General features: G+C 46.1%; 1 protein-coding gene, 1 long non-coding RNA gene and 1 pseudogene across 2 annotated transcripts; all 3 read right to left on the bottom strand.

Annotated features, from left to right (window-relative positions):
• Window positions 1-37,997: 37,997 nt before the first annotated feature.
• LOC120638138 lies at window positions 37,998-70,902 on the bottom strand. Its single transcript, XR_005659642.1, has 2 exons — window positions 70,833-70,902; window positions 37,998-38,242 (listed from the first exon to the last, which is right to left on the bottom strand). It is a non-coding gene; the product is annotated as an uncharacterized LOC120638138 (long non-coding RNA).
• ORNANAV1R-PS3299 (vomeronasal 1 receptor ornAnaV1R-ps3299 pseudogene) lies at window positions 54,608-55,217 on the bottom strand (annotated as a pseudogene).
• On the bottom strand, window positions 59,803-60,732 carry ORNANAV1R3111 (vomeronasal 1 receptor ornAnaV1R3111). Its single transcript, NM_001253503.1, has one exon. It carries the CDS (start codon window positions 60,730-60,732, stop codon window positions 59,803-59,805), a length of 930 nt encoding a protein of 309 aa, NP_001240432.1.
• Window positions 70,903-72,089: the final 1,187 nt, after the last annotated feature.

Below are 72,089 nucleotides of genomic sequence, written 5' to 3'. Positions count from 1 at the left end.
GTTTCCCACTAGATTGTAACATCTTTGATGGCAGGGACAGTGCTTTGCATGCAGGAGATGCCCAATAAATACTTCTGATTGAGCGAGTGATTGATTGGGATGTAAACTGTTGTGGGGCCGTGCTACGGCACTCTACACAGTTATATAAAAACCTGAGCGTAGTAGTAATAGAATTCAGTAATTGTTTACTGTATGTAGAATATTGTACTAAGCTCTGGGGGACCATACGCAGGTAGAAGTTGGCAGTCAGCTATTAACTAGGGAGTCAGATTGGGTCTCTGGAAGAACAGAAGAGGAACTGGAATACCTCCAGGAGTTTCATAACAGCCAATTAAATTCAATTTATGGTTACTTTTCTTCAAACATCTACTGCCAAAGTCACCTTTAACAATTAACTCCTATTCTACCTGAGAGCCTGCTAATCACCCGTTAAAATGATTGGGGCTGGGGTGGGGGATGGGTTTAAATCACTTTCTGGGGGTCATAATATGTGACCTTGATGCTTTTATTACTCCCTGGAGGGTGAATTTGCATTTCTACATTACAGGGAACACCAATGGACTCATCTAGTCCCAGATTGTTGGACATCAAGGAGGGGAGCCTGGCTATTCACAGAGATTTCCCAATTGTTGTGACAAAGTGGATTAATGTTCAGCAATTCACTCATTTCCTCACAAGATAATCAGCCACTTAGGGAGCAAAGAGATGAGAAAAGTGGATGATAAATTCTGCTTCTGACTTCATTTTCCAGAGAAAAGGAGCCTGAGAGCTGCCTTTCCAGACAGTAAAAGTGAAAGGAATCGGTAAGTAGAAAAAAGGCATTTATAATAATAATATACATGATAATAATAATATAATGATGACATTTGTTAAGAGCTTATTATGTGCTAAGCACTGTTCTAAGTGCTGGGGTAAATACAAGGTAATCAGGTTGTTCCATGTGGGGCTCACAGTCTCAATCCCCATTTTACAGATGAAGTAACTAAGACACAGAGAAGTTAAGTGAGTTGGGGAAGCAGCGTAGCTTGGTGGAAAGAGCCTGGGCTTCGGAGTCAGAGGTCATGGGTTCGAATCCCGGCTCTGCCACTTGTCAGCTGTGTGACTGTGGGCAAGTCACTTCACTTCTCTGTGCCTCAGTTACCTCATCTGTAAAATGGGGATTAACTGTGAACCTCACGTGGGACATCCTGATTACCCTGTATCTACCCCAGCGCTTAGAACAGTGCATGGCACGTAGTAAGCGCTAAACAAATACCAACATTATTATTATTATTGTCCAAGGTCACACAGCAGACCTGTGGCAGAGCCAGGATTAGAACCCACGACCTCTGACTCCCAAGCCCGTGTTCTCGCCACTAGGCCACACTGCTGTTAATGTGTTTCATTGTCAAGGATCTCGATGCAAAGGTATGCAGTGAGTCAGGATCTGGATACTTAGTGGTGCATTCAACTGGGAATTGTTTGCCATTGGGATCATGATTGATTAATTTTATTGGTATGCATGAATCAATCAATCCATCAATGGTATATATAGTGAGGGTTTACTGTGATAAGAGCATTGCACTAATCATTTGGGAAAATACAATACAACCGAGTTGGTAGACATGTTCCCTGCCTACAAGGAGTTCAGGTCTGGACTGAAAATCTACTAACTCTGTTATATTGTACTCTCCCAAGCTCTTAGTACAGTGCTCTGCACACAGTAAGTGCCCAATAAATATGATTGATTGATCTAGATGGGGAGACCAGCCTTAATATAAATAAATTAATTAAGGATATGCACATACGTGCTTTGGGTCTGAGGGTGAGATCAGTCAGTCAGTCAATCACTCGACTGTGTTGATTGAGAGCTTACTGAATGCAGGTTACCATACAAAGTGCTTGTGAGAGCACAATATAGGCAATGCAGAAGGAAGAGGGAGTCGGGGAAAAGTGAGCTTAATCTGGAAACACCTCTTGAAAGAGATGTAACCTTAATAAGGTGAGGAGAGTGGTGATCTGGTGCATATGGAGTTCCAGGGCAGAAGGAGGACATGAGCAAAGGATTGGTGGCAATATAGAGATCAGGGCACAGTAAGCATACTGGTAGTAAAGGAGCAAAGTTCATTCATTCATTCATTCAATAGCATTTATTGAGTGCTTACTATGTGCAGAGCACTGTACTAAGTGTTTGGAATGTACAATTCAGCAACAGATAAAGACGATCTCTGCCCAGTGATGGGCTGACAGTCTAATCGAGGGAGACAGACAACAAAGCAAAACAGAACAAAACAAAACTAGACAACATCATCAAGATAAATAGAATAAAGGAAATATACACCTCATTAACAAAATAAATGGGGTAATAAATAATGTATAAATGAGCACAGTGCTGAGGGGAGGGGAAGGGGGAAGAGCATAGGGTTGGGGGGAGTGGAGAGGAGGGGTAGCAGAGAGAAAGTGGGGGGCTCAGTCTGGGAAGGCCTCCTGGAGGAGGTAAGCTCTCAATAGGGCTTTGAAGAGGGGAAGAGAGTTAGTATGGCGGATGTGAAGAGGGAGGGCATTCCAGGACAGCAGTAAGACGTGGGCCAGGGGTCAGTGGAGGGATAGGCGTGAAAGAGAGACTGTGAGAAGGTGAGTGGCAGAGGAGCAGAGTGAACAGGGTGGACAGTAGAAAGAGAGAAGAGAGGTGAGGTGGGGGGGCAAGGTGATGGAGAGCTTTGAAGCCAAGAGTGAGGAGCTTTTGTTTCTTTTGAAGGTTGGTAGGCAACCACTGGAGGTTTTGAGGAGGGGAGTGACATGCACAGATCATTTCTGTAGGAAGATGATCCAGGCAGTGGAATGAAGAATAGACTGGATTGGGGAGAGACAGGAGGAAGGGAGATCCCAGAGGAAGCTGACACTATAATCCAGTCGGAATATTATGAGAGCTTGTACCAGCACGATAGCAGTTTGGATGGAAAGGAAAGGGCAGATCTTGGTGATACTGTGAAGGTGAGACCAGAAGGTTTTGGTGACGGATTGGATGTGTGGGGTGAATGAGAGAGCTGAGTCAAGGATGACACCAAGTTTGCGAGCATGTGAGATGGGAAAGATGGTAGTGCTGTCCACAGTTACAGAGAAGTCAGGGAGAGGACAAAGTCTGGGAGGGAAGATAAGGAGCTCAATTTTAAATATGTTGAGTTTTAGGTGGTGGGCAGACATCCAGGTGGAGTTGTCCTGGAGGCAGGAGGAGATACCAGCCTGGAGGAAGGGGGAGAGAACAGGGGAGGAGATGTAGATTTGGGTGTCATCTGCATAGAGATAATAGTTGAAGCCGTGAGGGCGAATGAGTTCACCAAGGGAGTGAGTATAGATGGAGAACAGAGGAGGGCCAAGAAATGACCCTTGAGGAACCCCTACAGTTAGTGGATGAGAGGGGGAGGAAGAGCCCATGAAGGAGACCGAGAATGAACAGCCAGAAAGATAAGAGGAGAACCAGGAGAGGATGGAGTCCGTAAAGCCAAGGTAAGATAAAGTGTGGAGGAGAAGGGGATGGTCGACGGTGTCAAAAGCAGCTGAGAGGTCAAGGAGGATTAGGATAGAGTAGGAGACATTGGATTTGACAAGAAGGAGGTCATGGGTAACTTTTGAGAGGGCAGTTTCGGTGGAGTGGAGGGCAAGGAAGCCAGTTTGGAGGGGGTCCAGAAGAGAGTTGGAGTTGAGGAATTCAAGGCAGCGAGTGTAGACAACTCGTTCTAGGAGTTTGGAAAGGAAGGGTAGGAGGGAGATAGCAAAGTGTGTGGGCTGGGCTGTCAGTAAAGCTAGGCTGTATAATACAGTAGGGTAGGCATGAGTGCTTTAAAGCCAATGGCAAGGGATTTCTATTTTATGCAGATTTGGATGGAGAATCACTGGAGTTTCTTGAGGAGTAGGGAAACATGACTTGAAAGTTTTCGTAGAAAAATAACCCAGGCAACAGAGTGAAGTATGGACTGGAGTGGCGAGAAACAGGAGACAGGGAGGTCAGTGAGGAGGTAGATGCAGTAATCAAGGCATGATAAGATAAATACTTGCTTGGATCAGTGTAGTAGCAGTTTGGAGGAGAGGAAAGGGTGGGTCTTAACTATATTATGAATAATTTGTTGGCAAAGTGAAACATCTACTGCCCCCCAGGTCCCACCTCCAAATTCTTTAACTATTTTCATCCCTTTCTCACATTCCTTCTCTCTTTCTCCATGCCCACGTTGATCCTTGGGGGCTTCAGTATCCTCATAGATGTTATGATGAACCCTCTGCTGCCCACCTTATATCACTTCTCAACCCTGCTGACCTTCTCCACCCCACCTCCCCCACTCACCAAGTTGGACACACATTTGATCTCATCATCTCTAACCACTGCACAATCTCTACCATCACCAACTCTGAAATCCCTATATCTGACCACATCTCCTCACTTTCCTCCTTTCCCACACACCTCCTCCCTGTAAATCTGTACCACTCCCCCACAGAGATTGCCCATCTTTTGACCCCATCCAATTTTCTCAACCTATCATACCCTACTTAGCCTCCATACCCAAACTACCCTCCTTTACGACCAAATAGATGCTCTCAACACAACCTTCTGTACTGAATTCAACTCACTCACTCACTCACTCCCCTATCCCTTTGTCGATCTCTTAACACTAACCCAAACCCTGGATCACCTGCCCAGTCAGCCTCCTTTGACCATAACGTTGGTGTTATCTTTGACTCTTTCTCATTCAACCCACATATTCGATCCATCACTAATTCCTGTTGGTTCCACCTTTGCAACATCACTAAAATATCCTCTTTCTTCTCAATTCAAACTGCTGCCACATTAATACAATCACTCATCCTATCCCATTACTGCATTAGCTCCTTTGCTGACCTCCCAGCCTCCTTATCTCTCCCCACTCCAGTCACTCCCCTCCTCTACACTGTAAGCTCATTTTGGTCAGGGAATGTGTCTGTTTATTGTTGTATTCTCCCAAGTGCTTAGTACAGTGATCTGTACAGCATACAGCAAGGGCTCAATAAATATGATTGAATGGATGAATGAATACTTCACTCTGCTGCCTGGATCATTTTTCTACAAAAACATTCAGGACATGTCACCCCAGTACTCAGAAAGCTCCAGGACAGATTTATGGGGGGGGAATGTGTGTGAGAGAGGAGACAAGTAAAGAAGTTGTGGTCAGATAGAGGGATTTCAGAGTTGGTGAAAGTAGAGATGGTGCCAGTGGTTAGAGATGATGAGATTGAGTGTGTGTCCAAGTTGATGAGTGGGGGAGGTGGGGTGGAGCAGGAGGTTGGCAGAGTTGAGGAGTGATAGAATGAGGGCAGCAGAAGGGTCATCAGGGAATCTATGTAGATATTGAAGTCCCCAAGGATCAATATGGAGAAAGAGAGAAGGAATGTGATAAAAAGTTCAAAATCATTCAAGAAGTTGGAGGCAGGACCTAGGGCACAGTAGGTGACAGTTACTAGAATCTGAAGTGAGTGGTAGAGGTGGATGATAAAGGCTTCAAAGAAGGGGAAGGAAAGGAATCGGGAGGCGGAATGGTGTGAAAGCGGCAATGGGTAGCAAGAAGGAACCCAACACCTCCTCTTTTGCCAGTGAATCTGGTTGAGTGGGAGAAGATGAGACCCCCCTCTGGAGAGAGCAGCGGGGGTGACTGTGTTGTCTGGGAAGGGCCAGGTTTCAGTGATGGTGAAGACAATGAGTGACTGAGACAGGAACAGGCCAATGATGAAAGGAAGCTTCACCATAATAGAGTGGGGTTCTCAAGGCCACTCTTACGTGAAGCTGAGGGGGAAGTATGGGAGGGGACAGCACGAGGAGTGGGGAGGTTTTGAATGGGGGACAGGTGGGACAGGAGGAGAGGGATGGGATAGGGAAGAAGAGTGGGGATGGCGCGAGGGTGGGGAGGGGTTGGATGGGAGCTAGTTGTTAGGGGCCACTTAGGGGGAGGGGGACAAGGAGTAGGGTCCAGTTCAGGGAGGGAGGGATGAGAGGTGGCACTGAGACAAGATTACAAGGATGAGGCAGGGAGGGGTGTGGAGACGGTACAAGGGGAGGAGAGGAATTGAGTGGTGAAGGCAGCAGGAGAGAGATGGTGAGAAGAGGACTGGGATGGGCTGAGAGGAGTGGGGGGAATAAAGGGTCATAGTGGAGTCGGTCAGGTAAATGACAGCAAATTAATCCAGTGATAACCCAAAGGAGATGGTTGAATTGTCCTTGGTTCATTGAAAGTGAAAAGACCAGGGACTAGGGGAGCCCTGAATCAATGGTTGCATTGCCTTGGGGCCTTGAGAATGAAGAGTCCAGTGTTTAGGGGAATCCTGAGGAGATGGTTGAAATGAGATAGATGAAAATAGGGCTCAGTGAGTAAGCTACTGCTAGAGGAGTAAGACACATGGCCTGGTGGCTTGTTATGGGGTGGTGGCAAAAAATTTAGAGGAACAATTTTAGGAGAATGCTAGTACATGCCCCTAAAATAATTCCTTCCTTGTCAATCAAATAGATGAAAGCTAGACGATTCTGGGGATGCCTCTGGGGTCTGATACTGAAAGTTGCTAAGGTGGGTTAATATGGGCCAGGAGAGTAACTGTAGTAAGCCACAAGACATAACATAGTTCACTTAGAAAAAATACCGAGGACATCAGGACACAAACCCTACCATTATACTAACCCGTAGCCCCTGAACATTGCATCTTCTACCAAAGAGTTGCAGCTGCCAGTCATGTGTTGCAATTTGCCAATCAGGAGGCACGAAGGAGGAAGGGACCCTGACACAATACTTTTTTCCACTGATAAATCCTAACTATTTCCAGCTTTTCCTTTTCATAAATGAGGCAGTCATAGTAATTAAGAGAGGGCCTTTACAAAACAGACTTAATATGTGAATTTTTATGCTTAGTTTAACCTACTGTGAAGTTGATATGGTACACATAAATTCTGAATGATACAATGACACTCTTCTCTCTCTCTCTTCCTCACCAGATTGCTCTTGCTCTTCCAGAGTTTTCTGCTTCTAACTAAAGTTCTATGTGGATGGACTCCATAGACATCTCTTTTAGATTTGTCATTCTGCTACAGCTTAACATTGGAGTCCTAGTGAATATATTCCTCCTCCTATTTTATGTTAATCTAGTCTCCACCAACCACAACCTCAGCTCTTCAGACTTAATCCATGCCCACATAATCTTAGTCAATATCTTGATTCTTTTCACATGTGGAATCCCACAGACAATGTCTGTTTGGGGACTGAAACATTTCCTAAATTATGTTGCATGTAAAATCTTTATATATCTTTATCGAGTGGTCCGGGGCATTTCCATCTGCACCATCTGCCTCCTGAGCATCTTCCAAGCTATCACCATCAGTCCCAACACCTCCTGGTGGGTAGGACTCAAAGCTAAATTACCTGGGTTTATTATCTCCTCCTGCCTCCTCTTCTGGATCCTAAATATGCTGATAAATGTTGGTGCACCAGTGTACTTGAGAAGCCCCCAGAACACCAGTGTTCCAAAAGCACATGACATTAAATATGGTTTGATAGCTACTGTCAGTACAGAAACTGCCCTTATCACTGCAGTTGTGTTCTCTGGCTGGGATCTGTTTTTTGTGGGACTCATGAGTGTGGCCAACAGCTACATGGTGCTTGCCCTGTACAGACACCAAAGAAGAGTTCAGCACCTTCACAGACCCAGCCACTCCCCCAGGGTAATACCTGAGGTCAGAGCAGCAAAGATAGTAATTGTCCTTGTGATTCTCTATGTCCTCTTCTATGGAAGGCAATCAATAATGTTGAGTGTTTTACTGAACAGAGAAGAAAATTCTCCTCTGCTTTGGATGAGTCATGTGGTTTGGTCATTCAGCTTCTCAGTTTTAAGTCCATTCTTGATTTTTTACAGTGACAGAAGAATGAGAAAATTCTGGAAAAAGGAATTTCCATTTTCCAACATAGCTCTTTCCTAGGTTTCTCTAAGACCCAACGGTTCCCCTAAAGGTTCAGAGGGACAGCAGCAAGAACCTGCAGTATGAAAAGACACAGAACTGTTCCATGTGGTCAGAGGCACTCTTCCTTGTGGCAGTCTGGGGTCCCACTCAGCAGTGAACCATCTCATTGCATTCTCTGAACCACGAAAACATCACAGCCCAGCCATTGCTCAGGTGCCTTATGGGTTCTGGTTTTGATCCTTTTTTATTGTTTATTATGGTATTTGTTAAGCATTTTTTATGTGTCAAGATGTGTACTAAGCACTGGAGTAAATACAAGATATTTAGGTTGGACACAGCCCCTATCCCACATGAGGATCATAGACTAAGTAGAAGGGAGAACAGGTATTGATCTCCATTTTACAGTGAGGAAACTGAGGCACAGAGAAGTTAAGTGACTCACTAAAATCACACCAGTCCATGACCCTTTCTTCTGACAGCAAACTGGCAGAAATGGATTTAAAACCTGACCCTCTGACTCCCAGGCTCATGCTTTTTCCAGTAGGCCACACAATCCCTATCCCACATGGAATTCCCAGTCAAGAAGTGGGGAGAGGAGGCATTGAATCCCCATTTTATAGATGAAGAAACTGAGGGTTAGATAAATTAAATAACCTGTGCAAGTCAAACCAACCAAAAAACCTTGTTTCTAAGGACCAGTTCAATTCATGAAAATTGCCATATTTATTAGTCTAAATATGCTCTGAGCCACAAGAGGGACCAGAAGTTCAGGATCAGTGTTTGTGTCCAGATGCAAGTAAATGTTTCCTCTTGCCTGAAATAGCACTCTCTTCCTCACTTTCACACCATCATACTAAACCTCCTCTCTTCCCAACATCATAGCTTCTTAAATGTACCTCATGTTCCAAAAGTCTCTCTCTGTTTCTGGGTCATGCCACTTTAACACTGAGGTGGAAATTACTCTCTTTATTTCATTATCTATTTATGCTATTTAACATTTATGTCATTTAGATCAATGCTCTAACACTTTTACCTAGTGAATATTTGGTGAATCGCAGGATGATAGTTTATCCCTTATTCTTGGCAAGAGACTACTAACCTCAATTTTCAAATTGAGTCTGCTTATCTCCTCTATTTGAGTTTAAACGTCTTGGGAGAAGGGACCTTTTCTTCTGTCAGTTACTCCCAGGGGTCTAGTAGCCACCCAACAAATCATGATGATTGCCTTGATCATAAAAATGAAGAATGATAGCAGTTTATGTCTGCCTGTCTCGTGCAATAAATACTTCTACTTCCCTGTTTCAGTAGTGAGTGATTACCACATTGGCCTCACACCTGGAAGATTCCTGTTCTAAAAATACACAGAAATAAGATTTTACTTTTTCATTTCCATTCTTCGTTTCACCCCCTCTGCCCACAAAGTTTACCTTCCCAGAGGATAGGACCACAGTTCCATGTGTCTTGGACTATAGAACTGCTCCTATTCCTGTCCAAACCATTCCCTTCCCCTAACCTTCCCATCACTGTAGAAATCACCTCCATCCTCCCTGTCTCACAAGCCTGTAACCTTGGCATTATCCTCGAATCATCTTTCCCATTCAACCCACATATTCAATCTGTCACCGAATCCTGTCACTTCAACCTTCACAACAACCCTAAAATCTGTCCTTTCCTCTCCATCCAAACTGCTACCACTTTAAGCAATTATCCTATCCTGCCTTGATTACTGCACCAGCCTACTTGCTCACCTCCCAGCCTCCTGTCTCTCCCCACTGCAGTCCATAATTCATTCTGCTGTCATGATAATTTTTCTACAAAATCATTCAGTTCATGTTTCCCCACTCCTCAAGTATCTCCTGGGGTGGACTCTCTACATCGGCATAGAACAAAAACTACCTTTTTTAAATGGTATTTATTAAATGTTTGCTATGCACCAGATACTCTAGTAATCACTGGGGTAGATACAAACTAATCACTTTGGACACAGTCCATCTTTTACCTGTCATTCATTCATTCAATAGTATTTATTGAGCACTTACTATGTGCAGAGCACTGTACTAAGTGCTTGGAATGTACAAATCGGTAACAGATAGAGACAGTTCCTGCCCTTTGATGGGCTTACAGTCTAATCGGGGGAGACAGACAGACAAAAACAATAACAATGAATAGAATCAAGGGGATGAACATCTCATTAAAACAATAGCAATAAATAGAATCAAGGTGATGTACATCTCATTAACAAAGTAAATAGGGTAATGACGAGTACAGTGCTGTGGGGAGGGGAAGGGAGGGGGGAGGAGCAGAGGGAAAGGGGGGAAAAGAGGACTTAGCTGAGGGGAGGTGAAGGGGGGTAGAGGGGGAGCAGAGGGAGCAGAGGGAAAAGGGGGAGGTCAGTCTAGGAAGGCCTCTTGGAGGTGGTGAGCTTTAAGTAGGGTTTTGAAGAGGGGAAGAGAATTAGTTTGGCGGAGGTGAGGAGGGAGGGCATTCCAGGGCAGCGGGAGGATGTGGCCCAGGGGTCGACGGTGGGATAGGCAAGAATGGCGGACGGTGAGGAGGTGGGCGGCAGAGAAGCGGAGCATGCAATAGAAAGGGAGGAGGGAGGAGAGGTAGGAGGGGACAAGGTGATGGGGAGCCTTGAAGCCTAGAGTGAGAAGTTTTTGTTTCGTGCAGAGGTTGATAGGCAGCCACTGGAGGTTTTTAAGAAGGGGAGTGATATGCCCAGAGCGTTTCTGCAGGAAGATGAGCTGGCCAGCAGAGTGAAGAATAGACTGGAGCGGGGAGAGAGAGGAGGAAGGGAGATCAGAGAGAAGGCTGACACAGTAATCCAGCCGGGATATTATAAGAGCCTGTAACAGTAAGATAGCCATTTGGGTGGAGAGGAAAGGGCGGATCTTGGCGATATTATAAAGGTGAGACTGGCAGGTTTTGGTGACAGATTGGATGTGTGGAGTTAATGAGAGAGCCGAGTCAAAGATGACCCGAGGTTGTGGTCCTGAGAGACGGGAAGGATGGTCATACCATCCACAGTGATAGGGAAGTCAGGAAGAGGACAGGGCTTGAGAGGGAAGATGAGGAGCTCAGTTTTGGCTATGTTGAGTTTTAGGTGGTGGGCAGATATCCAGTTAGAGACGTCTTGGAGGCAGGAGGAGATACGAGACTGAAGGGAGGGGGAGAGGACAGGGGCAGAGATGTAGATCTGTGTGTCATCTGCATAGAGATCATAGTTGAAGCTGTGAGAGTGAATGAGTTCACCGAGCGAGTGAGTGTATATGGAGAACAGAAGAGGGCCAAGAACTGACCCTTGAGGAACCCCAACAGTTAGAGGATGGGAGGGGGAGGAGGAGCCTGCGAAGGAGACCGAGAATGAACGGCCAGAGAGATAAGAGAGATAAGAGGAGAACCAGGAGACGACGGAGTCGGTGAAGCCAAGGTCAGATAATGTGTGGAGGAGAGGGGGATGGTTAACAGTGTCAAAGGCAACTGAGAGGTCAAGGAGGATTAGGATAGAGTATGAGCCCATTGGATTTGGCAAGAAGGAGGTCGTGGGTGACCTTAGAGAGAGCAGTCTCGGTAGAGTGGAGGGGACGGAAGCCAGATTGGAGGGGGTCCAGGAGAGAATGGGAGTTAAGGAATTCTAAGCAGCGATTGTAGACGACTCGTTCTAGGATTTTGGAAAGGAAGGGTAGTAGGGAGATAGGGCGATAACTGGAGGGGAAAGTGGAGTCAAGAGCGGGTTTTATTAGGATGGGGGAGACGTGGGCATGTTTGAAGGCAGAGGGAAAGGAGCCATTGGAGATGGAGTGGTTAAAAATAGAAGTTAAGGAAGGGAGGAGGGCAGGGGCGATGTTTTTTATAAGGTGAGCGGGAATGGGGTCCGAGGCACAGGTGGAGGGGGTGGCACTTGCGAGGAGGGAGGAGGGGGAGGGGTGACTTTGGGGAGCTCAGACCTGATTGTGTTAATTTTCGTGATGAAGTAGGTGGCCAAATCATTGGGGGTGAGGGATGGGGAATGGGGAGGAACAGGGGGCCTAAGGAGAAAATTAAAGGTCCGGAACAATTGGCGGGGGTGACGGGCATGGGTGTCAATAAGGGAAGAAAAGAAGTTTTGCCTGGCAGAGGAGAGAGCAGAGTTAAGACAGAAAGGATAAATTTGTAATCGATAAGGTCAGCTTGGTGCTTGGACCTTCGCCCGCAGCGCTCCGCAGCTCGAGGCGGACAGAGGCGGTGACCCAGGGCTGTGGATTAGTGGAGCGAGAGCTGTGGAGGGAAAGGGGGGCGAGAGAGTTGAGATGAGTAGAGAGGGTGGAGTTGAGATCGGTGACCTGATCATCGAGAGTGGGAAGAGAGGACGGGGGCAAGGTGGGGAGAGATGCTTTTGGAGAGATGGATGGGATCAAGAAAGCAGAGGTCTCTGTAGGGGAGTAGTACAGATTTGCAGGGGGAGAGAGTGTGAGAGAGGAGGCAAGTGCAAAGGTTATGGTCCGAGAGAGGGATTTCAGAGTTGGTGAGGGAGGAGATAGTGCAGCAGTAGGAGATGACGAGATCGAGGGAGTGGGCTAGGTATGGTGGAGCAGGAGGTTGGCAGAGACAAGGAACGATAGCAGGCAGGCGGCAGAGCAGTCACCAGGTACGTCCATGTGGATGTTGAAGTCTCCGAGGATCAGAATGGGCAGAGAGAAGGAGAGAAGGAAGGTGAGAAAGGGGTCAAGGTGGTTGAAGAAGTCAGTGGTGGGACCAGGAAGGCGGTAGATGACGGCTACGAGTATCTGGAGGGGGTGGTAGAGGCAAATGATATGGGCTTCAAAGGAAGGGAAGGATAGGGAAGGGGGAGGAGGGATAGTGTGGAAGCGACATCGGGGTGAGAGAAGGAAGCCGACACCTCCTCCCTTTCCGGTGAGTCTAGGGGAGTGGGAGAAGGAGAGGCCTCCGCTGGAGAGAGCAGCAGTGGAGACTGTGTCTTCAGGAGTGAGCCAGATCTCCCTAAGGGCGAGGAGGAGGAGAGAGCAGGAGAGGAAAAGGTCAAGGATGAAAGGTAGTTTACCTGTAATGAAGCGGGGGTTCCAGAGGCCACACTTGAAAGTAGCTGTGGGTGCAGGGAGCGGGGGGAGGGGAGGGGAGGGTTAGGATGGGAACGAGGTGGCGGGGCCCTGGACGGGGAGCGAGGGATGAGGGGTGGCGGTGGGACAGGAGAACTGGGATGGGGCGTGGGTGGGGAAGAGGGAAGGGGGGAGGGAGGAGGGAGGAGGGTGGGAGGAGGGGGTTTGGTGGGGAGGAGCGTAGGGGGAGGAGGAAGAGGGGTGGAGCTGGCAAAGTGGGGTTCTAGAGCAGGGGAGGGGAGGAGGGGAGGGGAGAGGGGAGGAGGGGAGGAGGCAGAGGAGAGAGTGGGAAAGAGCTGAGCGAGAGAGGGGAAGGGGAAGGAGAGGAATGGGAGGGGCAGATGGGAGGAGGGGGGGTGAAAGGACATGGTGAGGCCAGAGAGGTAGGTGGCAGCACTGAGAACAATTAACGATAACATGTGAAATCGGTAATATAGTAACATGATGCAATATGATAGTTATAGAGTATTAATAAGCGGGTGATGACCAGGGACTGGGACTCTACCTGGGACTCAGTCTTAATACCCATTTTATGGATGAGGTAACAGGCAAACAGAAGGTAAGTGACTTGCCCAAGGTCATATAGCAGATGAGTGACGGAATCAGGATTGCAACCCGGGTTCTTCTGACTCTCACACCAGAGCTCTAGCCACTTGGCCATGTTGTTTATCATTACCATTGGCTTTACAACACTCAATCACTTGCCTGCTCCTACTGTACCTCTCTGATTTCTTACTGCAACACAGATCACACACTTCACTCCACTAATGTCAACCTACTCACTGTACTGTGATCTCACCTATCTCATTGCTGACCTCTTTCCCATGTTCCACCTCTGGCCTCGAATGCCCTCCTTTTTCATATCTGTAAGAACACTTCTTCTCCAAGAAGCCTTCCCTGACCAAGCTCTCCTTTCCTCTTCTTCCACTCCCTTCTATGCCTCCCTTGCACTTGGATATTCACCTTTCATTTCTCCCTTAGCCCCACAGCAATTATCTACACTGTAAACTCGTTGTGGGCAGGGAACATGTCTACCAACTGTTATATTGTGTTCTCCCAAGCACTTAATACAGTGCTCTGTACACAGTAAGTGCTCAATAAATATGACTGATTGATTGGTTAGACTTGAGAGATGCAGAGACCAGAAGAACTTCAGAGGTCCAGTCTGGTCTGGAATGTCAGCTTCCTGGTGGACCACAATTTCCAGGCACTGTCTACTCCAGGATAGCTGGGCAACACAATAACAGCTCATCTTGGACTTGGGATGGGTTCTTTAAGAATAACAAACTTCTACTGTGATTGTTCTCCAACAACACATTGTCCCTTTCCATGAAACCTTCAGTGAAAGGCAAAAGGTTGATGTGGTTTAAAGAGAAACCAGAGTAACCATCTAGAATTAGAGGTCTCTGTGCAGAGAGAACTCACTCTGACTACATTCACAGTGCCCCAGGGGTCACAACACTCTGTGAGTGGGAGTCCATGACTGAGGGTTTGATAGACTGGCATGACCAGGAAGGTGGGTATTAATTTGGGAGTGTATCTTGGAGCAGGTGGTTATTCAGGAGACTTAGGAGGTAGAATTGTTGAGGGAGTTTCAGGCTGGGGTAAAGGAGTGAGCAAGAGGTCCAAGGAAGGAGAATTAAAACATGATACATTTATAAGTTTTGTTTGAGAGGAGTGAAATGTGAGCTGTCAGGAAACTAACCAAGTGATCAAAATAGGCACAATCAGAAGGAGGTGAACAGAAGAGGCTCATTTTTGTGGCTTCTGGGCAGCAGGAGATTCCCGGGAATCCTGTGACTGGAGTGGCAGGGAAAACCACAGAAGTGCACCAAAGGAAACAGGAAGAAAGGGAAAAGAAAAGGGAAAGGAAATGCAATTCTCCTTCCCATCTCATCGTTGGTCACTGATAGTCTCTATCTGGTAGAAAACAATGAGCAGAAATTATTTCCTTACTAATGAGATGTTCATCCCCTTGATTCTATTTATTGCTATTGTTCTTGTCTGTCCATCTCCCCTGATTAGACTGTAAGCCCGTCAAAGGGCAGGTACTGTCTCTATCTGTTACCGATTTGTACATTCCAAGCGCTTAGTACAGTACTTTGCACATAGTAAGTGCTCAATAAATACTATTGAATTGAATGAATAAACAGGTTTGGTTCTGCCCTTCTTTATTCTTCAAAGACTGGATTTGTTAGAAATAAGAAGATTCCTTCTGTCCCAAGGTGAACCCGGAGTACCCACCATCTCGTAACTGTCCGAGTCAGCAAGGCAGAATTTGGAAGTGCGGGTGGGATACCGCCCCCACAACCATAACCTCTAGAATGACAGTCCAATCTGGGAATACAGAAGGTGTCCCTCGCCCCCGTGCCAATCAAATTAGGTTTGGAGGGGGGGAGGGAGGAAATTGGTTAAACTGAGGCCAGAAGCTGGAATGGCCAAGGAGCACAGAAAATAAATACCTGCCTCCTCTGACCTTCTGTGCAGCGGATCGAGACTTTCAGCAGCCGGCTGCAGGTCACCTCTGCCCAGAGCGTGACATACCTGCTCTGCCTGCACCAAATGAGGAGCCGTGGAATCGGTGAGTGTCCCGTCCCGATGAACACGCATGTGGGCTGGAAGCCAGGCGCTTCATCATGGGTGTGTAATGCATAAGAAGGCTCCTCCCTACTGGGAAGTACACGTGGGTGGAAGCTAGCCGCCTCACCACGTGCGAGCAGACCGTAAGTGAATTTCTCCTGAGTGGGACATGCTTGTTTTACCAGCCACGAGTAACACATAAGTATATTCCTCCCGATAGGGAAGCTCTAATATCATTAAATAATCATATTCCTCTCAAAAGGGAAGTTCAAGTCACCACAACTAAAATATTCAAATAGTTCAATTCACTGCTTTAAAAATAATCAAATAGTTTGATTTGCCTCGCAGAATAAAGGTTGCATAAAATTCGATCTTTCCATCCCGGGTCCATCTCTGTCTCTTGCCGTGCTGATTCCCGAACGAACCAGTCCCTGGGTGATGGGTGACACATGGGCATGTAACACATAAATGGATTCTGCCGGGGTGGGAAGTATTCATGGGAGGTAGCTAGCCGCCTCACTGAGAACAAAGCATAAGTGAATTCCTCATGGGTGGGACCTAGGTGTTTTGCCACGCACGAGTAACACATAAGTATATTACTTCCGATAAGGGAAGCTTTAATATCATTAATCATATTCCTCCTGAAAGGGGCCTCCCGAAAGGGAGGTTCAGTTTACCCTTTCCAAAGTAATCAAAAAATTCAATTCGTCTCGAGGAATAAATTTCGTATAAAACTCAGCCTTGCTGTCCCTGGTCTCTCTCTCTCTCGTTGCACTGATTCCCAAATGTACCCATCCATGGGTGATGGGTGACACTTTCCTGCTGAAGTCAAGGCCCTTTAGTTGTTTAAGCCAACTCGTGCCCGGGGTCCTACCTCTCCTGTTTTGGGATTTTTCAAAAAAGAGTCACTCCACACATCCAGTACATCACCAATACCTGCCGGTCTCACCTTCACAATATCGCCAAGATCCGCCCTTTCCTCTCCATCCAAACTGCAATCGTGCTGGTACAAGCTCTCATAATATCCCAACTGGATTATTGTGTCAGCCTCCTCTTGGGTCTCCCTTGCTCCTGTCTCTCCCCACTCCACAGTCTATTCTTCATTCCACGGCCCGGGTCATCTTCCTACAGAAACGCTCTGGGCATGTCACTCCCCTCCTCAAAAACCTCCAGTGGTTGCCTATCAACCTTCGCATGAAACAAAAACTCCTCACTCTGGGCTTCAAAGCTCTCCATCACCTTGCCCCCTCCTACCTCACCTCCTTTCTCTCTTTCTACTGCCCACCCCGTACACTTCGCTCCTCTGCCTCTCAACTCATGGTCCCCCGTTCACGCCTATCCCACCATCGACCCCTGGCCCACGTCCTACCGCTGTCCTGGAATGCCCTACCCCCTCACATCCGCCATACTAACTCTCTTTCCCTCTTCAAAGCCCTACTGAGAGCTCACCTGCTCCAGGAGGCTTTCTCAGACTGAGCCCCCCCTTTCCCTCTGCTCCCCCTCCTCCTTCCCCCCCTCTGCTCTTCCCCCTTCCCCTCCATACTGTGCTCATTTGTATATATCATTTATTACCCTATTTATTTTGTTAATGAGGGGTATATCTCCTTGATTCTATTTATCTGGATGATGTTGTCTTGTTTTGGTTTTGTTCTGTTTTGCTTTGCTGTCTGTCTCTCCCATATAGATTGTGAGCCCATCATTGGGCAGAGATTGTCTCTATCTTTGCCCAATTGTACATTCCAAGTGCTTGGTACAGTGCTCTGCACATAGCAAGCACTCAATAAATAGTATTGAATTAATGATTGAATGAATTCATTGGCCCAAACTCACAGTCTCCCATTCCTGGTGTAAGGCACATCCCTTGAAAATCTACCATAACATTGTGTTTAGTAGAGTTTGCTACTTTGATGCTCTCCCTTTCCACTCCAAGTTGCTCAAATCTGGGATGAAAAGTTGCAGACCTCTGAATGATTTTTCCCAAAAAATTAACTGGGAAGCTGACTTCAGCAGAAGCTTTAAATACCTCTTTTCCTGACTATGTCATGCTGAAGTTTTAGCCAAAATACCCCAGGGTCCTGTAGTAGGTCTTCACTAGGCAGGAGTGGAAACAATAGCTACTCTGTTCTGAAGGCCAGTGAGTTAGTATTTCAGTGAAGGAAGGAGCTGAACAGTCCAGGATAAGAGTTTGTATATGGAAAAGTTTTGTCCTAGTGAGTGCTCTTGGTCAACATGTATTTTCTCTCTTAAAAGTAATTTCACTGTCAGTAAATGGACAAGATTTACTTGGCCCATGGGGAGCAGAATTCGGGGTCTAGAGACCATGTTGCAGAATTATATTGGCATTTAGGAGAAAGAGCATGACTTCCCTTATCATTCTCCTATCTTCCCTGAAGAACAGAGAAACTCTCCTTCCTTCATAGTCTAGAGCTTGGTCCTAGGCTACCTAAGGTAAGCACTGAACCTGAATCCCATCAGGCAAATTTCACACTGGGCATCAGAAATGCCCTGAGAGAGACCCTAAAGAGAAAAGCCTAGCATATGGTAGTAGTAATATTAATAGTAGTAGTAGAAGTAGAACAAAAGGCACCTATTGCATAGCACTAAACTAAGGACTGGAAGACAATACACAGTTGGGAATTAGACACAGTCCCTACCCTCGGAAGGGCTCACAATCTTGTCCTCAATCAGCACCTTCCAGTTCACACTCGGATATTAGGGTCTGACCAGTAAGGACCTGAGCAGTAATGTGGTAAAATCACTTCTCTTTTAGTTTCCCATTTTCCCAACTCTCTCCCCTCTTTATCTTCATTCTTCTTCAGCTACATCCTAGTTCACCCAATTCCAATATATTTATGGGAGCAATTGGCTGTGAAAAGCAGCTGATGTATATATATACATATATATATATATATAGCTATATATTAGCTGCTTTTTATATTATATTTCTATAAAAGGGGCCTAATCATCAACAGGAGACCTTCCTGTGGTCTATGCACCCAGTGACACACCAAAGCAGAGATTCCAGTACAGCGTCTAGTGAAAAAGCAGCATGTTAGCAGCCACATCCTCCGTGACTTTGGCAGGGGGACCAGGCAAGAATGCATTGCCTGTCAGGGCCACATTAAGGAGTATGGGCCCTTGCTTAGGCCATCTAGAAGGTCCACCCTTACATGACCCTCGATGATGTCATGACACTATCACCAGGCAGAGATGTAGGAGAGCCTTGGACAGGCTTGGCAGCCAGAATCAGAAGGCCTCTTGCCTGTCTGGGGAAGCAGCATGGCCTAGGGAAAAGATCATGAGCCTGGGAGTTAGAGGACCTAGTTTTTTTGTTGTTATGGTTGTTCTTGTAGCTATTGTTGGTTTGCTTTTATGGTATTTGCTTAAGCACCTCATGTACCAAGCCTTGTTTTAAGCACTGGGATAAATACAAGGTAATCAGGTCAGACATAGTCCCTGTGCTTCACGGATCTCACAGTCTAAATAAGAGGAAGAACTGGTATTTTATTCTCAAGGCCATACAGCAGGAAAATGGTGAACCCGAGATTAGAACCAAGGTCTTCTGACTCCCAGATCCTTTAACTCCCAGGCCCATGCTCTTTCTACTAAGCCATGAAGCTTCTCAGCTTCACCACTTGCCTGCTGTGACTTGGGCAAGTCATTACACACACATCACAACCCTCCAACCGTCGTCCATCCAACTCCACATCAAGCAAAATGTCCACACTATCACCTTTAAGGCACCTAGTCACCTCTCCTCCCACTAGGTATCCTCGCTCCCCTAGCACTATACACTGGTGTATGCTTTGTTCTTCTAAAGCTGATATATTCACCATGATTGGTTCTCATTTCTCATTGCCAGGTTCTTATTCATGCCTCTGTCTACCTGGAACTCCAACCCTCTTCACATCTGGCAGACACCTCTCTCCAGGAATCTGTCTGTTTGTTGTTATATTGTATTCTCCCAAGAGCCTAGTGCAATAAATATAATTGAATGAATTTACTAATCTTCAAAGAGCTTTTGAAATCATATCTCTTCCAGGAGGCTATGATTAATCTCTCATCTCCCCACCTTATTTCTCTCACTACTATCCATTCAGCAATTCCATGTCATCAGAGTACTTGGGTATTCACACTTCTATATCTGTCTTTATAAGCTATTGATCCCACCTACCTGTACTTCATTTTAATGGCTGCCTCCCCTACTAGACTGCAACCTTCTTGAGGGCAGGGCCCATGACTACTAAATTTATTGTGCTCTCCTAAGCACTTTGTATAAATTTCTATACAGATTAAGCTGTCAATAAATATTCTTGATTGCTTGACTGATTGTTGCAGGCACTGCCATGACCACCCTACTGCTACTGGGTAGTGGATCTTGGTGGCAGAAGTGTACAGGGAGATGGGGGATGAGGGGCACAAGTTTCTGCCATGGTCAGTGTACCCTTTTGTTCCTTCCAGTGTTTGGGAAGGATGGAAACTGTGGAGCAGCAGCAACCTACTTCTTCCATAACCTTGCCACTTAGCTGGCCTTTACTCCCATGGCTCTCGAGATGTACAGGTTAGGAGGGGAACTGTAGGGGCCTGGGCCACAGGGGTATCCATAGCCAGGCATGAAACTGACAGCTAGAGTGTCAAACATGCACTATAGAGACAGACTGGGCTCCTAGCAGAGCTGAATAGGAGCTGGAACACATCCAGGGCCTGCAGGATGTGGCATTGATGCAGCCCTGTCTCCCCAGGGCAACTCTGACAGGTCAATCAGCATCATCACATTGTGTGATTACATTCCAGGTAATTGGGCAGAGCGTAGAAAAGTCTGGGCATTTCCAGAGATGTACCTATTGAAATGTCAGAGTGAATTAATGCTCAGGAATGCACACCTTGGCACATACACTAATCACCTCCTGAGAGAGGGTAGAGAAGTGAAAAACAGCTAATGAATGTTGTCTCAGCCTTGTTCTGCCTGTGAGCTTCCATCTCTGTGAGCAGAAGTAAGGGGGACAGTTGAGTAGGATGGAGCCTTCACTATCAATAGGATTTCATAATTAGCACAATGAATGGGGAAGATTCACCATGAAATGAGATCTGGGTGCTGGGCTTGGTGTCTGGTTGGGGTTTTTTGACCTTGAAATAGCAAGTCCAAAAGGGAGACTATATACAGGGCAGGAGCTGGGTTGGAGGAGTGGGGAAGGAGAGGGGAACTTGAATAAGATGGGATGGTTTCGTTTAGGGATATCAATACATTAATCAGTGGTATTTAATGAACACTTACTGTGCACAGACCACTGCAGCAAATGGTTAGGAGAATACAGTAGAGCCAATAAATACAATCTCTGCCCTCAGAGCCAAAGTTTGAGAGCCAGTTAACCTGGCTTCTAATCCTTCCTTCACCACTTGTCTGCTGTATGATACTGGGCAAGTCAGTTAAATTCTCTGTGCCTCAGTACCTTCATCTGCAAAATAATAATGATGGTATTTGTTAAGCCTTTAATATGTGCCAGACACTGTTCTAAGTGTTGGAGTAGATACAAGGTAATCAGGTTGTCCCACTTGGGGCTCACAGTCTTAATCCTCATTTTACAGGTGAGGTAGCTGAGGTCCAGAGAAGTTAAATGACTTGCTCAAAGTCACACAGCTGACAAATGGCAGACCTGGGATTAGAACTCATGACCTCTGACTCTCAAGCCCATGCTCTTTCCACTAAGCCACTCTGCTTCTCATAGGATGGGGCAGTGAGAAGTTAACCAGAGAAGATTTCCTAGAGGAGACCTTTGATACTTGCTTGTCCTACCCCAACTTATGTACATATCATTTTTCTATTTCCTAAAAAAAAGTTCAGTCCATGTCTCCCCACTCTTCAATACCTTCCAGTGGTTACCCATCCACTTCCACATCAAAAAGAAACTTCTTACTATTGATTTTAAGCAAGCAACTTGCCTGCTCCTAGCTTACCTCACTCATCTCCTACTATAGCCCAGCATGGACACTTATTTCCTCCAGCACCACCTAGGTTGCTGTGCCCCTACCTCGTCTATTTCACCACCTACTCCTTTCCCAAGTATTCCCTATGGCCTGGAACTCCCTTCCCCTCCATATATACCAGATCAAAATTCTCCACCTTCAAAATCTTAAGGTCACATCTCCTCCAAGAGGCCTTGCCTGATTAAGGCCTTTTTTCCCTGACTTCCGTTTCCTTCTGTTCTCTATGCTCTTTGATATGATCTTTTGGGCAATTGGTATTCACCCTATCCTCAGCCCCACAGCACTAATATACGTACCCATATTTTATTCATTTATAGTAATGTCTGTCTTACCTTCTAGGCCGCAAGCTCTTTGTGGGTGGGGAACATGTCTACCAACTCTGTTGTATTGTCCTCTCCCAAATGATATAGTGCCCTGCACACTATAAATGCTCTATAAATACTACTATTGTTTGAGACATATTTTCAGTAACTTTTTGAATATGGGGAGAGTGTTGGACTGATGGGTATGAAGGAGGAGTTCAATGCAGGAAGCAAGGTGTGAGTAAGGGATCTATAGAAGAAGAGATGAGATGATGGCATAGTGAGTTGGTTGGTGTGACAAGAGCAAAATGTGCGGGCTGAGATGTAGAGGGAGAGAAGCAAGGGAAGATAGAGGAAAAGAGCTAGTAGAGTGCCCCAATACCCATGGTAAGGAGTTTCTTTTCGATGCAGAGGTAGTGGGGCAACCATTTGAGGTTTCCGAGGAGCAGGAAGATTTATTCATTCTTTCAATCGTATTTATTGAGTGCTTACTGTGTGCAAAGCACTGTACTAAGCTCTTGGAAAAGCATAATGCAGCAATAAAGAGAGGCAATCCCTGCTCACAATGAGCTCACAGTCTGGGTGTGGTGGTGGGGACACAGACATTAATACAAATAGTTAGATATCAATAAAAATGAACAAAATTTCAGGTATATTCATGTGTTGTAGTCTAGGGAGAGGAGGAAAGAGCAAAGAAGGGAGTGGGAGGTAAGGAAAAGTTGGGCTTGTCTGGGAAGGCCTCTTGGAGGAGGTGTGCCTTCAGTTAGGCTTTGAAGGAGGGGAGAGTAATTGTCTGAAGCATTTGAGGAGGAAGAGTATTCCAGACCAGAGGAAAGATGTGGGCCAGGGGTCAGTTGCAAGATAGGTGAGCTGGAGGCACAGTGAGAAGGTTAGCACCAGAAGAGTGAGGTGGGAGGGCTGGGTTGTAGAAGGAGAAAAGGGAGGTGTCATAGGAGGGGGAAAGGTGATGCAAAGCTTTAAAGCCAATGGTGAGGAGGTTTGATACAGAGGTGGATAGACAACCACTGGAGATTTTTGAAGAAGGGGTTAATATGCCCTGAACATTTCTGTACAAAGATAATCTGGACAGTGAAGTGAAGTATGGATTGGAGCGGAGAGAGGCAGGAGGTTGGGAGGTCAGAATGGGGGCTGATGCAGTAATCTAGGCGGGATAAGATGAGCGATTTTACTAATGTAGCGATTTGAATGGAGAGGAAAGGGCAGATTTTAAGGTGAGACTGACAAGATTTGGCCATAGTTTGGATATGTAAGTTGAATGAGAGAACAGAGTCAAGGATGATGCCAAGGTTAAAGGTTTGTGAGACAGGAAGGATGGTTGTACTGTCTACAGTGATGGGAAAGTTCTGGAGAGGACAGATTTTGTTGGGGGGAGATAAGGAGATGAACACAGAATGACACCTGAGAAAACATACAGGAAGCAATGTGAAATATTGACTGTGGAGGGGAGAGGCTGACGCAGTAGTAAGTGGCAAGTGTTTGGACCAGCACAGTAGTAGTTTGAAGGGGAAGGCATGGGTGAATTCTAGAGATGCTATGAAAGTATAACCAACAGGACTTGGTGTTTGATTTAATACGTGTGTTGGATGAAAGAGAAAAGTCCAGGATAATTTCAACATTATAGGCTTGTGAGACAGGGAGGATGGAGGTGTTATCAACGGTGATGAGAAGTTATGGAGAGGAGAATGTTTGGATGGGAAGATTAGGAACTATGTTTTTGCACATGATAGGTTTGGGTTATTGGTGGGACATTCTAGTAGAGATGTCCTGAAGAGAAGAAAATATGAGAATGCAGAGAAGAAAAAGAGGTTTGGGCTGGGATAATAAATTCTGGGAGTCATTTGTGTGGAGAAGGTAGTTGAAACCATGGGAGTGAATAAGTTCACCAAGGGAGTGGATTTAAACAGACAATACAAGTAGACACAGAACTGAGTTTTGAGGGACCTTCAGAGCATAAACAGTCCTACATTTTGCCCAAGTTCTTGTCTTTATAGAAAAAGTAGGCGTCGGGCTGAGGGTGCGTGAGGATAAAGGGTAGGCTTTAGAAAAGGGCACAGTTATTGGCAGTCAAAATGCAAAATGCAGGCAGTACTGTTCAAATTGTACCAGGAAACTCTGAGATCAGAGTAAAAATTCTTATAGCAGAAGGGTGATATCTGTGGAGTGAAGGGGATGGAAGACAGAACGGAAGAGGGCCAGGAGAGAAATTTGAGACAGTGGGTGTAGACTACTCGCTCAAGGATTTTGGAGAGGAATGGTAGGAGGGAGGTGGAGCGATAACTGGAGGGGGCTGAGGGGTCAAGGGAGGGATTTTTTAGGATGGGGGAGACATGGGCATGTTTGAAGACAGTGGGGGAGAAGCCAATGGAGAGTGAATGGTTGAAGATGGCTATTAGGGAGGGAAGGAGGGAGGGGCGAAACTTTTTATAAGGTGCAAAGAAATGGGGTCATATGCACATATGGAGGGGGTGGCAATTGAGAGGAGGCAGAAGATCTCTGGAGATACTGCTGAGAAGGATAGGACAATTGAAGAGAGGGTTAGAAAAGAGAGGGACTGATGAGGACCAGGGCCAATTTTAGGGAGCTCACACCTGATGGTGTTAATTTTCTTAATGAAGTAGATGACCAGGTCTTTGGGGGCAGGGGAGGGGGAGGGTCAGGGGGCCTGAGGAGGGAGTTGAATGTCCGGAGCAAGTGGTGAGGGTGATGGGTATGGGTTTTGGTAAGGGAAGAGAAATAGTTTTGCCAGGCAGAGGGAGAGGGCAGAGTTAAAGCTAGCAAGGATAAACTTGAAGTGGACAAAGTCGGCCTGATATTCAGATTTACACCAACAGCATTTTGTGGATAGAGCAAAGGAGCAAAGGTGGCATACTGTGCAGGTGACCCAGAGCTGTGGCTAGTAGTACAAGAGTGAAGAAAGAATAGGTGACTTAGTGAGTTGAGTTCAGTAGAGAAGGTGGTGCTGATAACACCTATTTGGTCATCAAGAGTGGGTAGATTTGGTATGGAGGCTAAGTAGGGTATGATGAGTTGAGAAAGTTGGATGGGGTCCAAAGATCGAAGGTCTCTGTGGGGAAATGGTGCAGATTTATGGGGAGGAAAGGTATGAAGAGGAGGCAAATGAGAATGTTATGGTCAGAGAGAGGGATTTCAGAGTTGGTGAAGGTAGAGATGTGCAGTGGTTAGAAATGATGATATCGAGTGTATGTCCAGGTTGTTGAGGGGGGTGGTGGGGTGGATAAGGAGGTCAGGGGAGTTGAGGAGTGCTAGAAGGGGTGCAGCAGAGGGCTCATCAGGAAGATCTCTGAGGATATTGAAGTCCCTAAGGATCAAAGTGGGCATGGAGAGAGAAGGAATTTGAGAAAGGGATCAAAGTGGTTAAAAAAAGATAGAGGTGGGACCTGAGGGGGCGATAGATGATGGCTACAAGAATCTAGAGTAGTTGTTAGAGGTGGATGATATGGGCTTCAAAGGAAAGGGGAAAGATAAAGAAGGGGGAGGTAGGATAGTGTGAAAGCAACATTGGGGTGCAAGAAGGAAGTCAACACCTCCTCCTTCCCTAGTGAGAGTGGGGGAGAGGAAGAATAAGAGGCCCCCTCTGGAGAGAGTATCAGGGAGACCATGTCATCTGGGGAGAGCCAGGTTTCAGTGATGAGGAGAAGGAGTGACTGAGACAGGAACAATCAAGGATGAAGGGGAGCTTCCCCATGATGGAGCAAGGGTTCCATAGGCCACACTTGGCAGCAGCTATGGAGGTGAGGAGGGTTTGGATGGGAGTGAGTTGAGGGGGGTGCTGCAAGGGTGTGGCGGGGGAGGAGTTGGGTGGCAGAGGAGGTGGGAGAGGTGAGGACTGGGATGGGCAGAAAGGAGCAGGGATTGAAGGGTCATGGTGAGCTCGATGAGCTAAAGAACAGCAATTGGGTGAATTGCCACTTAATATATGACAGAAATAACAACATAATCCAGTGATATCCAATTTTGTTAATGAATTGTACATCGCCTTGATTCTATTTAGTTGCCATTGTTTTTACGAGATGTTCTTCCCCTTGACTCTATTTATTGCCATTGTTCTTGTCTGTCCGTCTCCCCCGATTAGACTGTAAACCCGTCAAACGGCAGGGACTGTCTCTATCTGTTGCCGACTTGTTCATCCCAAGCGCTTAGTACAGTGCTCTGCACATAGTAAGCGGTCAATAAATACTATTGAATGAATGAATGGTTGAAATGTCCTTGGGCTACTCAGTGCGGAAAAAGCCAGTGACTAGGGGAACCCTGGTGCTATAACTTGAATTGTCCCTGGGGCGGTAGAGGGAGTACCAGTGTTCAGATGTTCAGAGCAATCTGATAAGAAAGGGGCATAGTGATTAAGTTGACTTAAGAGGAACAAAGTGTGTGATCTAGTGTGAAGTGTGAGACAGGAGTTGCTATGTCTGAAGGACAGAGATGATGGAATGTTTTAAAGCTGATTTTCAGGAGTTTCTGCATGACGTGGAGAATAATGGGCCACCAATTAGAGATAATCACCAACAAGAGAAGCAGTGTGGCCTTGTGGAAAGAGTATGGGCCTGGGAGTGATAGGTCCTAGGTTCTAAATCTGGGTCTGCAATTGCCTGCTGCTTGACCTTAGGCAACTTGCTTTGTTTGTGCCTGAGTTCCCTCACCTGTAAAATGGGGATTAAATTCTTCTTCAGACTAAGTCCCACTTTTCCTCTTCTCCCACTCCCTTCCGTGTCACCCTGACCTGCTTCCTTTGCTATTCCCCTCTCTTTCCGCTCCTCAGCGCTCATACATATATATGAATGAATAATGAATTAACGCTGGCGCATGGTAAACACTTAAATACCATTTTTAAAAAAGGGTGGTTCACAGTGTCAAATGTAGCTCAGAGATCGAGGTGGATTAGGACTGAGTAGAGGCTGTTAGATTTGATAAGGAGTTAAGGAGTGTTTGCCCAACCACTGCCATATTAAACAGAAACTCCTTACCATAACTTTAAAGTACTCAATCAACATTGCCCCATCCTATCTTATCTCACTGCTCTCCTACCACAACCCAGTCTGCACACTTCACTGATTCATTCATTCAATCACATTTAATGAGCGCTTACTGTGTTCAGAGCACTATACTAAGCACTTGGAAAGTACAATTCAGCAACAAGTAGATCTTGTTGAACAACGGGCTCACAGTCTAGAAGGGAGGAGACAGCAACAAAACAAGTAAACATGCATCAGTAGCATCAATATAAATAAATAGAATTATAGATATATACAGATAATATAAATAAATAGAATAATAAATATGCACGTATATACACAAATGCTGTGGGGCGGGGAGGGGGTAGAGAAGAAGGAGAGAACCAGGGCGATGGGGAGGGGAGGAGGAGCAGAAGAAAAGAGGGGCTCTGTTTTGGAAGGCCTCCTGAAGGAGTTGAGCTTTCAGTAGAGCTTTGAAGTGGGGAAGAGAGCTAGTGTGGCAGATATGAGGAGGGAGGGCATTCCAGGCCTGAGGTAAGACGTGGGTCAGGGGTCGACAGTGGGACAGGGAAGAACATGGCACATAGAGGGGGATAGCAGCAGAGGAGCAGAGTGTGCGAGCTGGGCTGTAGAAGGAGAGAAGGGAGGTGAGGTAGGATAACAATAATGTTGGTATTTGTTAAGCGCTTACTATGTGTAGAGCACTGTTCTAAGCGCTGGGGTAGACACAGGGGAATCAGGTTGCCCCACGTGGGGCTCACAGTCTTAATCCCCATTTTACAGATGAGGTAACTGAGGCACAGAGAAATTAAGTGACTTGCCCACAGTCACACAGCTGACAAGTGGCAGATCTGGGATTCGAACCCATGACCTCTGACTCCAAAGCCCGTGCTCTTTCCACTGAGCCACACTGCTTCTCCAGGTAGGAGGGGGCAAGGTGATGGAGAGCTTTGAAGCCAAGAGTGAGGAGTTTTTGCTTGATACGGAGATTGATAGGCAACCACTGGAGATTTTTGAGGAGGGGAGTGACATGCCCAGAAAGTTTCCATAGAAAGATAATCCGGGCAGCAGAGTGAAGTATAGACTGAAGTGGGGAGAGACAGGAGGTTGGGAGATCAGAAAAGATGTTGATCCAGCAACCCAGTGGAGATTAGGATGAATGATTGTACTAATGTGGTAGCGATTTGGATGGAGAATAAAGGGCAGATCTTGGTGATGTTGTGAAGTTGAGACCAGCAGGTTTGGCAATGGATTTGATATGTCAGGTGAATGAGAGAGCAGAGTCAAGGATGACACCAAGGTTGCAGGCTTGTGAGACAGGAAGGATGGACAGAGAAGCAGCATGGCTCAGTGGAAAGAGCACGGGCTTTGGAGTCAGAGGTTCGAATCCCAGCTCTGCCACTTGTCAGCTGTGTGACGGTGGGCAAGTCACTTCACTTCTCTGTGCCTTAGTTACCTCATCTGTAAAATGGGGATTAAGACTGTGAGCCCCACGTGGGACATCTTGATTCCCCTGTGTCTACCCCAGCGCTTAGAACAGTGCTCGGCACATAGTAAGCGCTTAACAAATACCAACATTATTATTATTATTAGTGTCATCCACAGTGATGGGAAAGTCAGAGAGAGGACAGGGTTTGGAAGGGAAGATCAGAAGCTCAGTCTTGGACATGTTGAGTTTTAGGTGGTGGGAGGGCATCTAAGTAGAGATGTCCAGAAGGCAGGAGGAGATGCTAGCCTGCAGGAAAGAAGAGAGAACAGGGGAGGAGACATAGATTTGGGTATCATCCTCATAGAGGTGGTAGTTGAAATTGTGGGAGCGAATTCATTCATTGAATCGTATTTATTGAACACTTTCGGTGTGCAGAGCACTGTACTAAGCACTTGGAAAGTATAATTCAGCAACAGAGAGAATCCCTACCCAACAATGGGCTCACAGTCTAGAAGGGGGAGACAGGCAACAAAACCAAACAAGTAGACAGGCATCAATAGCATCAAAATAGATAAATAGAATTATAGATAGATACACATCACTAATAAAATGATGAGGCAGGAGGAAATACGAGTCTGGAGGGAGGATGAGAGAACAGGGGATGAGATGGAGATTTGGGTGTCATCTACGGAGAGATGATAGTTGAAGCCATGAGAGTGAATGAGTTCACCAAGGGAGTATAGATAGTGAACAAAAGGGGACCAGGAAATGATCCTTGAGGAACTCCTACATTTAGGGGATGGGAAGGGGAGAAGGAGCCCACGAAGGAGACTGAGAATGAACGGTCAGAGAGATAATAGGAGAACGAGGAGAGGACATAGTCAGTGAAGCCTAGGTTGGATAACGTGTTGAGGAGAAGGGAATGGTCGACAGTGTTGGAGACAGCTGAGAGGTCGAGGAGGATTAGGATAGAGTAGGAGCGATTGGATTTTGGAAGAAGGAGGTCACTGGTGAACTTTGAAAGGGCGGTTTCAGTGGAGTGGAGGGGGTGGAAGCCTGATTTGAGGGGGTCCAGAAGAGAGTTGGAGGAGAGGAATTCGAGGCAGCGAGTGTAGATGACTTGCTCCAGGGGTTTGGAAAGATCTCTTGGAGAGATATGCCTTCAATAAGGCTTTGAAGGTGAGGGAAAGTGAGGGTTGATAGACATGTTCCTTGCCCATAATAAGTTTATAGTCTAGAGAGGGTGACAGACATTAATATAAATAAATTGCAGATATGTCCATAAGTGCCACCCCCTTCACATGTGCTTCAGACCCCATTCCTTTCAACTACCACCTCTATATAGATGATACCCAAATCTATACCCTTCTCTATTAAGACTTGGACATGTTTGAAGGCAGAGGGGAAGAAGCCACTGAAGAGTGAGTGGTTGAAGATGGAAGTTAAGGAGGGGAGGAGTGAAGGGGCAAGAGTTTTTATAAGGTGGGAGGGAATGGGGTCTGAAGCACATGAGGAGCAGGTGGCACTTGGGAGGAGGGGGGAGATCTCCTCTGAAGATACTGCTGAGAAGGAATGCCAATCTACTCACTGTACCTCAATCTCATCTATCTTGCCACTGATCTCTTACCCACCTCCTGCGTCTGGCCTGGAGCACCCTCCCTTTTCATATCCAATATACCATCACTTTCCCTACCTACAAAGCCTTACTGAAGGGATATCTCCTCCAAGAGGTCTTTGCTGACCAGGGCCTCATTTCCTCTTCTCCCACACCCTTATGTGTTGCCCTCAAACTTGGGTTTGCACCCTTTATTCACTTTCCCACAGCCCCACAGCACTTAGGGACATAGCTGCAATTTGTTTACATTAATGTCTGTCACCCTCTCTAGACTGTAAACTCATTATGGGCAAGGAACATGTAATAATAATAATAATAATGTTGGTATTTGTTAAGCGCTTACTATGTGCTGAGCACTGTTCTAATTAATTCATTCAATAGTATTTATTGAGCGCTTACTATGTGCAGAGCACTGTACTAAGTGCTTGGAATGAACAAGTGGCAACAGATAGAGACAGTCCCTGCCATTTGACGGGCTTACAGTTTAATCGGGGGAGACAGACAGACAAGAACAATGGCTAAGCACTGGGGTAGACACAGGGGAATCAGGTTGTCCCACATGGGGCTCACAGTCTTAATCCCCATTTTACAGATGAGTCAACTGAGGCACCGAGAAGTTAAGTGACTTGCCCAAAGTCACATAGCTGACAAGTGGCTGAGCCGGGATTTGAACCCATGACCTCTGAATCCAAAGCCTGTGCTCTTTCCACTGAGCCACGCTGCTTCTCATGTCTAACAACATGTCTATCAACATGTCTATCAACTCTGTTACATTGTACTCTCCCAGGTGCTAATTAGAGTGCTCTGCACCCAGTAAGTGTTGAATAAATATGACTGATTGAATGACTGACCCTAGGCATTTGAAGAGGAATGGCAAGAGGGATATGAGGCAAAACTGGAGAGATCTATGGGGTCAAGGGATGGATTGTTTTGTTCATTTTAAGACAGGTGGTACATGTTCTGAGGATGAAGCCACTGGAGAATGAACAGTTGAAGGTTGCCATCAGGGAGGGAAGAAAGGAGGGGTCAAGAACTTTGATAAGGTGCGAAGCGATGGGGTCAGAGGAACGAATACTTATTGAGAGGAAGCAGAAGATCTCCTCTTGAAGTACCGCTGAGAAAGATGGGAGAGTCAAAGAAAGGTCAAGACGAAGAGGGACTGGATAGGAGCAGGGGAGATTTTAGGGAGATAATGCCTGTTCTTTTCATTTTCATCAGTAAATACATGAGCAGGTCATTAGGGAAAGGAGATAGGGGACAGGGGAATTAAGGAGGGAATTTAATTTAACAACTGGTGAGGGTAATGAGCATGGGAGTCAGTAAGTATGGAAAAACCATGTTGCTGGTTTTGGAGAGGGCAAAATTAAAGCAGGTGTGAATGAATTAAGGTGGACCAGGCCAAGTTGATTTGTGGATTTCCTCCAGCAGTGCTTTGCAGTTTATGCACAGGAGCAGAGGAAGAGAACTGTAGAGGTGATCCAGTACTGCAGGTTAGTGGTATGAATAGTTTTACTATGGTAATTGAAAGGATTTCAACTGGGAAGAAGAAAACCAAATTGGGGTAGGCCTCCTGCAAGTGGAGGATTTCAGGAGGACTTTGAAGTAAGTATAAGCTGTAGTTTGGCAAATTTGAAAGGCGAGGACATTCCAGGGAAGAAGAAGAGTGTGAGCAAGGGATTAGAGATGGGAAAATCAGTGAGAAGGTTATCTTGTGTTAGAATGCCAAGTGTGGGTTGTTGGGGACTAGGAAAATAAAGCTGTCAAGTAAACAGAAAAGAAGTGATTGAGTCCCTTCATTCCTAAGGTCAGCAGTTTCCCCTTGACGAGGCGAGGAAGTGGTAATCATCGGAAGTTTTTGATGAATGCAGACATTCATTCAAGACAATGTTATCGAAAAGTGATTATACTAACATTATACCATGGACTGGAGAGGGGAGACTTTTGAGACTAGTTAGGAGGCTGTTACAGTGACCTAGCCAGGAAATGAAAGCAACCTGAACCAGGATGATGACCATTTGGAAGGCAAGGAAGAGGTGGGTCTGGAAAATGTTGCAGAGGAGGAATCAGTGGGTCATAGCAGTTGATTGAAAGAGAGTGCAGAAAAAAAGTAAGGAATCAGTTTGTGTGCTTTGGTGTCAGGGAGGATGGTGGTCTTATTGATAGAGATGGGAATGTTAGAGGAAGGGAGCACTAAGGAGAAAAAATGAGAAGTGCAGTTCTAACCATGAGTTGCCTAATGGATAGAACATGGGCCTGGGAGTTAGAAAGACCTGGGTTCTAATACTGGCTCCACCACATGACTCCCCTTCTCTTCAGGCTCGTATCTCCTCCTGCCTCCAAGACGTCTCTACCTGGATGTCTGCCCGCCACCTAAAACTCAACATAGCCAAAACTGAGCTCCTCATCTTCCCTCCCAAGTCCTGTCCTCTTCCTGACTTCCCTATCACAGTGGATGGCACGACCATCCTTCCCGTCTCTCAAGCCCACAACCTCGGTGTCATCTTTGACTCGGCTCTCTCATTCACCCCACACATCCAATCCATCACAAAAACCTGCCGGTCTCACCTTTATAATATCGCCAAGATCTGCCATTTCCTCTCCACCCAAACGGCTATCTTACTGTTACAGGCTCTCATAATATCCCGGCTGGATTATTGTGTCAGCCTTCTCTCTGTTCTCCCTTCCTCCTGTCTCTCCCCGCTCCAGTCTATTCTTCACTCTGCTGCCCGGCTCATCTTCCTGCAGAAACGCTCTGGGCATATCACTCCCCTTTTTAAAAACCTCCAGTGGCTGCCTATCAACCTCTGCACGAAACAAAAACTTCTCACTCTAGGCTTCAAGGCTCTCCATCACCTTGGCCCCTCCTACCTCTCCTCCCTTCTCTCTTTCTACTGCCCACCCTGCACTCTCTGCTCCTCTGCCACCCACCTCCTCACCGTCCCCCATTCTAGCTTATCCCACCGTCGACCCCTGGCCCACGTCCTCCCCCTGTCCTGGAATGCCCTCCCTCCTCACCTCCGCCAAACTAACTCTCTTCCCCTCTTCAAAACCCTACTTAGAGCTCACCTCCTCCAAGAGGCCTTCCCAGACTGACCTTCCCCTTTTCCCTCTGCTCCCCCTCTACTCCCCCTTCACCTCCCCTCAGCTAAGTCCTCTTTTCCCCCCTTTCCCTCTGCTCCTCCCCCTCTCCCTTCCCATCCCCTCAGCACTGTGCTCGTTTGCTCAATTGTATATATTTTCATTACCCTATATATTTTCTCAATGAGATGTACATCATCTTGATTCTATTTATTGTTATTGTTTTAATGAGATGTTCATCCCCTTGATTCTGTTTATTGCTATTGTTCTTGTCTGTCCGTCTTCCCCGATTAGACTGTAAGCCCATCAATGGGCAGGGACTGTATCTGTTGCCGATTTGTACATTCCAAGCGCTTAGGACAGTGCTTTGCACATAGTAAGCGCTCAATAAATACTATTGAATTAATGACTGCTGTCCAATCTTGGATCAGTCATCTAATTTCTCTGGGCTTCAGTTAAGCCCTTGAGCTCCATGTGGGACATGAAGTGTGTCCAACTTGATTAGCTAGTTTCTACCCCAGCACTTAGTACAGTGTCCGGCACATAGTAAGCTCTTAATGAATGCCATTAAAAAAAACGGTTAACTTGAGGTGAAGCATATGAGTTCCCGGAGCAAGCAAGGGTAGGAACAGGTGACCTGTAGAGGAGTCTTGAGGGATAGTCATAGTTACAGGGTGAGAGTTGACAGTTTAACACAAAAAGAGCCTGTGGAGGAGCAGCCACGGAGGTAGGAGAATGAAGATTGAATAAAGCCGCGGATGTATAAGATTTCTAGAACATGATTTCATCATTTATCAAGAGCTTACTATTTGTTAAGTACATAGAGTAGATACAGGATAATCAGATCTAACACATTTTGATCCCACATGGGTCTCAATAAGATGTTGAGAGAGCAAAGATTTTATCCCATTTTACAGATCAGAGAACTGCAGCTCCAAGAGGATAAGTGATTTACTAGAGATCACACAGCAGGACAGTGGCAGAGCTAGGATTAGAACTCAGGTCTCCTGCCTCTCAGCCCTTTGTTCTATGATGAGGCCATGCTCATAACAGTACAGAAAGTCAAAGATAGGCTAGAACAGAGTCAATTATTTGCCAAGAAGAGATCATTTATAACCTTACAGCATGAGATCTCAGTGGAATGAAGAGTGTGGAAATCAGATGGTAGTAGATCAAGAAGAGACATGGTGTGCCCAACCTGTTGCAGGTGTTTGGACAAAAATGAGAGCAGGGAGATAGGATGATAACTGGAGGGTTCTCTGGGCTCCATCAAAGGCATTTTTTTGCATAAGTGAGCTTGAGTACATCTGAAAACAGATGAAGGATACAGAGCATGAGCAGTGGAAGATGACAGTTACAGAGGGAAAGGAACATGGGAGTATGTATTTCCAAAGGTGAGCAAGTCTGGGTTCAGGATCAGAAGTAAAGGGACTTGGAAAGCAGTCAGGAGAACTCTTGAAAGTTGGCTGGGAAGGATGAGAGTGTGGATGTAGGGGTGAAGAGTGCAGTTTGCACCGCAGGTTAAGGGGTCAAATGTAATGCCCTTGAGCATATAGCTTCATGTCATCGAAGACAGCCAGACAGATAGGCCCCAAGAGAAGACCAAATGTTGACACACCCACAAGGCCCCAGGGAGATGTCTTCTAATAACAGAAGACAATAAAACTGTAATTGGTAGATTAGGGCAATTATGTGGAAGAAGCTCAATGTAGCAGTCAACAACCATAGTATAAAGGCTAGGGAGAAATGCGAGTCGCTGCTGCTCACTGTTAACTGAAGGGATGGCAGAGACATCCCGAGCAGGAGGAGACCTTTTAGCCAGAGATGTCTGCACTGATCTCGTCATGTACTCGGACTGAATGTTGATGGAGAATAATCATGAAAATTGGTAGGATAAATTCTCAATGTCTCTGGGTTGTAGGGCTTAAATGGTGTCAAAGATCTCCTCTCCCCTGGGCTGGAAGGCTTAACAGAAGTAGGATCCATTGCTATTAATGTTTTGTGCATGCTAATAAATCTTTTCTTACAGTGATACTGAATATTGTGGTCTGTTCTGTCTGTAAAGCTGAGTTACAAACGTGCCCCCCTCCCTCCCCATCCCTAATTTGTTCTATAGGGATATAACAAGGGCGAAGAGAGAGGAGAGAAGGTGAGAGAGGGAATTTTAGGAAGATCTTGCCTGATAGTCTCCATTGTAACAGTAAAGTAGTTGGCAAGCTCATCAGGACCAAGAAAGGGACAAGATGGGGACAACTGGGGGGGTTCAGGAGGGAAATAGAAGGGGGAGCAAAGGGCATGGGAGTTGATGAAGGAGAAATAATGCACCTGAGCAGAAGAAAGGCAGCTGTGTTATAGGAGAAGGTGAAGAGCAATCCTGTTTGTTTGGAAGGTGAACGGGCAACCACTGGAGTTTCTTGATGAGAGGAGAAACATGGACTAAATGGTTCTGTAGAAAAATGATCCTGGCAGCAGAATGAAGTCTAGACTGAAATGGGGAGAGACAAGAGGCACAGAGGTCAGTGAGGAGGCTGATTTGGTAATAAAGGTGGGATAGGAAAAGTGCATGGATTTATGTGGTAGCTGTTCGAATGGAGAGGAAAGGGTGGATTTTAGCAATGTTGTGAAGGTTGAACCGACAGGATTTGGTGACAGATTGAGTATGTGGATTGAATGAGAGATGAATCGAGGGTAATGCCAAAGTTGTGGACTTGTGAGACAGGAAGGTACTATCTACAGTGATGGGAAAGTCACAGGGAAGCCAGGGATGAAAGGTAAGGAGTTCTGTTTGGTCATGCTAAATTTGAAGTGTTGTGAGGTGTTACCTCCCGATAGAGTTAATTAGGTGACTCAGTTTTACCAAAGGAACAACCACAATATTCAGTACCACAGAAAGAAAACATTTATTAACGTGCTTAAAAACATCAAGCACAATGGATAACTTACAGAAAAATATCAAATGCAACAAATCCTGCTTTTGTTAAGCCCTCAACCCAGGGACGATAAGATCTCTGACATTATTTAAGCCTTCCAACCTAGGGGCAATGCGAATTTCCTATCACAGGATGAGCAGCCCCATAAGGGGTTCAGGTACTTAATGAGCCAGATCTGCACGGACATCCCCAAGCCAAGAGGACTCTCGGGCCAGGCCGGGATGTCTCTACAGTTCTTTCAGATAACAGCGGGCAGCAGCAACAAGCATTTCCCCCAGTCTTTTATACTATACTTGTTGACCATTACATGGAACTTCTTTTGTATAATTATCCTAATCTTTCAATTACAGTTCCTTTGTGTTCCATTCTTAGAAGGTGTCTTGCCTGGGGCCCCTGTGGATGTGTCTTTACAAAAAGCCTATCTATCTGGCTGGTTGGGATCACAGAAAATGGAATGCCAAAGGGCATTAAGTTTAACAAGTTGTTAATGCAAGATGCAAACTGCACTCTTCAGGGGGGACAACCAAACAGAAATGTCTTGAAGTCAGAAAGAAGTGTGAGACTGCAGAGAAAGCTGAAGACCAGGACTGGAGATGTAGGTTTGGAAATCATATGCATAGAGATGGTAGTTGAAGCCATGGGAGTAAACGAGTTCTCCAAGGGAGTGAGTGTAGATAGAGAACAGAAGGGCACTCAGAACTGAACCTTGAGGTAACCTCATAGTTAGAGGGTGGAGATAAGGAGGAGTCCATGAAAGAGACTGAGAATGAGCGACCAGAGAGATAAGAGGAGAACCAGGAGAGAAGCAGCATGGCTTAGTGGATAGAGCATGGGCCTGGGAGTCAGAAGGTAGTGGGTTCTAATCCAGGTTCTGCCACTTGCCTGCTGTATGACCTTGGGCAATCATTTTACTTCTCTGACTCTGTTACCTCATCTGTATAATGGGGACTGTGATTGTGAGCCCCATGTGGGCCAATTTGCTTGTATCCACTCTAGTGCTTAGTACAGTGATTGGCATATAGTAAGCTTTAACAAATACCATTATTATTATTATTGTGTCAATGAGGCCAAGGTTGGATACTGTGTCTAGGAAAAGGGGTTGTCAAAGCAGTTGAAAAGTCGAAGAGGATTAGGATGGAGTAGAGACCACAGAAAAGATAACTGTTGACTGTTCTGATCTTTTATGACACAATAATAATGATAAATGTGCACTTATTAAGTGCTTACTATATGCCATACACTGTGATAAGCACTGGGGTAGATACAATATAATCATATAGATAATAGAAAAGCAGCATGGCATAGTGGATACACCACAGGCCTGGGAGTCAGAAAGTCATGGGCTCTAATCCTGCCTCTGCCATTTATCTGTTATGTAACCTTGGGCAACTTCTCTGTGCCTCAGTTACCTCATCTATAAAATGGGGATTAAGACTGTGGGATATGGACTGTGTCCAAGCTGATTAGCTTGTATCTACCCCAGCACTTAGTACAGTGTCTGGTACATAGTAAGCACTTAATAAACAAATAATAAATAATTATTAACACACACCATAATTAAGTACCACATGGGGTTGCAGTCAAAAAAGGAGGGAGAATAGATATTGAATCCCCATTTTGCAGATGAAGTCACAGAGGCACAGAGAAACAAAGTGATTTGCCTAAGGTCACACAGCAGGATAGAAGTGGTTTGACTCCTAATAATGATCATTTTGGTATTTTTTTTCAAACAGGTAATGTTTATTGAGCATTTACTATAAGCAGAGCACTGTAGTAAGCACTTGGGAGAGTACAATATAGCAGAATTGGTAGATACATTCCCTGCCCACAATGAGCTTATAGTCTAGAGGGGAGACAGACAAAAATTACATAAATAACAGATGATGCTACCACTTTCATTGAGATGTAGCATATAGAACACAGAGACGGCAACTCACTCCAAGTCAGGTATCTTTCATCCCACTCCTTGCCCAGGAGGTCTCAGCACATGGCTGCCTGTCCAGGCACTGAAAAGTTCAGGTACTGAGGGTGATCCACTTACATGGATGGGGTTTTAGCACATCTTTTTATTTGCATAAGCTCCCGTTGGCTCTCCCAGAGATGTTGTGTGAGTGAAACTTCGTTGGTCCCCATGCTGTCAGTGGGGTTCCGTGGCTCTTCGTTGTTGGTTGAACAGGAAGCTGGCATCTCTCAATCTCCAATGGTATCCATTCATTGCTTTTAGTACCTCCTTCAGTGATCCTTTGATCTCTACCTCATGGCCCAATCCACCATCTTGGAGTCATTGTGGCCTGGTGGGGGGAAGGGAGACCAGGTTCAACCCTAAAATACCAAGGCATTGAGGAAACATGGAGAACTGGGGACAATAGCAAGTGGTAATAGGATGAGGGTTGGAGATGTCTTGCAGCAGCAGCAGCAGCTTCAGAAAACACTGCAGGCTGCATACCAGGACTGAGTCTGGGAGACATGCCATGGTCTGCAGTTTGGGGGTATATGTGGGAAGGGGGTGGTAGTCCTGGGCTGCTGCACATGAGTACAAACCACCTGCTGAACACTATGGAGACGCTCCAAAGTGGCAGCAGCTCAGGCACTCAGCGTGAGCCACTTGCAAGAGAGTACGGGGAAGGGGAGAAGCAGCTTCAGCAGCTAGGAGCCCTCTCTTTGTGCAGAAGGGATAAGCTCAGATCACGGGACCACAGTTGTGGCTTAAATCTCCCTCCCCACACCAGACTGTTTGGAGAGGAGGGGAAGGAACAGCAGGGGAAAATGGCAACAACCCAGGGATGCCCTATGACACCAGAGGCTCTATGCATGGAGCTCCCTGTCCCTCTTCCAGCTCAGGCAGCCTTGGACTCACCTCTCTGCCATGCAGCCTGAGCTGGAAGGGGGCCAGGTTAGTAAATATGTACATAAGTGCTGTGGGGCTGAGGGAAGGGTGACACCATGGAAAGAGCCCGGGCTTGGGAGTCAGAGGTCATGAGTTTGAATCCAGGATCTGCCACTTGTCAGCTGTGTGACTGTGGGCAAGTCACTTACCTTCTCTGTGCCTCAGTTCCCTCATCTGTAAAATGGGGATTAACTGTGAGCCTCATGTTGGACAACCTGGTGACCCTGCATCTACCCCAAAGCTTAGAACAGTGTTCTGCACATAGTAAGCTCTTAACACATACCAGCATTATTATTAAAGGGTGCAAATTCAAATACGAGGACCATACCATGGAGAGTGGAAGAAGAAGAAATAAGGGTCTAATCAGGGAAGGCCTCTTGCAGGAGGTGTCTTTAGTAAGGTTTTGAAAGTGGGGAGAGTGTCTGTCAGATGTGAAGAGGGAGGATATTCCAGGGTAGAGGCAGAATGTGAGTGAGAGATCAGTGGCAAGATAGACTAAATCAAGTTACAGTGCATAGATTGGCTTAGAGGATCAAAGTGTGTGGGCTAGTTTGTAGTAGGAAGGCAGTGAAGTAAGGTCAGAGTGGGTAAGATGATAGAGTATTTTAAAGGCAATGATAATTCAATAGTATTTATTGAGCACTTACTATGTGCAGAGCACTGTACTAAGCGCTTGGAATGAACAAGTCGGCAACAGATAGAGACAGTCCCTGCCGTTTGATGGGCTTAGAGTCTAATTGGGGGAGACAGACAGACAAGAACAATGGCAATAAATAGAGTCAAGGGGAAGAACATCTTGTGAAAAAAATGGCAACTAAATAGAATCAAGGCGATGTACATTTCATTAACAAAATAAATAGGGTAATGAAAATATATACAGTTGAGCAGACGAGTACAGTGCTGAGGGGAAGGAAAGGGAGAGGGGGAGGAGCAGAGGGAAATGGGGGGAAAAGAGGGTTAAGCTGCGGAGAGGTGAAGGGGGGGTGGTAGAGGGAGTAGAGGGAGAAGAGGTGCTCAGTCTGGGAAGGCCTCTTGGAGGAGGTGAGTTTTAAGTAGGGTTTTGAAGAGGGGAAGAGAATCAGTTTGGCGGAGGTGAGGAGGGAGGGCATTCCAGGACCGCGGGAGGACGTGGCCCAGGGGTCGATGGCGGGATAGGCGAGACCGAGGAACAGTGAGGAGGTGGGCGGCAGAGGAGCGGAGCGTGCGGGGTGGGCGGTAGAAAGAGAGAAGGGAGGAGAGGTAGGAAGGGGCAAGGTGATGTTGAGCCTTGAAGCTAGAGTGAGGAGTTTTTGTTTGGAGCGGAGGTTGATAGGCAACCACTGGAGTTGTTTAAGAAGGGGAGTGACATGCCCAGATCGTTTCTGCAGGAAGATGAGCCAGGCAGCGGAGTGAAGAATAGACTATGTGAAATTGACAATTAAAAGAAGCAGAGTGGTTGAGTGGATAGAGTCTGGACCTGGGAGTCAGAAGAACATGAGTTCTAATGCAGCTCCACTCCTTGTCTGCTGTGTACCCTTGGGAAAGTCACTTAACTTCTATGTGCATTTATTTATTTGTATTACTATCTGCCCTCCGCCCCAAACTATAAGCTCACTATGGGCAGGGAATGTAGTGTACGATGTAGTATAACGAGAGCCCGTAGCAGTAAGGTAGCCGTTTGGGTGGAGAAGAAAGGGCGGATCTTGGCGATATTGTAAAGGTGAAACCGGCAGGTCTCGGTAACGGATAGGATGTGTGGGGTGAACGAGAGAGATGAGTCAAGGATGACACCGAGATTGCAGGCCTGAGAGACGGGAAGGATGGTCCTGCCATCCACGGTGATAGGGAAATCTGGGAGAGGACCGGGTTTGGGAGGGAAGATGAGGAGCTCAGTCTTGCTCATGTTGAGTTTTAGGTGGTGCGCCGACATCCAGGTGGAGACATCCTGGAGGCAGGAGGAGATGTGAGCCTGAAGGGAGGGGGAGAGGACAGGGGCGGAGATGTAGATCTGCGTGTCATCTGCGTAGAGATGGTAGTCAAAGCCGTGAGAGCGAATGAGTTCACCAAGGGAGTGAGTGTAAATGGAGAACAGAAGAGGGCCAAGAAGTGACCCTTGAGGAACTCCAACACTTAAAGGATGGGAGGGGGAGGAGGCTCCTGCGAAGGAGACCGAGAATGACCGGCCAGAGAGAAAAGAGGAGAACCAGGAGAGGACGGAGTCGGTCAAGTCAAGGTGAGATAAGGTGAGGAGGAGGAGGGGATGGTCGACAGTGTCAAAGACAGCTGAGAGGTCAAGGAGGATTAGAATGGAGTAGGAGCCATTGGATTTGGCAAGAAGGAGGTCATGGGTGACCTTAGAGAGCGCAGTCTCGGTAGAGTGGAAGGGACGGAAGCCAGATCGGAGGGGGTCCAGGAGAGAATGGGAATTAAGGAATTCTAAGCAGCGAAGGTAGACGACTTGTTCTAGGATTTTGGAAAGGAAGGGTAGTAGGGAGATAGGGCGATAACTGGAGGGGGAAGTGGGGTCAAGAGCGGGTTTTTTTAGGATGGGGGAAACGTGGGCATGTTTGAAGGCAGAGGGGAAGGAGCCATTGGAGATTGGGTGGTTAAAAACAGAAGTTAAGGAAGGGAGGGCAGGGGTGATGTTTTTTATAAGGTGAGCAGGAATGGGGTCTGAGGTACAGGTGGAGGGGGTGGCACTTGCGAGGAGGGAGGAGATCTCCTCTGAGGATACTGCAGGGAAGGATGGGAAAGTAGGGGAGAGGGTTGGTGGGGAGGCGGGGAGAGAGAGGGAGGGGTGACTTTGGGGAGCTCAGACCTGATTGCGTTGATTTTCGTGAGGAAATAGGTGGCCAGATCATTGGGGGTGAGAGATGGGGGAGGGGGAGGAACAGGGGGCCTAAGGAGAGAGTTAAAGTTCCGGAACAATTGGCGGGGGTGACGGGCATGGGTGTCGATGAGGGAGGAGAAGAAGTTTTGCCTGGCGGAGGAGAGGGCAGAGTTAAGACAGGAAAGGATAAATGAGGTTCTGGTTGCTGTGGAGGTGGATGGACAACGACTGGAGGTTCTTGAGGAAGAGTGAAACACTGATCAGTTTCATAGAAAAATGATCTGGGCAGCAGAGTGAAATATGAACTGGAACTGGAGAGACAAGAGGCAGGGAGGTCAGCAAGGAGGCTGAAGAAGAAAGGGCTTATTAAGTGCCAAGCTCTATAGTAAGCCCTGGGGAAGATAGGATAATCAGGTGGGACATAATCTCTGTCCCACGTGGGGCTAACAGTCTAAGAAGGAAGGAGAACTGTTACTGAATCCATATTTTGCACTTTAGAACACTGAAGAATGGAGAAGTTGAGTTCCAGATCACACAGCAGGCAAGTGGAAGTACTGGGGTTAACACTCAAGCACCCTGAATCCCAGACCTGTGCTCTATCCACTAATAATAATAATAATAATATTGTTGGTATTTGTTAAGCTCTTAGTATGTGCCGAGCACTGTTCTAAGCACTGGGTGGGGGGGCATACAAGATGATCAGGTTGTCCCACGTGGGGCTCATAGTCACAGGGCTCACTAGGCTTCACTGCACTGTCTCCCTCTCCCACCCAACAGTGTGAGGCTTCTGCTAGTGACAAGATAATGACAGTCCTGGAAAAGGAAGGGTTCATGGAATCCTTCCTTATAACTGCTGCTCTGGCTACCCTTACAGAGCTAGAGATGTCCAAGTTGGATTGCCAGAATAGGTGAATACTCATCAATTTACTAATTTGCTCACACCCTAAACACTGAGGGCAGGGTTTAGTTCTGTGCTTTACTTTAGTTCTTGTTCTGCCAGAATCTAACAGTCAGCAAGAGTGATGGGGATGAGTGAGTAGGAGCAAGTCATTTCTCTATTGATGGCATTTCAAGGACGGGAATTGGTATGAAGAAGATTACCTGAGCCAAAACCTTTATGCTGGGTTCTGTATACAGCTGAGGAATGTTTGATACTGAGATGCTCCTACTTAGACTGGAATCTAAGTCTTCAATGCTCAGAGACTAAATTGGGTCCAGGACTTCACTGTGACACTGTCCCACTATTTAATGTTGAGTATAGCCCATAAGTAATACTGTGAAACTACTCATCGAGTCAGATGAAGGGTCTTACAATAGATAAAGTAAGTAAGGGTCTTACTTACAGAGAAGTCCAGGTCTTACAAAAGATAAAGTTGGAAAGTACTAAAAGAATGTACTTTTAGTTTGGTTTGGATCCTGCTACCAAACTGTTGCCACACAAATTGCTAAACAAATTTGGTTTTCCTGAAAGGTTGATTGTGATTCCAAGAATATTTCACAACAGTATGGCTGTTTCTGTGAGTCAGGAGTGCCCTGTCTCATTCATTCATTCATTCATTCATTCATTCATTCATTCAGTGGTATTTATTGAGTGCTTACTATGTGCAGAGTACTGTACTAAGCACTTAGAAAGTACAATTCAGCGATAGAGAGACAATCCCTGCCCATATTGGGCTTAGAATCTAGAAGGGAGGAGACAGACATCAAAAAAATAAACACGTATCAATATAAATGAATAGAATTATAGATATATTCACATCAAAACAAGTAAGCAGGCATCAATATAAACAAATAGAATTACAGATATATGCATATATACATAATTGCTGTAGGACGGGGGGTTGAACAAAGGGAGAGAGTCTAGGTGACGTGGGGGGTGGGGAGATGAGAAAAAGGGGGCTTAGTTTGCGAAGGCCTCTTGGAGGAGGTGAGCCTTCAGTAGGGCTTTGAAAGGGGGAAGAGTGATTATTTGGCAGATGTGAGGAGGGAGGGGATTCCAGGCCAGAGGTAGGAAATGGGCCAGGATAGTTGGTGGGATAGGCAAGATCAAGGCACAGTGAGAAGATTGGCACCAGAGGAATGAAGTATGCAGGCTGGGATGTAGAAGGAGAGAACGGAGGTGGGGTAAGAAGGGGCAAAGTGATGGAGAGCTTTAAAGAAAATAGTGAGGAAGGTTGATAGGCAGCCACTGGAGATTTTTGAGAAGGGGGGTGACTTGCCTTGAACGTTTCTGTAGGAAGATAATCTGGGCAGCGGAGTGATGTATGGACTGAAAAGGGGAGAGGCAGGAGGTTGGGAGGTCAGAAAGGATGCTGATGCAGTAATCCAGTTGGGATAGGATGAGTAATTGTACTAACGTAGTAGGGGTTTGGATGGAGAGGAAAGGGTGGATCTTGGAGATGTTGTGAAGGTGAGACCGGCAGGATTTGGTGACAAATTAGATATGTGGGGCGAATGAGAGAGCAGAGTCAAGGATGACACTAAGGTCGCAGGCTTGTGAGACAAGAAGGATGGTAGTGCTGCCCACAGCGACGGGAAAGTCAGGGAGAGGACTGGTTTTGGGAGGGAACATGTCAGTCTTGGACATGTTGAGTTTTAGGTGGCAGGCAGACACCCAGGTGGAGATGTCCTGAAGGAAGGAGGAGATACGAGCCTGGAGGGAGGGAGAGAGAACAAGGGAGGAGATGTAGATTTGGGTGTCATTGCCATTGTTCTTGTCTGTCCATCTCCCCCGATTAGACTGTAAGCCCGTCAAACGGCAGGGACTGTCTCTATCTGTTGCCGACTTGTTCATCCCAAGCGCTTAGTACAGTGCTCTGCACATAGTAAGCGCTTAATAAATACTATTGAATAGAGATGATAGTTGAAGCCGCGGGAGCAAATGAGTTCACCAAGGGAGTGAATATAGATGGAGAACAGAAGGGGACCAAGAACTGACCCTTGAGGAACCCCTACAGTTAGGGGATGGGAGAGCGAGGAGGAGCCCGTGAAGGAGACTGGGTATGAACGGCCAGAGAAATAAGAGAAGAACCAGGAGAGATTGGAGTCAGAGAAGCCAAGGTTGGATAACGTATTGAGAACAAAGGCATGGTCCACAGTGTCATAGGCTGCTGAGAGATCGAGGAAAATTAGGATGGAGTAGGTGCTGTTGGATTTGGCAAGAAGGAGGTCACTGGTGACTTTTGAGAGGGGGGTTTCAGTGTAGTGGAGGGGACAGAAGCCAGATTGGAGGGAGTCTAGGAGAGAGATGGAGGAGAGGAATTTGAGGTAGCAAGTGTAGATGATGTGCTCCAGGAGTTTGGAAAGCAAGGGTAGGAGGGAGATGGGGCAATAACTGGAGGAAGCTGTGGGGTTAAGGAGGGTTTTTTTAAGTTTGGGGAGAAGTAGGCATGTTTGAAGGTAGTGGGGAAGAAGCCACTGGAGAGTGAGCTGTTGAAGATGGTAGTTAAGGAAGGAAGGAAGGGGTGAGAGTTTTTATAAGGTGTGAAGGAATGGGGTCTGATGAGCATATAGATGGGGTGGTACTTGAGAGGAGGCGGATCTCCTCTGAAGATATTGCTGGGAAGGATGAGAAATTTGAAAAAGGCCTAGAGGAGGGGGGATGGAGGAGGGAGAGGGGTGATTTTGGAGAGTTCAATCCTGATGGTGTTAACTTTCTTAGTGAAGTAGGTGGCCAGATCGTTGGGGGCAAGGGATGGGTGGGTTGGGGGATGTGGGGGGGGTGGAGCAGGGGGCCTGATGAGGGAGTTAAATGTCCAGAAGAGCTGACGAGGGTGATGGGCATGGGTGTCAATAAGGGAAGAGAAATAGTTTTGCCACTCAGAGGAGAGGGCTGAGTTAAGGCAAAAAAGGACAAATTTGAAGTGAACAAGGTTATCCTGATGTTTAGATTTCTGCCAGCAGCTTTCAGCGGCTTGAAAGTAAGAGTAAAGGAGGCGGACAGTGGAGGTGATCCAGGGCTATGGGTTAATGGTGCAAGAGTTACGAATGGATAGGAGAGCAAGCGAGTTGAATTGAGTAGAGAGGGTGGAGTTGAGAGCATCCATTTGGTCATCAAGAGTGGTAAAATGGATATGGATGCTAGGCGGGGTGTAATGTCCTGAGAGAGATGGATGGAAGCCCTGCCGTTTGACGGGCTTACGGTCTAATCGGGGGAGACGGACAGACAAGAACGATGGCAATAAATAGAGTCAAGGGGAAGAACATCTCGTAAAAACAATGGCAACTAAATAGAATCAAGGCGATGTACATTTCATTAACAAAATAAATAGGGTAATGAAAATATATACAGTTGAGCAGACGAGTACAGTGCTGAGGGGATGAGAAGGGAGAGGGGGAGGAGCAGAGGGAAATGGGGGGAAAAGAGGGTTAAGCTGCAGAGAGGTGAAGGGGGGGTGGTAGAGGGAGTAGAGGGAGAAGAGGTGCTCAGTCTGGGAAGGCCTCTTGGAGGAGGTGAGTTTTAAGTAGGGTTTTGAAGAGGGGAAGAGAATCAGTTTGGCGGAGGTGAGGAGGGAGGGCGTTCCAGGACCGCGGGAGGACGTGGCCCAGGGGTCGACGGCGGGATAGGCGAGACCGAGGGACGGTGAGGAGGTGGGCGGCAGAGGAGCAGAGCGTGCGGGGTGGGCGGTAGAAAGAGAGAAGGGAGGAGAGGTAGGAAGGGGCAAGGGGATGTAGAGCCTTGAAGCCTAGAGTGAGGAGTTTGTGTTTGGAGCAGAGGTTGATAGGCAACCACTGGAGTTGTTTAAGAAGGGGAGTGACATGCCCAGATCGTTTCTGCAGGAAGATGAGCCGGGCAGCGGAGTGAAGACTGGACTATGTGAAATTGACAATTAAAAGAAGCAGAGTGGTTGAGTGGATAGAGTCTGGACCTGGAAGTCAGAAGAACATGGGTCTAATGCAGCTCCACTCCTTGTCTGCTGTGTACCCTTGGGAAAGTCACTTAACTTCTATGTGCATTTATTTATTTGTATTACTATCTGTCCCCCACCCCAAACTATAAGCTCACTATGGGCAGGGAATGTAGTATACTCTCCAAAGTGCTTAGTACAGAGCTCAGCAAACAGTAAGCCCTCAATAAATATGATTGATTTGACTGACCATGCCTCTGTTACTTCTTCTGTTAAATAGGGAGTAACACCATGAGCCCCATATGGGACATGGATTGTATTCAAAACTGATCAGCTTGTGTCTACCCCAGTCCTTAGTATAGTACATAACAGTGCTTAACAAATACTAGGAAAAAAAAACAGTTGACCTGTGGCTACACCATACACAGAAGATGAAGATTTTACATAGAGGAGAATAATTTAATAATAATAATAATGTTGGTATTTGTTAAGCGCTTACTATGTGCAGAGCACTGTTCTAAGCGCTGGGGTAGACACAGGGGAATCAGGTTGTCCCACGTGGGGCTCACAGTCTTAATCCCCATTTTACAGATGAGGGAACTGAGGCACAGAGAAGTTAAGTGACTTGCCCACAGTCACACAGCCGACAAGTGGCAGAGCTGGGATTCGAACTCATAAGCCCTGACTCCAAAGCCCGTGCTCTTTCCACTGCGCCACGCTGCTTCTCTAATTTGAGTCTTCATGTCAGCCCTATATAGCATACAAGCACATCCTAATCTAACCCAGTAGGCCATGTGGGCTGGAAGGGAAGGGAACAACATTGCTTCATCCTCTGGGTGGCACTTAAGCAAATTACAGGCAATTAGACCATGAGCCTAGTGGGGGTACTGCTCTCTGCAGAGAGACCCAATCAGTAAATTCAGCTCTATTCACACATTAAATGTCTCTTGCTGATGGGGAAACTAAGGATTGATCTAATTCCTCTTGACCAGAACCAGGGGCTTTCTACCTGTCAGGCAATCAGGGAAGGGTATGTTGGGTATTCTAGCTAAAGCTCTTCCTTCTTTGCTGTAAAGACTGCTCTTATGAGTTGACCCCAATTGTTGCTCTTTACTAAGGACTCAGTTGAATTGGAGAAGGTACAGGGAAAAGTAAAAGATATTCATGGAAATTGAGAAGTTTGCATATCAGAAATGGCTAAAAATATTAGGAAACTTTAGTCATAATATGAAAGTGGATATGAGTTATGACAGAAACATAATGATAGTAGAGAGAGAATAATATAATCGTACACTTAAGTCATTTTTTTAGACAAAGCCCTGGGATAGATACAACAGAATCTGGTAGGTTACAGTCCCCATCCCACTTGGGGGTCACAGCCAAGGAGGGAGAAGGTATTTTGTCACCATTTCACAGATGAGAAAACTGAGGCACAAACAAGTTAAGTGATTTGCTCAAGGTCATACAATAGGCAAGTGGCAAAGCTGGGATTAGAACCTGAATCTTGTCCTTCCACTCCAGGTGCAGACACTGTTCATCTGCATCTCGGGAAAACTGAATCTTCCCATTCCTCCCCCTTTCCCCGGTGGCCATGAACACACTCCCAGCTGGGATCCAAGACTCTGCTCAGCAGTACAACCAACACAAGTCAAGCAGATGACTCCCATCACCCAACATCGGTTGAGGGACCACCCAGGCAAAAGCTCTCTGACTAGTAACTTAAACCCATACTAGAATGATTACCACAAGAGTTGTGGAGACCAAATAAAGCAATAGATTCATGACTGGTTTGGATAACAGAATGGATAATTAGGAGTTGTTGGACTTTGCACCTTGTCTCATGTTGTTTTTGTATTTATATTATTTCATCTTTAGTACTGTATCTTTCATAAAACACTTCCCATCCCTATTTGTATACCTTAAACTTTTGGAGGGCCAGGTACTATGTAAAATATAATAATATTGTTATATAGTACTCTCCCAAGTGCTTATTACAGTGCTTTTAGAAGCAGCATGACATAATGGATAGAGCACGGGCCTGGGAGTCAGAAGGTCATGAGTTCCAGTTCTACCCCCACCACTTGTCTGCTGTATGATCTTGGGCAAGTCACTTCACTTCTCTGGGCCTCAGTAACCTCATCTGAAAATGGAGATTGAGACTGTGAGCCCCTCAGAAAGGCCAGGGACTGTGTCTAACGTCAGGGACTGTGTCTAACTGAATTTGCTTGTTTCCACCCCAGCACTTAAAACAGTTCCTGGTACATAGTAAGCACTTAACAAATACCACAATTATCATTACTATTATTGTTATTATCATTAAATGCTCAAAAAATAGGACTGAATGAATGAACTTTCACCTGTATATTTTTTCTCACCACATACAGTGCTCTGCACACAGTAAACGTTTAATAAACACCATTAAATTACTACAAGTGCTGAGTTAACTCGAAAATAAAGGCAAAGGTTAGGGTTGGTGAATCTAGCAGGTAGGTCAAACAAAACAGCAATCACAATTTTCCTTCAAACATCCTGTTGTCATTGTGAGGGACAGGAAACTAATCTGGATGGGGTATTGGTGTTTCGGGAAGACAAGATTTTTGTGAGTGTAGGCTTTCCCTGACTAAGCCTTCATTTCCTCTTCTCTCACTCCCTTCTGCTTTGCCCTTGAACTTGGAAGTGCATTCACCCCTCCCCCAGTTCCACAGTACTTGCATACATATCCCTATTTTATTTATATTAGTGTCTGTCTCCCCCTCTAGATTGTAAGCTCGTTGTGGGTAGAAAATATGTCCACCAACGCTGTGATATTGCACTCTCCCAAGCGCTTAGTACAGTGTTCTGCACACAGCAAGCTCTCAATATATACCACCGATTGATTGATTGACCTAAAGATTGAGGTGAGACTCCTCGAAAGGATCAGGTTGATCCTTTCTCTTCTTCCTTGAGGGACAACAGAGAGATCCTTGATGGGGAAATAATAATACACTCAAACTAGATTGTGCATGGATGCATGTAGAATCAATGTATAATGGTAGTCAATCTGTTGGAACATTACACACATGAGCTTCAGTAGCTTGAAGAGCAAGAGGCCACCCCAAGCAATGCCAAAGATTAGATGCCTTCGTTGGAGCTTCATTTTGGAGATCTTAGGAAAAAGAGACGTTTCTCTGTCTCAGATGGTTTATTCTTTCATCTGGTTGGAAGCACCAGATTAAACCTGTTGCAGACATCTCCTCTGCTTTTCATCGTGGTCAAAATAGCCTCGTTAGCCATTTCATGAGCCATTTAGCCATTTCGTGAGCCTTGCCCTTTCAGAAATGTGGCTCACTCCCGAAGACACGGTCTCCGCCGCTGCTCTCTCCAGCGGAGGCCTCTCCTTCTCCCACTCCCCCAGACTCACCGGTAAGAGAGAAGGCGTCGGTTTCCTCCTCTCACCCCGTAGCCGCTTCCGCACTATCCCTCCTCCCCCCTCCCTCTCCTTCCCCTCCTTCGAAGCCCATATCATTCGCCTCTACCACCCCCTCCAGATACTTGTCGCTGTCATCTACTGCCCTCCTGGTCCCACCTCCGACTTCTTCAACCACCTAGACCCCTTTCTTACCTTCCTTCTCTCCTTCTCTTTGCCCACTCTGATCCTCGGAGATTTCAACATCCATATGGATGTACCCGATAACTCCTCTGCCGCTCGCCTGCTATCCCTCCTCGACTCTGCCGACCTCCTGTTCCACCATACTGCGCCCACTCACCGACTCGGTGACACCCTCGATCTCGTCATCTCCTACCGCTGCACTATCTCCTCCCTCACCAACTCTGAAATCCCTCTCTCTGACCATAACCTTCTCACCTGCCTCATCTCTCACACTCCCTCCCCCAGCAAATCTTTGCTACTGCCCCACAGAGACCTCCGCTCTCTTGATCCCATCCATCTTTCCAAAAGCATTTCTCCTCACATTGCTGCCCTGTCCTCACTTGCCACTCTCGATGATCAGGTCTCCGCTCTCAACTCCACCCTCTCTACTCATCTCGACTCTCTCGCCCCCCTTTCCCTCCGCCGCTCTTGCTCCACTAACCCACAGCCCTGGATCACCTCCTCTGTCTGCCTCCTACGCTCCTATGCTCGAGCTGCTGAGCCCTGCTGGCGAAAGTCCAAGCACCAAGCCGACCTCACACACTTCAAATTTATCCTTTCCTGCTTTGACTCTGCCCTCTCCTCTGCCAGGCAAAACCTCTTCTCCTCCCTCATCGACACCCATGCCCATAAACCCCACCAATTGTTCCGGACCTTTAACTCTCTCCTTAGGCCCCCTGTTCCTCCCCCTCCCCCATCTCTCACCCCCAATGATCTGGACACCTACTTCATCACAAAAATCAGCACAATCAGGTCTGAGCTCCCCAAAGTCACCCCTCTGCCTCTCCCCTCCCCCCCACCAACCCTCTCCCCTACTTTTCCATCCTTCCCTGCAGTATCCTCAGAGGAGATCTCCTCCCTCCTCACAAGTGCCACCCCCTCCACCTGCACCTCGGACCCCATTCCCTCTCACCTTATTAAAAACATCGCCCCTGCCCTCCTCCCTTCCTTAACTTCTATTTTTAACCACTCAATCTCCAATGGCTCCTTCCCCTCTGCCTTCAAACATGACCACGTCTCCCCCATCCTAAAAAAAAAACACTCTTGACCCCACTTCCCCTTCCAGTTATCGTCCTATCTCCCTACCACCCTTCCTTTCCAAAATCCTAGAACGAGTCATCTACAATCGCTGCTTAGACTTCCTTAACTCCCATTCTCTCCTGGATCCCCTCCAATCTGGCTTCCGTCCCCTCCACTCTACCGAGACTGCTCTCTCTAAGGTCACCCATGACCTCCTTCTTGCCAAATCCAATGGCTCCTGCTCCATTCTAATCCTCCTTGACCTCTCTGCTGCCTTTGACACTGTCGACCATTCCCTCCTCCTCCATACCTTATCTCACCTTGGCTTCACAGACTCCGTCCTCTCCTGGTTCTCTTATCTCTCTGGCCGGTCATTCTCGGTCTCCTTCGCAGGCACCTCCTCCCCCTCCCATCCTTTAACTGTTGGAGTTCCTCAAGGGTCACTTCTTGGCCCTCTTCTGTTCTCCATTTACATTCACTCCCTTGGTGAACTCATTCGCTCTCACGGCTTTGACTACCATCTCTACGCAGATAACACACAGATCTACATCTCTGCCCCTGTTCTCTCCCCCTCCCCTCAGGCTCGCAGCTCCTCCTGCCTCCAGGATGTCTCCGCCTGGATGTCAGCCCACCACCTAAAACTCAACATGAGCAAGACTGAGCTCCTCATCTTCCCTCCCAAACCCGGTCCTCTCCCAGATTTCCCTATCACCGTGGATGGCACGATCATCCTTCCTGTCTCTCAGGCCCGCAATCTCGGTGTCATCCTTGACTCGTCTCTCTTGTTCACCCCACACATCCCATCCGTTACCGAGACCAGCCAGTTTCACCTTTACAATATCACCAAGATCCGCCCTTTCCTCTCCACCCAAAGGCTCCCTTACTGCTACAGGCTCTTGTTATATCCCGGCTAGACTACTGTGTCAGCCTTCTCTCTGATCTCCCTTGCTCCTCTCTCACCCCGCTCCAGTCTATTCTTCACTCCATTGCCTGGCTCATCTTCCTGCAGAAACAATCTGGGCATGTCACTCCCCTTCTTAAACACCTGCAGTGGTTGCCTATCAACCTCCGCTCCAAACAAAAACTCCTCACTCTAGGCTTCGAGGCTCTCTATCACCTTGCCCCTTCCTACCTCTCCTCCCTTCTCTCTTTCTACTGCCCACCCCGCACACTCTGCTCCTCTGCCGCCCACCTCCTCACCGTCCCTCGGTCTCGCCTATCCCGCTGTCGACCCCTGGGCCACGTCCTCCCGCGGTCCTGGAACGCCCTCCCTCCTCACCTCCACCAAACTGATTCTCTTCCCCTCTTCAAAACCCTACGTAAAACTCACCTCCTCCCAGAGGCCTTCCCAAACTGAGCTCCCCTTCTCCCTCTACTCCCTCTACCACCACCCCCTTCACCTCTCTGCAGCTTAACCCTCTTTTCCCCCCATTTCCCTCTGCTCCTCCCCCTCTACCTTTCCAACCCCTCATCACTGTACTCGTCTGCTCAACTGTATATATTTTCATTACCCTATTAATTTTGTTAATGAAATGTACATCGCCTTGATTCTATTTAGTTGCCATTGTTTTGACGAGATGTTCTTCCCCTTGACTCTATTTATTGCCATTGTTCTTGTCTGTCTGTCTCCCCCGATTAGAATGTAAGCCCATCAAGCGGCAGGGACTGTCTCTATCTGTTGCCGACTTGTTCATTCCAAGCGCTTAGTACAGTGCTCTGCACATAGTAAGCGCTCAATAAATACTATTGAATTTCATGGTGGCCCATATCCCCAGGAGTGTCTTCTTGGATCTAAACCCGTTAGTCTTTATCCTTTCAGATGTGGGCAAGGATTTGAGTTCTCTCTAGGTTATGTCCTATTCCCCCACCCTTCGACCATGGCCACCACTCCTTGTCTCTCAAATAAACACTCTGGAATAGCCAGGGGATCATTTTATTGTCCTCCTCTCCTGTGGTAGATTGTAGGAAGCTCAGATAATTCTTATCTTCCACCAGCTCCCTCAACTTCTCAGGTAAACACATATCTCCGGCCCTCCAAAGCTACCCAAGCTCCTAGCATAAGCAGACATAAGGGTTAGAGTCCTAAATGAGTTGATAATAGATCAACAGAACTATAAGTATAACTGCAACTATAAAATGGGGAATCTGCATCCTCTCCCTTCTACTTAACCTGGGAGCCTCGTGTATAACAGGGACTTTGTCCAACCTGGGTAACTTGCATCTATTCCAGAATTTAGAACAGTTCTTGAGAAATAGAAGCACTTAATAAATATCATTTAAAATTCAAATTGGATAACAATATAAACAAATTTTAATCAATAGCACTTTTCTCTTTCCTTTAATGCTGTTTCCTTTATGCAGGGCCCCTTCTTACTTTCCTGTAAGCATCCTAGAGCTTGTGCTTTTCCCTTTTTGCCTCCATCTCTCTGAGAATTTCAGTTTTCAGGTTCACTTTATCTGGACTCTTCAGATACCAGTGTAGAAATGCTGCCAAACCGCATGCTTATTTCCCTCTCTCAGGAATAGAAGCTTCAAGGATCCTGAATTCTGGTCCCCAGTGTGGACCCCTTTCTTCTGCATCCTGTCCCTTCAGTATCTTTTGCCAACTATATAACAAAAATGACCAAAGGGTCTCTTTCCCCACCTAATTAGCCTCTCGCTCCTTTTCCAGTCCTCCTCTGTGATTAGCTATGCTTCTGATGGACGCATCAGCTAAATTCAAGGGATTCAATTAGCTTTTCTGGAGGGAGGAATTAGAAATTTGTTTCCAACTTCTAGCAACATGAAGTTTCTTCTGCTCTCTTCCTCTGTGTGGGGAGTTAACTTGAGTGGTAGGTACAGGACACAATGACATGTTAAATGTATTATTATTGTTATCATATTTGTTAAGCAGTTAACTATGTGTCAAGCAAACTATGTGTCAAACACTGTTCTAACTGCTGGGATAGATGGAAGTTAATGAGGTTGGACACAAGTCCTTTCCCACATGGGGCTCACAGTGTAAGAGAGGGAATGGGTATTCATTGAGGAAACCTAGTTAAGTAAGTTAGTTAAGTAACTAGACCTAGGTCATATAGCAAGCAATTGACAGAGCCAGGATTAGGCCCCAGGTCCTTTGACCCCCATGCCTGTGCTCTTTCCACTAAACCATGTTGCTTCTCAGCTAATTTGGAATACTTGTGAAGCCTGCAATCCTGCATCTCATCACATCTCCAGTCCTGTGGGCACCTCAAACTTAAGAAGTTTAAAACTAAACTAATCATTTTCCCTCCTAAAGCTCTTCCTCCTTCCTCCTTCAAGACTTCCTATCTCAATCAGTACCACCACAACCTTCCCTGTTCCAAAAGCCCATAATCTCCATTATGCTAGAACCTCTTTGTGGTCTTCAAATTTCACATTCAGTCTTCTCTCAAGTCCTGATGATTCTTCCCACTCAGCCTCTGCCCATTCTTCTCCAACTAAACACTATTGCACAAGAACCGTCTGGCCACTGGAGTCACTCATGAGCCCCAAAGAGAGACATCATGCAATCTTGAGGGTGAGAAACAGTTGCAGGAAGACAGTGCCATGGGCGATGCTGGAACAGTAGTCATTCCTGAACAATTGTTGCGGTGTGTCCCTATTGGGAAGGCAATGATATGGAGTAGGAGGAAGGTCTCTGCCAGTAGGTTAAGGATACAGAAGAAGACCCAGAATGGGAGGATGCACGGTGTGGGACATGGGGTTTGATCTAAACTCATTGTGAACTCCCAAGATTGATAGTAATGGCCTGGGCTGTGCTGTGGAGATTAGTTATTACAGATGGAGAAAGTCTATGTGACATGATAAACAAAGGCAATCATCTTTCACCCAGCAACAATCTGGAACAGCCAAAGCTCCAATGCAGATACCCTCATGGTGTCCCCTTGATGAGGAGCATGGTAACATGAACTATTGTCCAGGTAGAGGATGATCAAGTCAGTGGTTTTGGCTTGTATCCCAGGATGAACAGGGAGATGTGGGACATGATGAAGCAGGTGCATCCCCTGATCCCCACTCCAGTCTGGGAGAAGAAGATGAAATCTTGGAGGTTGTCACTAAGAGGCAATACCCTTTGTCTCCAGGACAATTAAAAATGTTGCAAGTGGAGCTGAAAGGGGTATGCTGGATCTGAGTGTGAACTGGAACAGAACAGTTTGGATTCTGCTCTAGGGTTCCTGGACCAAACTGAAAGCAGACTGCAGGCAGTCCCGTCTTTAGACAATTAGCTGCCTGCTTTGGCCCATTCCTCATGACAGCATTATATTTCACTTAGTTTCCCTGTGCCAAGCTTCGCCTCCACCCCACTGTTCTGCTTCCCCTGTGGCCACCCTCTCTTACAGTGGACCCTGAAGTGATCACTTTTCTCACTGACTTTTCAGAGTTTAAGCCTCATGTGGAACAGAGAATCTCATTTGATTATCTGATTAACTACCTCAGTGCTTAGCCCAGTGCTTGGCATTTAGTAACTTCTTAACAAACATTGTAATTAGCTTTGATATGAAAATGTTCATGGCTGCAGTACCACCATCAGACAAACAGTCAGTGTGTGTGGTGCATCATCTGCATGGCCTAGAAGAAAGAGCATGGGCCTGGGAGTCAGAGTTCCTGGGTTCTAATCCAAGCTCCACCATATATCTGCTGTGTAGCCTTGGCAAGAAGTTAAATGACTTCTTAAGCCTCAGTTCCCTCCTCTGCAAAATGGGGATTCAATGCATGTTCTCCTTCCTTCTTAGATTGTGAGCCCCACGTGAAACTTATCTTGTGTCTCTCCCAGCACTTAGTACTTGGCATATAGTAAGTGCTTAACAAATACCACAGTTAATATGGATATTATCATAGTCATCATCATCAAATTGTTATTATTATCATTTTTATCTGGACACAGAGCTCCATTCTGGCTGCAATCAGGATGAGCCAGGGCAGAGAAGAGGAAGTTCGCACACTCGGGATGAAAAGCTCACACACAGAAATCCAAGTTAGAAGCACATATGAATGCTTGCATTCATTGGTCCCAGAGCTCTAGTTCTGCTTGACTCGGGATTTCCAAGACAGGCACAATCCAACTCTCCTCCCCGGGGAGCACCTACCTATAAGTCTCAGAATCCAGCAACCAGAAAGCCACAATCACCTCACAGAGCCTAGCACAACTCCTTCAGTGCTGGAGGGCTCTCCTGGTTTCTCCCTAGTGCTGTTCTGTGGGTGACCATCCTGTGGGCATGTTCGATCAGAGGACCAAGGCTTACCTCTATGCTCATTTCTGAACTGAGGGACAACCCCCAGTGTGGCAGGCTTGTACAGCACCCTCCATGGCAGGGAAGGGCCAGGTGAGACAAGGTTATAAAGGTTGCACACGGTGAGGTCTGGGGTGAGGATTCAGGGTCTTCCGAGGGAAAGGAACAGGTTGGGGACAATAGGTTTGGGAGGGAAGGGGAAATAGTGACAGGTGATGGGGAAGGCAGGTTGAGAAAGAGATAATAATTCCAGTTAAAATAAAGGAAGGCAGTACCAATATTAAATAAAATCACAGATGCAAGTCGGAACTGGGCTGGGGGAGGAGGATTTCACTGAGGAGACAATGGGTCAGCAGCAGAGCCCATGGATGGAATAAGGGACCTGAGAAAAACAGTATAACATCCCTGGGGCAGTTGGGGCCTAAGGCAGGGAGGGACTGCGTCTGAGACTGTACTGGGTGTTGTACTCCTTTCGACTTGCAGTGTCACTGTCATACACCTTGTGCAATGCTGACTACTGACAATGATTGCAACTTATGCCCAAACTCGTCTCTAAATTCAGGAAACTGACTTTAATCTATTTTCTAATGTGAAATGAATTCCCTGTGCACCTGCTGCTCTGGGAACATACATCCACACAGGACTGCATGGCTGAGGAAAGGGCCTGAAACCCCTCAGAGATAGATGGTGATGGTATTTGTTAAACGTTTACTGTGTGCTAGGCACTCTACTAATGTATTCCTAGTCCTGGGCCAGGGAGAGTGAGTGACAGAGTGAAGCACCATGGCCTAGTATTAAGACAATGGGTCTTGGAGTCAGAAGTCCTATGTTCTAATCCTCACTCTGCCAGTTGTCTGCTTTGTGACCATGGGCAAGTTCCTAAGTTTCTCTGTGCCTCAGTTTCCTCACTTGTAAAACAGGTATTAAATATCTGTTCTCCCTCTAGACTGTGATCCCCATGTGGGATACAGACGGTGTCCAGTCTTATAAACTTGTATCTACCCCAGTGCTTAAAAAAGTGCTTGACACCTGGTAAGCACTTAACAAATACCATGAAAAAAAAGTCTTCTCTGAGATAGCTCAGACCCAAGATACTTGTGTGATCTCAAGGTTCTAGCTAAAAAAACACTGAAGTCACAGAGTGGACTAGCACAGAGCCCAAAGAGAGTCCCTACCCTGGCTGAAAATGGCCAGGTGCACTAGGACCCTGCTGATACATTTGGACTTCCAACCACAAAAGTTAATGGAAACACTGAAGAGGCATAAATAACCTACTCCATCTATAACCATCTCCCAAAACTGATTGGGGACACTTCTGTTACTTAATCAAGTTTTCCTATGTTAATTTTTTCTTAGAGAAAATATCAGAGCTGTTTTCGTTATTATATTACTCATTGTCTTAGAGTAATTGATTTTTCCTGCCTTAAACACTTTCTTTTCTACCCTTTCCAGGCATGACTCTGTGGTCTTGCACTTGGGGACTGGTGGCAGGGAGGAGCTGGAACTCTTTAGACTGTAAGCTCCTTATGGGTAAGGAATGTGTCTTCTACTGTACTGTACAACAGTGATGGCATTTGTTAAGTGCTTACTATGTGCTGAGCACTGTTCTAAGTTCTGGGGGTGTACAAGGTAATCAGGTTGTCCCATGTGGGGCTCACAGTCTTAATCCCCATTTTACAGAAGAGGTAACTGAGGCCCAGAGAAGCTAAGTGACTTGTCCAAGTTCACACAGCTGATAAGTGGCGGAGGTGGGATTAGAACCCATGACCTCTGACTCCCAAGCCCGGGCTCTTGCCACTGAGCCACACTGCTTCTCTACAGTACTCAACTATAATGAATCAGTCAATCAATGGTATTTATTGAGCACTTATTATGTGCCAAGCACTGTACTAAGCATTTAGGAGAGTAAAATAAAACAGAATTAACAGACAAGATCCCTGCCCATCATGAGTTTACAGTCTAGTCTAATGATGTACTCTAATGTACTCTATCAAGCACCTAGTACAGTACTTGGCACACAGTAAATGACTGATGAATTTATTACTCTAACAGCCTCCTTGCTGACTTCCTAGCCTCCTTTCTCTCCCCACTCCAGTCAATAATTCAATATGTTGCCCCTATCATTTTTCTACAAAAATATTCAGGACGTTTCCCCATTCCTCAAGAAACTCCAGTGGTTGGCCATCCGCCTCCACATCAAACAACTCCTCATCATTGGCTTTAAAGCACTCAATCACCTAGCTACTCTCCTAGTACAACCCAGCCCTCACATTTTGCTGCTGTAATGCCAACCTTCTCACTGTACCTCGATCTCATCTATCTCACTGCCAACCCCTCACCTATGTCCTCCCTCTAGGCCTGAATGCCCTCCCTCTGCAAAGCCTTATTGAAGACACATCTCCTACAAGAAGCCTTCCCTGACTAAGCCCTCCATTCTTCTTCTCCCACTCCTTTCTGCATCACCCTGACTTGCTCCCTTATTCATCCCCCCTCACAGCCTCTCAGCATGTATGCACATATCTGTAATCTCTTTATTTATATTAATGTCTGTCTCTCCCGCTAGACTATAAGCTCATTGTGGGAAGGGATTGTGTATGTTTATTGTTATAGTGTACTATACTAAGTGCTTAGTACAGTGCTCTGCATACAGTAGTCACTCAATAAATATGATTGAATGAATGAATGAATGAATGAATGAACAATTGATCACTCCATGGCCTGCCCCAGCCCTGCTCAGCTTCTCATCTGCCATTCCTATTGCTCCACATTCATCATTGTGTAGGATATTTTCCAGGGATTTTGATAATAGGAGAAACCTCCAAGTGGGAGCCCCTGAGGGTACAAATGCCTATAACGGGCAGGAGCACCTTTGCAGGGAAGGCCTGCAGAAACAGGCAGACTCGTTTTCTCTCCCCTCACTTTCCCACCTCAGTCCCTCCTTCCCATAGTACACCCCACATTGTGCTCTCCCTACTGTGCCCAGGAGGAAACATCATCAGGCTGGGATGGCAGGGTGGTACTGAAGGGGGAGAGGTCCCTCTACGTGGAATTCACCAGTCATTCTGGGCTGAGATGCTGAAAGATACCTGTTGCAAATTATGGTAAATGCATGAATGTCCCAAACAGACCTCTTCAAGTTGGAGATGAAGGTTCCAGTCCCAGATTTGGGCTGGGGCAAAGTTATTTGGGTAATGGGGAGGAACATGGTGGAGTACAGAGTCTGCCTACTGCAGCAACAACAGATGCTGCTGCTGATGCCACCACGATCACCCTTACCTGGACCTATGTGAGATTGACTGGGGTGTGGTACAGAACCCAAAATACCACTTCAGCGTGGCTCGAGTGAAGGAATCTGGTCATCTTATTCCTATAGAACACAGTGAGAGAGAAGGCAGGTTCTCCAGTACCCTATGATGGATTTGTATTGGAAACAGAAGATTTCCTTTTCCATAATGTTTTCACCCTCTTATCACTGTGAATCACTAGGAATGGGCTCACAGCTGAGAAGGTGAATGCCAACACCATGTGACTGTTCACCAGCAGAAGAGACTTCTCTTTCATGTTTAGTATAATGCTCAGCATGACTGTCTGTCGTCCATACAGGAGGACATACAGCATCACCAAGGCAATGACTCTCTTAGCAGCTCTGACCTCAGGCATAGCCCTGGGGGAGCTGCTGGGCTGGTGAAGGTGCTGGACCCGCCTGTGATGTCTAGCAAGGACAAACACCATATAACCACTGGCCATGCTCATGAGTCCCACAAAGAACAGATCCCAGAGGGAATGTACAATGGCAATCATCAGGGTGGCTTTTGCACTGATACTGATGCTTGAGCAATATTTGAGATAAAGTGGGATTTGAACACTGCTCCTGTTCTTTGGGCCTGTTGTGTTCATGAGGATGTCGATGTCTATTAACATATTGAAGATCCAAGACAGTAGACAGAAGGGGAGGAGGCACCTGGGTAATTTGGTTTTGACTCCTGCCCACCAGGAGTTGCTGGGACTGATGGTGATGGCTTGGAAGATGCTTAGGAGGCAGGTGGTGCAGATGGCCAGGCCACGGGCCACTCGATACAGGTACATGAGGATTTTACATCCTACATCATCTAGGAAATTTCTCAATCCCCAAGCAGATACAGTCTCTAGGATTCCACCAGTTAGAAAAATGATGGTGTTACCTAAGGCCAGGTGGGCAAGGATCAAGTCTGAGGAACTGAGTTTGTGGCTGGCACAGAACTTGCAGGAATAAAACAGAAGGAGGAATCCATTCACTGAGACCCCAATGCTGAACTGTAACAAAATCACAACCCCAAAAGAGAGTTCAGTGGCATCCATTATCTCGAATCTTCAGTTAGAATTAGGAGAGGCCCTCTGTAGAGCTACCTAAAAAAGGAGAGAAAAGGGGAAGAAAGCCTGAAGGAAGAGAGATAGAGGAGAAAACACACACACACACATACACACAGATTATTTGGACAGAAATTGTATTTCTGCACCCCAGTGATCCTCAGCAGGTGAATAAAGAATACAAATTCAAATATTGATTCTGTTTCTGAATGGTACTGTCATTATCACCTGTCTTTTGTCCTAATTCCACCAGGAAGAAAAACATTAGACTGGACCTCAACCAAAAAGGTAACATGGCCTTGGGATCATTTCCTCCTCATGTCAGGCTCATCACTGGCCAAGAGTTTTACATGACTGTCAGCTGCGGTGGCTTAACCAAAGCAGTGAATCTATGGCTCCTGCATGGGCTTGGTTGGGGAGTGAGTATCATCAGTATTTATTTTGAATGTACTATCAGTAGTTGTAGTCATAGTAGAAGTATTTATTGAACACCCAGTTGGTGTAGTAAACTGTATTAGGCATTTGGGTAGTATATAATAACAAAAGACGTGTTCCCTGCCTACAAGGAGTTTATACTCTAATAGGAAAGATAAACAAAATTTTTTCAGTACTTCCAAAATACATAAATTGAGTGAGCATGTACATAAATGAGGACATAAATGAGGTTGTTTCTGAACAAATTTGGAACAAAGGGAATGTTTTCTTCAACAACATCAACAGCAGCTACCATAACATTAATACCAAAAAAATCCAAAAAAAAAAAATCCCAACTTAGTAAACCTCATTCCTGGTTTAAGACCATTTCTGGCCCATTTGCCCAGGTATTTGCCTTGTGATTAGAGTCTCTAATAGAATAGTCTGAACTACACTCACTACATTGTGCACTTTTCAGTGGTAAATTTCTACTATCTTCAGAGTTCATACTTTGTCTCTCTCATGCTATTACTCTCCTCTCTGTCCACTGGTGCAAACCAATGATGATGCCACTGATTCTCTAATGAAGGAAAAGATTCTTTGTTATTAGGACTCAGAGTCTGATGGATCATTTCACAGTGACTGGGGTAAGGTCTTTGGTTTTGAATATTAAGATATGATGGATGCTTTCAGGTAGACTGAGGGAAAGACAGGACATCTAACATGGGGATTTGACCCCTATTCCTCAGTTTTAGGAAACAGAGTTCCCCCATTACCCCAAGGGTGCTAGTTATCTTGTGAGGGTTACCATGGCTGGTGACACTGAAATATGTCTTAGGAAAAGTATTAGCATCTTAGGTATCAGGTTAGCCAGCTAAGATTACAGCAGCCTGTCTATACCCCTAACAGTTCATGATTCTTTCTAGTCAGTCACTGACATTGCTAGAAAGGTGAAGAATACTCTGTAGCTCTCCCTGCCCCTAAGTAATAGGAAGGTACAATTGCATTCATTTTACTCACCTGATGCAAAGCAAGGCATAAGAACAGAGAGGGCAAAAATAAGTGAAATATTGCAACCCCTGGTGACTGGAAGTCCAGGGTTTTATATGCCCTCTGTCCACAACTGAGTCACGTTTGAGCCTTGGCTCTGACTGAGCCAGTAGAGCTACATGAGGAAGACTGAAGGACATGGGAAACAACCAAGTAGATTTTAGCATCATGAACACCCAGTTAAGGTAATGAAACAAAGTAAGCTAAGGAAAATCTTTCTTTTGTTTAAGAAATTGCTTTACATACCCTTTGACTAACTACTGTTGCTATTATTTCTGCTGCATTAATTCTAATTGTGGGTAACTCCTTTTATGTCATTAAATAAACACTCATAATTCTCATAGTAATATTAATTTTTAAGTGTTTACTCTGCAGAGCACTGTACTCCGAGGGCTAGGAATCAATACTCAGCTGGGAGTTAGACGCTGTGTCTGGCCTTCCAGGGGTTCATAGTCTACAAATAAGGAGGAAAGAATTAGAAGAAAAGTGCAGTAGGACAGAAAAACTAATTTAAGCCCTAAACAACATAAAATACAGAGTTCAAAGTCCAGTGAGTCTTGTGGTGGGCTCAGGATGCTATCCTCCAGGTCATTGAGGATACAATTTCAAATAAACTTCCCTAAGTTCTGAAATCTGTAAATGTGTAGAGGGCCCAGGCTGGTGCTGCTTTAAATCTCTCATTAAATCCTGCAATCATAGTGCATGGTGGGAGTAGGGGCCCTGGGTGTTGTGTTGAGAAGGCAGCAGGAGTTTCAAAGTAGTTTTGCTAGCTCTTTCACATTCATGGAGGGGTTCTATGTGTGCCTGTGCTGTCAATCCACACTTCCTGGGAGAAAGAACACTTTCTCAGTAGAAATTTCCTCCAACTTCTGCTGCCAGCCTCTCAGGACAGGGGAATCCCAAAGGATTTTCCTGCCTTCAGAACATATACTTTCTTAAAAGACGTGGTTTATTGTGATATGCCTGGGCAAACTTGGAAATGTGCTGCCTTGGAAGCCTTCTGAATGGAGTGGGAAAGGCCAGAACCCACATGTCGACCTTAGAGGGTTCTAGTTGGGGACAGGACCTGGTTATGAAGGAATAGTTCAGGTGAAACTGAGCAGGTGCAGCAGTCGGTGGAGGGTGTGGTCAGAATGCCCTGGTTGCCTCTCAATCTGGTCCACGAGGAGCAACTCTCCCAAGTTTCATCTCACTGCAACTGTTACTTCTGCTGGCAGACAAGATGCTACCTCTGTCAACATACTTTACTTATCCACCTCATGGGCACACCATCAGATCACCTTCCTCAGCCTAAAGATTGTGTTCTGTAGCAGAGAGGGGAACTCTACACCATTTCCATCACAGAGTTGATGGCATCCCCACTTTCTGTCCCCACTCCTCCGGGTGCCACATAACTTCTCAGGGCCCAAGGAAAGTAGACTTAATCCTAGTACAAGGCACGCTGGCCTGCCCGAGGATATCCTCCTGGCCATCCTGCTCAGTCCTTCTTCCCCTATGTCCTGGGGTTGGAGCCCTCACCTCACCCTCTCTCTCCTCTGGTTGCCAAAATGCATCCCAAGGCCCTACAAGTGGAGCCACTTGTATACAGGCCGTCCCCAGTCTGCCTCATTATACCTACACACCCAGGAACTCAGTCTTCTCCCCAGTTCCTGGGATGTGGCTCCATTGTCAGGCTAGGTTCAGTGGTCCAAACATTCCCTAACACAAAAGTATCATGGTGCATCCCCAGCCTCTATCATTCATTCATTCATTCATTCATTCATTCATTCATTCATTTATTCAGTTGCATTTATTGAATGCTTACAGTGTGCAGAGCACTGTACGAAGTACTTGGGAGAGTACAATACAACAATAAACGTACACAATCCCTGCCCACAATGAACTTACAGTCTAGACATGAGAAAGAGAGACAGTAATACAAATAAATCAATTACAGATATGTACATACTTGCTGAGGGGCTTTGGGGAGGGAGAACAAAGGAAGCAGGTCAAGGTGATGCAGAAGAGAGTGGGAGAAGAAGAAAGAAGAAGAAACTTAGTCAAGGAAGGCCTCTTGGAGGTGATGTGCCTTCAATAAGGCTTTGAAGTGGGGGAGTGTGATTGTCGGATTTGAGGAGGGAGGGCATTCCAGGACAGAGGCAAGATGTGGGTGAAGGGTCAGTGGCACAGATAGGCAAGATAGAGGCACAGTGAGAAGGTTAGAATTAGAAATATGACGTGTGTGGACTGGGTTGTAGTAGGAGAGTAGCAAGGTGAGGTAGGAGGGGGCAAGGTGATGGAGTGCTTTAAAGCCAGTGGTGAGGAGTTTTGTTTTTTTTTATGCCGAGGTGGATGGGCAACCACTGGAGTGTTTTGAGGAGTGGGGTGACATATGTCCTGAAAGTTTTTGTAGAAAAATTATCCGGGCAGCATATGGACTGGAGTGGGGAGAGGAAGGAGACTGGCAGGTCAGAATAGAGACTGATACAGTAATCCAGGCAGAATAGGATGAGTGATTGTATTAACGTGGTAGCAATTTGGATGCTGGGAAAAGGGCAGATTTTAATAGTGCTGAGAAGGTGGGACCGACAGGATTTAGTGATGGATTGAATATGTGGGTTGAATTGGAGAAAGGAGTCAAGGATAACACCAAGTTTATAGGCCTTTGAGATAGGAAGGATGGTCGTGCCATCTACAGTTGTGGGAAAGCCATGGGGTGGACAGGGTTTGGGTGGGAAGATAAGGAGTTCTGTTTTGTACATATTAAGTTTGAGGTGGTCGTAAGACACCCATGTAGAGATGTCTCGAAGGCAAGAGAAAGTGCAAGACTGCAGCGAGGGAGAGAAATCAGGGCTGAAGATGTAGATTTGGGTATCAGCTGCAAAGAGGTGGTAGTTGAAGCCATAGGAGCAGATGATTTCTCCAAGGGAGTGAATGTAGATGGAGGATAGAAGGGGACCCAGAAATGAACTTTGAAGGACCCACACAGCTAAGGGTTGGTAGGCGGAGGAGGAACCCATGAAAGAGACTGAGAATGAACAGTCAGAGAGATGAGAACCAGGAGAGGACAAAGTCACTGAAGCCATGGTTGGATAGTATTTCCAGGAGTAGGGGATGGTCCACAGTGTTGAAGTCAGCTGAAAGGTTGAGGAGGAGTAAGATGGAGTAGAGTCTGTTGGATTTGACAAGAAGCAGATCATCATCTTTGAAATGGTTGTTTCTGTGGAGAAGCAGAGAAGCAGCGTGGCGCAGTGGAAAGAGCACGGGCTTTGGAGTCAGGGCTCATGAGTTCGAATCCCAGCTCTGCCACTTGTCAGCTGTGTGACTGTGGGCAAGTCACTTAACTTCTCTGTGCCTCAGTTCCCTCATCTGTAAAATGGGGATTAAGACTGTGAGCCCCACGTGGGACAACCTGATTCCCCTGTGATTACCCCAGCGCTTAGAACAGTGCTCTGCACATAGTAAGTGCTTAACAAATACCAACATTATTATTATTATTGTGGAGTGAAGGGTACGGAAGCCAGATTGGAGGGGGTCAAAGAGAAAATTGGAGCAGAGGAATTTGAGATAGCAGGTGTAGACAACTAGCTCAAGGAGTTTGGAGAGGAATGGTAGAGTTGAGTTGAGATGAGATGAGAAAATTGGATGGGGGGTCAAAAGATTGGAGATCTCTGTGGGGAAATAGTACAGATTTAGAGGGAGGAGTTATGTAATAGAGGAGGCAAGTGAGGAGTTTGTGGTCAGTTATAGGGATTTCAAAATTGGTGAGGTTAGAGATTGTGCTGTGGTTAGAGATGATGAGATTGACTGTGTGTCCATCTTGGTGAGTTGGCGAAGTAGCATGCATCTCCTACAGCATCTTCTGGAGCCATTGTCATTAAAAGATATTTCCAGACCCTCCCTATCCCAGGCTTGGGGTCAGTAACACCTCATGTTCCCCAATACTTCATCACTGGGGAGGTGTCCCCCTATCCACCCTGGGCCATTAGACTTCAAGATATTGGATGTAGCAATGAGGCAGAGATCATGAAGCCAGCTTTGTGGTAACCAAATGATCTTGAGGAGTTTTTGCACCAGTGGGAATTTTGGACAAGGGAACAAAGAGTGAGGCATGGGTACCATGGAGACCAAGGGGAGCTGACTTCCTGCCCAACCACCACTGATAAGCTGCAGGAGGAGATTGCCTTTGCAGGGACTGATAACAGATCACAACATCAGGATCACCTACGGGACGACAAAGGGGATTTTACTGAGTCGTCTAGAGTGGGACTAGGTAACGTGTCAGAATTTTAAAAATCCCATCCCTGCTGACAACCATTCATTCATTCAATCATATTTATTGAGTGCTTACTGCATGCAGAGCACTGAACTAAGCACTTGGCAGAGTACAATATAACAATAAACAGCCACATTCCCTATCCACAACGAGCTTAAAGTCTAGAGGGGGAGACAAACATTAATAAAAATAAATTACAGATACGTACATAAGTGCTGTGGAGCTGGGGAGGAGGGAAATGAATAAAGGGGGTGAGTCAGGGTGACACAGAAGGGAGTGGGAGAAGAGGAAAGAGGGGTTTAGTCGAGGAAGACGTCTTGGAGGAGTTGTGCTTTTAATAAGGCTTTGAAGCAGGGGAAAGTAATGATAGGATTTGAGGAGGGAGTGCAGTGGGACAGATGAAAGCACAGTGAGATTAGCATTTGATAAGTGAAGTGTTCAGGCTGGGTTGTGCTGGGAAGGATTGGGAATAAAGACAAAGACGTCTGATTTAGAGTGAACTATTGTCCTCATCTTTTTTAAGCTACACGATTCTGGGAGTGGAATTACAAGTGGCCACAAAGGTCAAAGACAAGGACCTTGACTTCTTTCTCTCTTTCAACCCCCATAGTCAGTCAGCCACAAAATCCTGTCAATTCTTTTACCTCAACATCTCTAGAATTCACTCCTTCCATCCAAACTGCTACCACACTGATCCTAGCACTTGTCATATCCCAACTCAACTGTTACATCCTCCTTGCTGATCTCCTTGTCTCCATTCTCTCCCCTCTCCAGTTCATATGTCTCCTCGGGCAAACCAATGAATCGTCCATCCAACCCAGTATACTCTTTTGGTAATGGCATCTATAGGCTTCTAATCCCAGCACTGCCACTTGTCTGCTGTGTGATCTTGGGCAAATAACTTCACTTCTCTGTGCCTGTTACCTCATTTGTAAAATGGGGATTAAAACTGTGAGCCCTATCTGGGATGGAGACAGTGTTCCGTTCTGATTAACTTGTATCTACCCGAGGGCTTAGTACAGTGCCTGGCACACAGTAAGTGATTAACAAATACCACCGTTATTATTCTGGAGGAACTGTTGTTTTTTTTGTAAAAACTTACTCTCATCTTCCTAACTCTTTGCTCTAATTATTCAATTAGACAAAAATACCAACTTGAAACTGAGGGGCAGCTCTCTATGACTATGGGAACATTTAGTCCCTCTGCTCTGGGGTTGAAAAGTGCTTCCACAGAAGAATTTCCAAAGTAAAAATTCACAGCTGTGTCAGCCTCTGTCCATAATCTTCATCTGGGAAGCAGCATGGCTCAGTGGAAAGAGCCCGGGCTTTGGAGTCAGAGGTCATGGGTTCGAATCCCAGCTCTGTCACTTGTCAGCTGTGTGACTGTGGGCAAGTCACTTCACTTCTCTGGGCCTCAGTTACCTCATCTGTAAAATGGGGATGAAGAGTGTGAGCCTCACGTGGGACAACCTGATTACCCTGTATCTACCCCAGCGCTTAGAACAGTGCTCGGCACATAGTAAGCACTTAACAAATACCAAGATTATTATTATTATTACCATAGAGGTGAAACAAAGACCCCTAGCCCCTGGGGAATGACACCCAACCACTGGCCTTAGCAGAAGAGGGATTGCTTTCAAGAGTTTCTCAGCCACTACAGCAGTTGCTGATCCCTCCATTCCAGCCATGCTCTTCCAGTCCTGCACCAGCCCAGGATAGAAAGGACTGGACATTGCAGAGGAATTAGCTTCAACTGGGCTTTCAGTGGAACAATCACTGCTCTCAGTCATAAATGACTTCACAGAGAGCCATGGGGTGATGTCACAGTGACCCTGCTCCAAGAAACAGCAAAGCTGGGGAAGGTGGAAGGTCGAAAAGGCAACTATACAGTACCAGGCTGGCAGCCAAGACACAGCAGGCCCCAATCTGCAGCTGTAGTGGCCTCTCAAAGATTGAGGAGAGGTGGTATGGGAGCCATGGTATTGAAGCCATATTTTTACTGGACCACCAATGTGGCTAGTTATTTTTATTTGTGACTTGACTCTGTTATGTTTCATAGGTGATTCACACTTTCACTTGGGCTGATCAATCAGCAAGAGTAGTGACAGAGGAATGAGCTAAAGCAGAGGGTGCTGAGTGGGAGGAAGAGGCAAAAAGGAAAGAAAAAGATCTGTCAGTGTGTTCTGATTAGGTTTGTTTCATTTACCCCTTCTTCCTCTTTCATTTTGATTTTTGCATTTGGGGAACAGACATAGGAGGACAAACACTTTGGGAAAATCCTTAATCTGACACTACTGAGAGTAGATTCCAGGTTCACCTCTGCCATTCAGTGAGTGAGTGAGTGAGTGTGTGTGTGTGTGTGTGTGTGTGTGTGTGTTCATTTGGAGGATGTTTGATGTTGAAGGGATGGATAAGTAAGATGAGCTCCACACCTGAAGATAAGAATTCACTCATCATTAGAATAGGGTGACAGTCACTTGTCTCGAGACATCCCCTGAAATAAAGCCAATCACAGGGGAGGACAAAGAAGAAGAACAGGGAACTAACTAGCTGGAGACAAAGGCCAAGCCATAATAGAATTAGCCCTGGTCAAGCATTTGAAGGGCACAATGCAGAGCAGTCTCCTTTTTTTGAATCAAGAGGGCTAGGATGGGTAAGTGAGGCTGCAAGTTGGTTCTGGAGGAGGGAGACACCTCCATCCCTTGGAAAGTCTTAGTATTAGAGGAGGGTGTTTACCACCAAATTTTTTTCCAAGAGTTGTTCAAATTTCCTGCCATTTTGATAAACTCTATGCTGAATTTTAAGGGTTACATGGGTCACATATTGATATTTTGCAGAAACTAAGCCACCCATTTTGGTGATCTGTTGCTGAGCTTAAATTAATTTAAAACAAGATAAAATCAGTAACCTCTAGAGCTTTTGTGCCCAGAGTGCATAGACTCACCTCTGTTGATGACAATTGCAACTCTAGGGTGGTGCAGGGAGGTTTTTCTCTGAGCCTCCAGAAACCAGCATGCTAGAAGCTGAACTGGATAACTGGACCCCAAATGCTAGCCACTCAATATGGATGCAGTTCTGAAAATTATTGGATGTGGATGGCAATTTAATGTAGGACTTTCCAGAGTTACTCTGGGGCTCACCCTGAAAACACTCCCTTTCCTCATCGAAAGAAAAAAAACAAACTAAAGGTTCTAAGACTCTGGAGACACCTTCAGGTGTCTATCCATTTGCAAGTAATAATGTTGGTATTTGTTAAGCGCTTACTATGTGCAGAGCACTGTTCTAAGCGCTGGGGGAGATACAGGGTAATCAGGTTGTCCCACGTGAGGCTCACAGTATTAATCCCCATTTTACAGTCGAGGTAACTGAGGCACAGAGAAGTTAAGTGACTTGCCCACAGTCACACAGCTGACAAGTGGCAGAGCCGGGATTCGAACCCGTGACCTCTAACTCCCAAGCCCAGGCTTTTTCCATTGAGCCACGCTGGCTCCAAGGGCTATTTCAGCAAGGAAAGGACTGGAATAACCCCCAAAGTGCCACCCTGGGCCACAGATTTCAAGAGACATAAAGACACACAGAGAGAAGCAAGAGGGAAAGACAGAAGCAGTTTCTTCCTTCATAATGAGAAAAGACTAGGTTTCCCAGTGTTGGTTTAGGCCCAGTCCCCAGCCTGTTTTCCCCATATTCCTTTCTGATCTCACTGGTCATATCTCTCTAACCCGTCTGCTCAGACCCCCAAAGAACAATTTTTTGTGATGGCCAGTCCTGTTGGTGGTGGTAGCAGCAATAGAAGTAGGAGTAATAATAGTAGAATGATAGTGATAGTCATAGTATTTATTGAGCAGCCACTGCCACTGGGTGTAATGCACTATAGTAAGCCATTTACCAGTACTAAACAAGGAAATGACAAATTCCCTGCCCACAAGGGGCTTCCACTCTAATGGGGTAGAGCTCTCCATTTGGATTCAGATTTTAGTCTCCAATCTGTGTGCCATTATATTCTCCTCCCCCAACTAACTGGTGAGATTTCTCCGTGATCCACCTTTCTAAATGGGAATCTCCTTAAGATACAGATTTAGGACAAGATAATTCTCATTTTAAGAGAGCTCTCCCCTTTCAATGCCCTCTGAACCACTCTAAGGAAAAGGGGAACAGAGAAATCAGTCTTGAACTCAGGTCTGGGATGGAGTCCTCCAGACTCGAAATAAAATTTCCCCTTCAGATGGGGAATTCATTTCCCAGGTTTTCAGACTAAGGATTTGTGAGTCCAGGAAGCCCCTCTTTTCTCTGGCTCCTAGAGGAGGCAGCTTTTCTCCCCTTCTTCCTCCTTCCCTATCCAGCCTCAGGGCCTGAGACAAAAAGAAACACTTACCAGGCTGGTCTCTATTGATGGCTGTTGGACTGGTCTGGAAAATCAGGATCTGGGGTTGGCAGGGGCAGTAGTTATAAGGAAGGATTCCATGAGCTCATCCTCCTCCAGGGCTGTGATTATGCTGTAATGGAGAGGAATCTGACACTACTGAATGGTAGTGGGAAATGGGTAGTCTCCAGTGCAGTGAAACAATTGTGTCCTCATGGCACAACAAGACAGGAGCAGCTGGGCCCCATCTATCCTCTGAATCTCTGGCCTCTCCAGACCTGACTCAAGAGGGAACTTTGCTGATAGAGAGTGCTGGGGGACTGGAATCTGGAGGAGTTAGAGGAGGGAGTCTTTTTTCCTGATGATCAGTTAAGGGGAGGTGTAGGTAATCTTGCCTGCAAAATGGGGAAATAAAATAAAAGCAGTGTAATTTCTTGGAAGTTTACAGGTCAATGCTGAGGAATGGGAATCTCTTTTATTCTCTATTCTTGATATTTACTTCCACAGTTAGTCCCTATCTTCTACATTACTGCAGCTGGCTCGTTTTGCCACGTTACCCTACAGCTTTTAAATTTCATTTTTATATTTATCCTTGAACTATGGCAGGGGACAGAGAATGGGCCTGGGATGAGAAGGATCTGAGTTCTAATCCCAGGTCTGCCACTTGTCTGCACTGTGACTTTGGGCAAATCATTTAACTTCTCTATGCCTCAGTTCCCTTAGCTGTAAAACGGAAATTAAGACTGTGAGCCTTATGTGGGACAGGAACTGTGTCCAACCCAATTAGCTCATGTCTACCGCAACACTAGAATAGGGCCTGGCACATAATAAGCATTTAACAAATACTGCAATTATTATTTTTATTATTTTACCAACTCTATCATATTGCTAACTCCCATATATTCTTCCAAGTGCTTAGTACAGTGCTCCGCTTGCAGTAAGTGCTCAATAAATATGATTGATTATTATATTGTTCTAGGCTTTCTTTTGTTTTATCTTTCCTTCTATAACTACTGCCAATCCCCTTTCCCTTCTTAATCTTAGACCGTGAAGCCCTGGAGAGCCAGGTACTGTTTCTAAATATCACCAATCTATTCTTTCTATTCTTTCCTAGTGTTTAGTAGAGTGCTTTGTACTTTCTACTTCCCAGCACTCCCTCTCCCATTTTACACTTCATCACTCCAGGGAGAGTACTGGTAAAACCAACAGGTGAGGGCATAGACCCTCACCCAGGTCCACATAACTGCTTATCTAAAATGATGAGAAAGG

This window comes from Ornithorhynchus anatinus, chromosome X4, assembly GCF_004115215.2.
Source record: "Ornithorhynchus anatinus isolate Pmale09 chromosome X4, mOrnAna1.pri.v4, whole genome shotgun sequence".
In the NCBI taxonomy this organism is placed as follows: domain Eukaryota; kingdom Metazoa; phylum Chordata; class Mammalia; order Monotremata; family Ornithorhynchidae; genus Ornithorhynchus; species Ornithorhynchus anatinus.
This window is presented reverse-complemented; position numbering and strand designations above follow the sequence as displayed.

What these genes read in the sequence shown, in the direction of transcription:
- ORNANAV1R3111 (NM_001253503.1), bottom strand. Translation starts at nt 60,732, where the DNA reads ATGGATGCCACTGAACTCTCTTTTGGGGTTGTGATTTTGTTACAGTTC.